Here is a 60,948-nt window from a genome sequence, read left to right on the forward strand (position 1 = left end):
CAATGAGACCTGGACAGACTGGAGAGTTAAGCAGAGGGGAACATAATGAAGTTCAACAAGGGCAAGTGTAAGGTCCTACACCTGGGAAGGAATAACCCCCTGCACCAGTAGAGGTTAGGGCTTGACCTCTCCAGCTCTGTGGAGAAGGACCTGGGAGTGCTGGTGAACAAGTTGCCTGTGAGCCAGCAATGTGCCCTTGTGACCAAGCAGGCCGATGGTCCCTGGGATGCACTCAGAAGAATGCAGCCAGCTGGTCGAGGGACGTTCTCCTTTCCCTTTCCTCTGCCCTTAGTGAGGCCACATCTGAGGTACTGCATCTGGTTCTGAGTTTCCCAGTTCAAGAGAGACAAGAAACTACTGGAGAGTCCAGCAGAGTCTGTGAAGATGCTGAGGTGACTGGAACATCTCTCTGACAGGAAGAGGCTGAGAGAGCTTATCAACATCTAAAGGGCAGGTGTCAAGAGGATGGGGCCAGTTTCTACCCAGTGACAGGACAAGGGGCGATGGGCACAACTGGGAACCCAGGAGGTTCCCCCTGAACATGAGGAAATACTTCTTTCCAGTGAAGGTGCTGAAGCACTGGATCAAGCTGGACAGAAAGGCTGTAAAGTCTGTGTCTTTGGAGAGATATTCCAAACCCACATGGACTTTCTTATCTGCCTCCAAAGCCAGCATAATGATTTGCTGGCAGAGTATGGCACAGCTCAGCTCACCCTTACAAGCATGGTGAAAGTCACACCTGATGGTTTGCATACCATTCTCATCAAACTCTTCGTTTTCATAAACCCTTTTTCTGAAAGTTTTATGGTCCATGGAATGTGTACATGAGAACACCTCCATGTTAATACCCCCAGTTTGGAAAAAACACACCTAGAAAGCCAGCTGCAAATACAGTTTTCTGGTGTGTAAATCTATGCAGCTCAGGTTACAATGCAAGGAAAGGTAATAGATTGACTCTTCTTTTGTTCTGTCATCACTTCTCCTGCTCTTCCTTCAGCAGAGAAAAGCCACATATCGACCTTCTCCCACAAACCCATGTTTGAGCCAGCAATAAAGTAGGAAATTTTTTTTCCCCTAAATCTAATTTGAAACATGATGACTGGACCATTCTTAAACAGCTTCCAACTTAACAATAAAGAAACTTAACAGAGTGCTTGGCAGGAGTCTCTGTACATAATTTAGATCATAATCAGATGCATTAACACATTTTATGTGGATCTCATGGGGGCCAAGAAGATGAGGTGTGCTGGGTAATTTCTCTCCAGATTTCTTTACCTGATTGTTTATTACTCTTGGAGACTTCATTTGTGGTCCAAATGTCACCAGCAGAATCCTGCTGCTTCATGTCCCTGCATTTAGAGTAGCTAATAGCAAGGCTCCAAATAACCTAATTGGCATGTTATCATCAGTCTTTCTATCTGTGTGTGTGTCAAAAGGAGGGTGGGGAGTATGAGGAGAGGGTGAGAGGCAAGAGGAACAAAAGCAAGGACCCAATCTGTAAATTGCTGAGCTGCCCCTGTGTCTGCAGCTCGGTGGGAGGGAAGGTGCTGAGATTGCTCCACAAGTAGTATGTTTCCTGCTGAGTACAATCATCAGCTCTGCTTCTGGAGAGCTGCATGGGAAGCACTCCCTCCCTCCCTTTACATTTTAGCTGTTAAACATAAGCTGCTCTAATTTTACAGGCCTCCTGAAAGCTTTTCGGCGTTCTGTGCAAAGGAACAATCATATATCGCTTGCATTGCTGCCTTGTTTTGCCACGAATCCGCCCCCCATGCCAAAAGCATCCGTGTTGTGAAATCTCTGTTTGCAGGAAATTCTGTTGCTGCTTTGATAAATGATGTTTTGGACTTATTTCTGCTCTGCTGGTTTGTATTATCCCCTCAAAAAGTGGGAAGTGAAGTTCCCTGTCACTTCAATGTCTCCTTTAAACATGCTGAAGCAATAGGCCTTCCCATGTGTTCCGTAGGTATTTGTTTGTTTCTCAGTGCTGTGAAGCAGTGTAACACTGAGATTCCAGATCCTTCCCCTGCCCCTTGAGGTCAAGCTCTGGTCAGAGTTGCACAGCTCAGGGTTTGGAGCCTGGTTACCAGGGCACAAGGGGATCTCCTGGGCACTGGGAATTCCTTGTCCAAGGTGTAACCCACTCAACAGTGGCCTTGGGTAGCTACCATTGACCCGCATGATCCCCAGCCCTGTGCCAGAAGTTCTCACATCCAGGAAATGAACCCACAGGGCAGATGGGGCATGGCAATGGTATTTAGGAAGGTGAGAATCTTTAAGACCATAAAAGTGGTTGAATTACACCGGCTGGACTTGGGACCAGAGAGCAGGCAGGTGTCCTGGCACAGCTTTGGGGCCACAGCAGCCCACACTAATGACACTAAACCCCTCTTTCCCCTTTATCAGTGATCACAGTACTAAAAACCACCCCTGTCTGGAAACCCAGAGTGTTTTATACAACAAGGGCAAGCGTGGGGTGCTGTACTTAGAGAGGAATAACCCCATGCATCAGTACAAGTTAGGGGCTGACCTGCTGGAAAGCAGCTCTGTGGAAGTCCTGGTTGACAACAGGATGACCATGAGCCAACAATGTGCCCCCACAGCAAAGAAGGCTAGTGGCATGCTGGGGTGCATCAAGAAGAGTGTGGCCAGCAGGTCAAGGAAGCTTTTCTCCCTCTCTCTTCTGCCCCTCTGAGTCCTCATCTCAGGTGCTATGTCCAGTTCTGGACTACCCAATTCAAGGACAGGGAACTGCTTGAGAGGGTTCAGTAAAGGGCTGTGAAGATGACTGGGGGACTAGAACATCTCTGATACGAAGAAAGGCTGAAGGATTTGCAGCTTTTTAGCCTAGAGCAGAGAAAACTGAGCAGGGATCTTCTCACTGCTTAGGAACTCATAAAGGGTGGGTGTCAGGAGGATGGGGCCAGTCTTTTTTCAGTGGTGCCCAGTGACAGGACAAGAGGTAACAGGCACAAACTTTTAAACATAGGAGGCTCAGTCTAAACATGAGGAAAAACTTACTTTGAAGGGTGGTAGAGCACTGGAACAGGCTGTCCATAGAGGTTGTGGACTCTCTATCTGTGGAGTCATTCAGAACCTACCTGGACACCATTCTGTGCAACTTGCTGTAGGTGACCCTACTTTAGCATGTTGGACTAGATTGTCTCCAGAGGTATTTTCCAACCCCTATCATTCTATTATTCTGTAAATCTCTGCTGTAGTACAGTGTTTTGGGTGCTGTACACATCCTACAGGCAATCTGTGCCAACTGAAACCCTTGTGTCCAAAACAGGTTTGAGTGCAGAAAGATCCTTTGGAAGCCAGAGCAGAAGCAGTGGTTTCTGTTTGCCTCTCTTTTTTTGGTGTTTGGGGTTTTTTTGTTGGTTTTTATTTTCCTTAGTAGCTGTTTATCGACAATGTTTTCCCCGTCACCCAGTGCTTCTTCCAAGAACACCTTGGGTTTTCCAGCTAAGTACTGAGGAATGGCATTACTAGCAGGATATCCTGCCCCAGGGCATAAAAGTTACAGTTGTTGGGCTCTTCTGAACAAGTCCTTTCCCCTCCATCTCCTGCTTATTTTGAATCATGAGAGCATCAGAGCAAGCTGATACAGGCTCCAAAGGGTTTGTGCAAGCAGGGCAGGCAGGCCCACATGGGAGGCAGAAAATATCCCCAAGTCCCTGTGCTATTTATAGCCGGTTCACAAGCGCTTTCCTTGCTTCCAGTGCCCAAATTACCAGCTGTGACTGATGTATTCTCTGTAGGTCAGCAGCATGAACAGCAGCCAACTTGTCTTGACAAGCTCAGGGCATTATCAGTTCAGCTGATGAAGTTAGCACAGCGGCACGCTGAGCAGCACCACTCTGCTCACTCTGGTCTGGCTGGGGCATGGACACACTCGGTTGGGCTGTGGACGGGAGTCTGAGCTTGCCGGCACGGTGAAGGACAAAGTGTTTTGTTTCCTATTTGCTTAAGATCTACTCAATCTGGACTTCAGAATTATTGATGTTCAACCTGTCTTTGTACCAAACACTGTGGCTGTTCAAACAGTCGCTCAGCTGAAACGATTGGATTACCTCTTGCTAAAGCATTATTTGATTTGGCTGGCTGTTTTGTCAAACCTCCGAAGAGAGCCACTTGCTTTAGCCTTTCATCTCCCAATAGCATGAAAGAAGCTGCCCGTCTGGAGGGGATTTATTGTTCTTTAGAAGCACCATGGCTTATCAGCATGGTGTAGGATCCATACAGCCTTCACCTGCTTTCTCCTTTGTATCATGCACCTATTGCTTAACTGGGCAAGAATTTTGTTTGTTGAAGACATGTCAGGTGCTGATCTCTTCCTGCTGGATCACAGCTGCTGTTTTATCTTAAGTGTGTTCAGTTTTGGACTTCTCGGTACAAGAGAGACAGGGAACTACTAGAGAGAGTCCAGCAGAGGCTACGAAGATGCTGAGGAGACTGGAGCATCTTTCTCTCAAGGAAAAGCTGAGAGACCTTGAGCTTTTTAGCCTGCAGAAGACTGAGAGTGTATCTTCTCAATACTTATCAATATCTAAAAGGTAGGTGTCAAAAGGATGGGGCCAGACTCTTGTTGGTGACAGGACAAGGGGCAGTGGGCACCAACTGGGCCAATAGGCACTTAAACATAATGAAAAATCAGTTTGTGTGAGGATGTTAGAGCTATGGACCAGGCTGGCCAGAGAGATTGTGGAGTATCCTTCTCAGGAAAGATTCCAAACCCACCCAGTGGCAATCCTGGACAACATGCTCTAGGTGACCTGTTTTAGCAGGGGGAATTGAATTAGATGATGTCCAGAAGTCCCTTCCATCCCTCACCATTCTGTGGTTATTTGGGTAGCCCCTTACAGCTCAGGCCTCCTATGTGAAAAAAGTGGTGAAACTCTTCCAGTGATCTTGCCCACATGGCTATGGCCTAAAATAGAAGGGAGAAAGTGTTCCTTTTGGCCTTGCAGGTGGTTCTTATATATGGGTTGAAGAGGAGAACTCCTGAGTGGGTCAACTGAGGAATTTAGATTCTCTTGCCTAGTTTCAGGGGAATGTGCTTTGCTGTTTGGGGGATGCTGTTTTAAGTGTCACAGGGAAGGGTGTAGATATAAAAAACGCAGAATGGGAGAGATACAACTCTTAAGCTCTTCTGATGGTTGGGAAGGGGAAGAAAGTGCATTATTTTTTGTTCTGTATCAGGTGGTAGGATGCTGACTGTTGTCTATCTGATGCCCTCCACTGGTTGATATAAGAATCACCTCCTATCTAAGACTTTTTGACCAGGATCAGTGTGTTTCTTCAGACTGACTTTGAATAGTGTCAGGAGCATTTTAGATGCAGGGATGGGTTTTGAGAACTGGACTCAGTGTGGCTGTTTTCTCTTCACCTGCAAAGCCACCCTGTGCGAGAGGTAACTTCTGAGCTGATGAAGTAGGAAGGGTTGTCAAGTACCGAATGATGCACAAAAGCAGACTGTCACTAGCCATGGCCAAGGTTTGCTGAGTGGTACAGGTTCTTGCAGCAGGGTAGCCAGAGCTTGGAGAGGCTCCAAAATATGTGTTGCTGTGAGACATGGCTCAGAGCAATCTGTCTTCAAGGCTTGGTGACCCCATGGGGCACATCACACCTCAAAGCAGGCAGGACACTCCTTGCCTCCAGGTTTGTTCAGTGGAGTAGGCTGAAATTATGCATCAGGCTGAGAATTATCACAGTCTCACAGTATATCAGAGGTTGGAAGGGACCTCAAGAGATCATCAGGTCCAACCCCCTGCCAGAGCAGGATCACTTAGGGTAGTGCACACAGGAATGCAACCAGGTGGGTTTTGAAAGTCTCCAGAGAAGGAGACTCCACAACCCACAACAGGGGAGCCTGTTCCAGTGCTCCATCACCCTCACTGTAAAGAAGTTTCTCCTCATGTTGAGGTGAAATCTTGTATTATGTGACAGTCTTAATTACTAAATCATTCATTGGCCATCAGGTTTATAACAATAATCTAAAAGTGAGTTTATCAGCACTTAAGTGGCTGTTAGAGTGGAAAAGCAGAGGCCGAGAGGATTTAAGGGAACTGCATCCAGCGCTTGTAATTTCCACTCAAGTGTGTTGTACTGTGTTGTTGAAGGTTGCTGATACTCACTAAGTAGGGTAATTCTGGTCTGCAAAACCAGCAACTTGTGGGTTTGTTGGTTTGGGATTTTTTGTTGGTTGGTTTGTTTTTTTCCTTCTGGATCAGATCCAGCAAAGTCAGGAAGATAGCTGTCTGCTTTACAAGATCATTTTAAAGGTGAAAACTTTGCTCTGCACTTGAAACTGTTTCAGAATGCATGTGCTAGGAACTACAGATTTTTGTCTTCTATGGTTTTTGGCATGACAGCTGATAGAGCAAGCTGAAAGGAAAATGAACCTGAGGGGAGCTTTAGTTTGTGGTGAAACTCAATAGTTACACTTTCTAGTAATAACAGAAGACATTTCTAAAACAAATCCCAAACCTAGGGACACCTGGAATTCAAAGAGAACATCTAATCCATTCTTTTTTCCTCCCACTAAAGCAACCAGATGGGATCCAGCTTGGGACATGAATGCTTGGTGCATCTCTCTGCATGTTGGATATGTGGAAGGATTTGGGGAAGTGGTTATGTAGTGGATGAACAGAGAAATGGGAGCAGAGGAATTGTTAAAAGGATTCCTCTTAAAATGTCTTTTAATGTCAGCGCAACCCATTTGACCTCACAGTGTTGCCCTCATGAATGTTTTATTACCTCCTGCAGATATTGAGTCTTATGACATCACTAAAGGACCTTGAATTTTAATATGAAAGTGGTATATGTCTTAACTGAACAGATGTATTCCTCTGTCAAGGTGTAGATGTTAGAGAAGGAAGTGCAGTGTGGTGGGAGACTTACTCTGTTCAAAGAAGAGCTTATGAGAAGTTATTTTTATTATACTTTACAGCTTTATCTTGTTCAGATATCTCCAGAAAAGGCCTCCACTTTTCTCTCTGGCATTTCTTTGAATCATAGAGCAGATCACGTTGGAAGGGACCTCTGGAGGTCTCTAGTCCTGCTCAGAGTAAAGCCAACCACAAAGGTAGGTGAGGTTGCTCAGGGCTTTGTCCAGTTGAGGCTTGACCCTCGCTGTAGTGGAGGCTCTCCCACCTCTCTGGGCTCCTGTTCCAGTCATTTATTTCCCACCAGTATATCCAGTCATAGGAAACTACTTTAAAAACCTTGTTGATGTCAAGGTAATCCATGTCAACTGCTCTCTACTCATCTACCAAGCCAGTTATAGAAGACAATCAGATTGGTGAGGTAAAATTTGCCCAGAGTACATTTGTGCTGTTTCAAATCACCTCCTTGCCCTTCACAGCCATGGGAATGGTTTCTTGGAGGATTCTCTTTGTCCATTCCTGCTTACATCAAGGTGCTGTGCAGGCAGCTGAGCAGGGTAAGCACAGCATTTCCAGTTGCCTTGCTGTCCTCTTTGTTCCTGCCTCTGAGGTACAAATGCTCTCAAGAGTGAGTCTGTGTTGTCAAAGTTAATACTTGGAAACCTACTGCAGATAACCTTGGCTTCCTCTTGACTTGGCTGCTCGTGGGCTTTCATTGCCTTAGCTAATAAAGCCTTTACAATTGCTTAGAGACACTTAAAGTTGTTAGTGTTTAAATAAAGGGATTAATTTCAGGCACCCTGCTGCTAAACTTGTACATTCAAATGTTGAAGTGCATTTTCCCCCATGAGGTGTAAACAGGCTCTGAAAGCTGGTTAACTTTTATCAGCTCAATAGACTGTAACTCCTTGTGAGGAGCCACTGAACTCTTCGCCATCGATTTGTGTTTGCCAGGCAATGGAAACAATTACCTTGGCTCTATGAAGAATAAATAGAGAAGCATCTTACAGCATGAACACGAAGAAGTACGTCAGGAATGCCTGCCCTTTAAACCTGCTCCTGCTGCTGATTTCATTGATGATTGAGTCAGTATTTTAACATCTCTGTGCCTTGGTTTCCCTGCCTATAAATTACTTACATCTTCCTATTGAGCTGTTGAGAACTGCTTGGCTATCATCTATAAAATGCTGTCCAGGTGGGGCACCAAGTAAATGGAAACTATTTTATTTTTAGTGCCTTTTGAAATCTTGGTATTTTTGTTCTCCCATTTATCCATCTTCGTTCTTTTTAATCACACAAAATGGAAATAAACCCCATGACAGCTGTTGCTGGAGAAGACTCATTAGGCCCATCCAGCTGGCTGTCTCGGGGCCAGCACAGGGTTGTTCCCTCTGTTGCATTTCAAAAGTCTTTTCTCTCCTTTAATCTTGCGTGCATGCGGAGTGATGAGCGTCTTTCACTTCTGTCAGCTCTTCTCATTGATCCAAATGGGAACAGCTATTTTTAGTTGGCTGTAAGTAAGTGGACGTCAGGCACCACAGATAGAGAACTGGGTTATTTTTGGAAGCCCACAGGCAGCCGCTCTGGCAGGTCTTACTGCAAGTTTGCTCTTTGGTCGGGCTATCTGAGGTTGTGGTATCAGTTCCCAAGGCTGTGAATCTGGTTTCTGGAGTGTGTTTTGCAGCCCAAATCAGGAATTACCAGCTGCTGGAGGCTGTCTTGATGGGATGAGTTTGAGAATTAATTTCCCCTAAACCAGCCTGGCTTGGAGGAATAGGGTGATGGGGGCAGTCTAGAGCACGAGTCCTGTGAAGAGCAGCTGAGAGAACTGGGGTTAGAGAAAAGGAGGCTCATGGGAGACCTTTTGGCTCTCTACAAATCCCTGAATGGAGGTTGTAGCGTGGTGGTTGTCACTCTTCTCACAGGGAACAAGCAACAGGATAAAAGGAAACAGCCTCAAGTTGCACCAGGGAAGACTGAGGTTGGATATTAGAAACAATTTCATCAGTGAAAGGGTTGTCAAGCTCTTAAACAGGCTGCCCAGGGAGGTGGTGGAGTCACTATCCCTGAAGACCTTTAAAAGCTGTGTAGATGGAGTGATGAGGGACATGTATTAGTGAGGACCTTGCAGTGTTGGCTTAACAATTGGACTTGATGATCTTAAGGTGTCTTCCAACCCAGACGATTCTGTGATTGCACTGGAGATTTTGGGAGAGAAGCTAAGGTCAGCTTAGAGACAACATGTGAAACACCTTGGGGGCCATGGCCTTGTGATCTGAGCCTTGAAGAAATGTGCCAAAGACTTGGCATCTGTTAGTGGCAGGTTTTGATGTGCTTTCGGGCAGTTCCCTTTCATTTATTTGGCTTCGATGGATTGATGAAGGGTGGCGTTTTCTCAGGTTTGCTTAGTCTTCTTCATAAGCATTTTGGGACAGCTTCTGCCTCTTGCTGAGTTTGTGCATGGAGCTTGCCACTGCTGCAAGGAGCCATCAGGCACTCTATTGACTCGCTTGTGAATGTGAAAGTTGGAGTCCACAGGGGCAATGACTAAACCTGCACCATTGCTGGTTAGAGAGCTTGAAAAGCCCAAGCAGAAAACATTGTGTACGTGATTTAGTTGCCCATTATCTTCTCTCTCTCAGCAAAGTCCCAAGTCTCATTTCAAAGGTCAGAACATGCTCTCACCTGAATGTTTCAGGCCTTTTATAGAGCAATTGAAGGCCATTACCTAAAATTAGCTTGCTGCTGGAGGAAAGCTGATATTAGCTCCATATTAGGACTCTGAAAAGCTCTTGATGGTCATTTACTTGATGGGCTCCTATTGAAGCTCATGGGTACAGGTAGAAAATGGAAGACAAATAGCACCTGATACTGATTCTTGACTAAGGAAAATTGAGTGGGCTTTTTGGCCCAATTCCTCTTCTTCTAGTGTGGTTTTTGGTGGTGGGTTTGGGTGGTTTTTTAAGGATCTCTAGTGAAGCTTTCCTAGACAGGCCAATGAACTGCTTTTAGAGTCAGACTTACTTTTATTTTCCGCAAACTTGTTGATGTTCCAGATGTCAGGGGACATGCTGGGGAGCACTGGGAAGGGGAACACGTGATTCCAAAGCAGGCTTAAATGTGCAGTCAGATCTGCTAAGCAACAGCATTGACACGTTTAAATCCATCTGCTGTTGAGTAATATAGAGTGACATATTGAGAGCAATTAAAAAAAAACCCACAAAACAAAACCAAAAGAAATGGCACAGATTTGGGCAATGACTGAAATGGAAACAGAACATCAGTGCTAGAGAAGGACGATGGATAAAAAAGAGGGTGGGTGCTCTACTGAAGGACTGTACTGGAGAACCAGGATGTTCATCAGGTGGAAGTGCAGGTGTGCACTGAAATTGCCCTTGGGCAGTAAGGTCCTTGTATTCCTACTTCTCTGCCAACATTGATGGTCACAAAGATTGAAAAAGTTAACACTGCATAGCTCAATGAGAAGCACATGGTGGGACCTCAGAGAGCTTAAAGGAGGTAAGGTGGCACATCTTGTTGCCACGGTGTTCTTCTGTTCCTCTGGCTTCATAGTGAGTTGAGTGAGAGTCTTGTTGTACCCATCACTGTAGAGGTGTGGAGCACTGTAGATGACAGCACAGACTGAAGTAGGAGGGTTAGTATTTGAAGATGGTTAAAAGAAGCTTGTGAGGCCCTATCTGGAGTGCTGGGTCCAGTTCTGGCCTCGCCAGTTCAAGAGAGGCAAGGAGCTACTGGAGAGAATCCAGGGGATGCTATGAAGATGCTGAGGAAACTCTGACAAGGAAAGGCTGTGAGACCTGGGGTCTAGAGAAGAGCAGACTGAGAGGGGATCTGAGGTGGGGGTCAAGAGGATGAGGCCAGACTCTTTTCAGTGGTGACTGGCAACAGAAACCCAGAAGGATCCATCTGAACATGAGGAAAAACTTCTTTCCTGTCAGGTTGCCAGAGCCCTCTAGGAGGCTGCCCAGAAAGGTTGTGGAATCTCCCTCCAAACTTACCTAGACATGATCCTGGGCAACCTGCTGTGGGTGACCCTGCTTTAGCAGGGAGATTGGATGAGATGATCTGCAGAGGTCCCGTCCCTTCCCCACCATACTGGGATTCTGTGAAATCACTTTCAGAGCTCATCTGTGGAACTCTGCTGTGAGAAGCAATGATGTGGTTTTCCCTTTCTTTCTTTGGGTTTTTTTTTTTGGGGGGGTTTTATTTTTTACTTGTCTGCACATTGTTTTTTGTTTGGTTTGTTGTTGGGGTTTTTTTTAGCAGTTCAGACTTTGTACAGAGGAGAATATATATTGATTACTTCAAAAAGGCATTTTGGTGGGCAGCTTCTGGTCTTCAAGAGGCTCATGCAACTCCTGTTTTCTAGTGAGTAAGGAAAAATTGTTCAGAATAATCCATTCTGTGCATTCTGTGACTACAATTTATGAGTATTTTGCACCAAAGCATCTGGAAATGAGCACTCAGGAGTGAGGGATTGAAGGGGATGGATCATTGGTTTGATCTAATATAGCCATCCTCATGTGTTTTTATAATTTTTATTGGATTCTATACAGTGGTCAAATTGAGTTGTGAATTTTGTGGCTATCTTAATGACTCAGTTCCAAGCCAATGCCTTCGTGTCTGTCTGCATGGCACGTTCACAGTGGAGCTGTTGGCTGCATCACTGAGCTCTTCAAAGCTGTTCACCGGCAGCTTTCCCAGGCTCTGGGAACCTTTCCCCTTTTCTTGGCTGGACATCAGGTATTTACTCTGGACATGAGCAGCTTTTGTCCAGTGGATTGCAGTAGTTAAATCACACACTAGCCAGCCAATAGGCTATTAACCATAAATGGAAGTAGCTGTGCTGGCCCTTCCACTATTTTTGTGTGATCTGAGCCATTTGCGGCTCAGGGCATTGAGATAAGAGATGGCACATCATGAGAGCTGCTAGGCCTTAGAATCATAGAATCTCAGAATTGTTTTAGTTGGAAGAGACCTTTAAGATCATCAGGTCCAGATAGTAACCTGGCTCTGCCTTACTCTTCTGTCCACAATATCTGAGGCAAATGGCCAGAAGAGATGTTTGTGGCTTCCTTGTCCATCAGGACCTCTCCAGGACCTCTCGTCATCTATTCTGCAAATGGTGCCCAAAGCTGGTTTGGGTTGGAAATAGTCTGGTCTTTGGGATGATGGCTGGGAGACAGCAGCTTGTGTCAGAAGTGATTATCTGCATGAGAGTTGTGCTGGCGTTGTGTCCCACTGCCTGGTTTTGAGCCTCTCCAAAGACATTTGGCCCCGCTTACCCTGCAAAAATAGATGATGTGCATTGGAGATTCCTGCCCGGAGTACTTTTAATCCTGGTGTTTCCTTGCCAAAGCAGCTCCAGCCTTCCTCAATGTACTCCGTCTGCAAACATTTGGATTCTCTTCACCTTCTGTTGTGAGCAGGCAGGTGAGACTGTGCATAGTGAAGATTGCTTGGGCAGTCTCCCAAGTGCATAGTGTGTCCACAATATCCATATCCTGCACATCCTGCTGCCAGTCCAGGAAAGCTGGTAAGCCACTGATTTTGCAAAAACTTGGCTGGTTGAAGCTGCTTGGTGCTAGCACTGCTCTCGCCACTCATGGTGGCGGGTGAGTAGCTAAAGCATTTTGGACATTATATGAATATCTCTGATAAATTGTCTCAAAGCCACAAGGTATTTAGCTGGCTTGTGTATCTCATCCAAATTAATAAGGATTTCTTTGAAAATGCACCAGCATTAGACACTCTTTAATGTTGTCAGAGTGTTCTAATAAAATGGGACTTTGACATCTGTTAGTCTTCCAATTACAGTTGAACTCATCAGCTGTTCTCACTCATATTCAAGAGATGGAGCTCACGGAAGCATTACCTCCCTATAAATGTCCTGAAAACAGGGAATTGAGGCTCTTTATGGGCTACTGGAGAACCCCATGGAAGATTGGAATGATGCATAGATGTGTTTAAAAGGTTCATTGATGTGGTGCTAAGGGACATGGCTTAGCACCAGACTTGGTAGAATTGGATAACGGTTGGACTCAGTGATCCTAAAGGTCTCTTCCAACTGAAATGGTGTTGTGATTCTATGATTGAAGGCATCAAACAGCAAGAATTCAGGCTTCATTTGTGCTGATGTTCCCCAAAGTACTTGTTTGGGCTACACCGAGACAACAGATTATATTTTTCCCTCATCACAGGCTCCATTACAAGCACCTGACTAAACGAATGATCCTACAGCTAACTAATAGGACACCATCAGGTTTGGCAGAGCAGTTGGGAAGTGCTTTCAGACCAGGCTCTATGCTTCACAGGGTTCTGGTATCAAAGGCAGAAGATGTAAAAAACAAAAGAGACCCAAGTCAACCCACAGAAGGAGTCACGGTTTGGTGCCTTGGCCTGGAAGGCAGCATTGAAGTTAAAAGCTCTGTTAATGAGTTCCAATTTACCAAAGCTGAATCTTTCCCTGAGGATGGCTCATGTTCTGTGGAATTACAGGGCTTGGAGAAGTAATGTTTTTCTCCTTTATTTCTCTCTTCTGCACTTTTCCTGGTGCAAGCAGGCAGAGCAGCAAAGCTCTGGCAGAGGCTGGAGAGATGTGAGAGGGCTCAAGGGCTTGCATGGGAGTGTGGCTCTGTGAGACTGGGAGATGTGCAGGCACAGCAGGATGTGGTCAAAGGAGGTGAGTGATGCTCCCAGGCTTCAGAAATTATACATGTTAGCAGAAGAGACCAGTACTGGTTGTCTCTCCTCAAACTGCTGGTTGATAGCAGACTTTTCAGCAAGGCAGGAGGATGGAGGCAGATCCCAGGGAAGCACGAAGAAGGACATGGACTCATCTGTCGGGTTGACAGCACTCATCTCTGGAGTCTGCAGAAGATCCAGTGGAGTTGTGGGAGAAGGACAGGAGAGACTCAAATGGGGAAAAGTGAGATTTGGGCAGCAGAGGAAAGGTGGTGAGAGGGGCAAAGAAAATAATCTTCAACAGCTGCATTTTGTGCGGCTACTCCTGTATCCTGCAGCTGTTCATTAGAAATTCTGTTTATGCCACAGGGAATTTTGGAGTCTCTGAAGCTGACACAGTTTTAATAGACAAAGACATTTTGAGTGCAGCACATCTGCTCCAGGATGCTAAGGAACAGGCTCCATGCAGCAGTGCCATTGATTGAAGCATTTTATCCTGCTTTTTGTTATTTTTGAGACCTCCTTTCTTTTAGCCTAAGAAGTAATTTTTGAGGTCAAAAGAAGTGCTGTGTTTGCTACTTAAGTGTGCAGCCCTTAAACAGTCCTGCCATGTTTTTCCTAATGTCCCCACATTTTCAACTCTGAGAGTTATCAGAGTCACATTTTGCTTTGAAGGAGTCTAAAGCATTTCATGAAAGTGGCCATCACAGAGCTGTGAAGGAACAGATTGCAATCACAGAATGCTAGGGGTTGGAAGGGACCTATGGGAATCGTCTAGTCCAACCCTCCTGATAAAGCAGGCACACCCACAGCAGGTTGACCAGGATCGTGTCCAGGTGGGTTTGGAATTTCTCCAGATAAAGAGACTGCACAATCTCCCTGGACAGCCTGTTCTAATGCTTCAGTACCCTCACAAGAAAGAATTTTTTCTTCATGTATGATCAGCATTGATCAGTCTGCTTTTCTCCAGGCTGAACAGCCCCAGGTCTTTTCAGCCTTTCCTCAGAGTGACACTCCAGTCTCCTCAGCATCTTCATAGCCATCTGCTGGACTCTCTCCAGTAGTTTCTTGTCTCTCTTGAACTGGGGAGCTCAGAACTAGACCCAGGACTCCAGATGGGGAGGCCATAGGAGAGTGTAAGGAGAACCTCTTCTCAATGCAGCCCTCGAAATGACTGGACTTGGCCACAAGGGCACGTTGATGGCTCATGGTGAACTTCTTGTCCACCAGGACTCCAGAACCTGCTCAGCAGAGCTGCTTTCCAGCCAATCAGTCCCTACAAAGTAGCTCTCTGGTTCAGTGAGGAAAATACTTTGCAGCTCCATGAGAGTATGGAAGGTTGCTGATGCTTCCTGAGCTCCAGGTGTGATGTGGGAACTGGAAGAATCCAGATAGAATTTTAAAATAGGTAAATTATGTATTCGACAAGAATTTAATGAAACTAAAGTTTTGCTATTAATTTTGGTGGTTACTTGCTGTTAAGTTTCAGATTTTAGGAAATTCTAAAAAGGAGCTGGTTAGTTTGGGCTGTCTCTCATACAAGCTGCAGCAGTGAACCTATGGGAGGGAGCAGCCCCATTGGAGGCCTCAACATGGTCACAAGCTTGGAGCTGGAGAGTTGCTGCTCCAGAGCAGAGGCCTCCTTTGGTTGCCTGATGGCTAAAATGCAATGCTTCGTTATTAAAGGCTTGGTGAGTGGGTACTCCTCAGGTATAGCTGTTAGTAAGATCTCCTTAGCCTTCTCAGAACTAAACTGCCCCAGGTATCTCAGTCTTCCTAGGAAACAGTGATATTTGAGCTAGGATAACAGTGATACTGGGGCTAGGATGCTGTATCAATTCATTGTCAGACAGCTTTTACACAAGCCCAGTAGAGGTGGTGGCATAATGTGTGGCATGATGACATCTTTCTCCTAAAATTTCTGCAGATGGTGAAGATCAGAATAGTTGAGCCACTGGGTTCCTGCTGTGTTGCATGCATGGGAGTGCAACACAAAGGCATTTAATGTCTCACTCCTAATTGGTGCTCTAACTGCAGTGTCTGGTAATGGGAGAGGGGGTTTTACCCATAGGACCCTCTTTGAAGCTAGTCCAAATTAATGGGCTTCTGACAATAGTTGTGTTTGTGCATCTGAGATTCCAACCTGCTTTGTGGTGAACCGTGGTGGCTGAGAATCCACCTGCTATATAGCTGTGAGTGATTGTGGCATGTCAGGTAATTTAGTTTGGTGTGATCAATCAGGCTGTCTGAAAGGGAGGAGCTTCAATCTGGTGATGGAGTGTTTTCCAAAAAGAGCAGAAGACCATCAGCTTGATAATTAACCTGCCCACCCTACACATTGGAGGATTTTCTGGGAGGAGGGGAAAAACTGGTGCTGGATGCACAGCAGCGCAGGTAGAGATGGGAAGATGGGGAGCGGACGAAAGAGCTCTTAGGAGAGAAGAAGCATTTGGAGTTGGTTAGGCTGGTTAGTCTTTGGCTGTGTGGCCCTGACAAATCTAATGTCACTGCACCCTGCTTGGATGTAGCAGCCAGGGTTTCCCAGTTTCTATAGGCTTTCCATGGATGTAAGCTTCCTGGCATGCCTGAATCACAAGGACTGGCTGCTGACCTACCTCCTTGCCTGCTGAAGTCCAGGAGAAACCTCCTGTATGATTTCATGCTTGATAGAGGCCCCGTGATGGAGATGCTCAGTCTCCAGAGATATCTTGGTCGCTGTGTGTAGGAAATGGGTGAACTTTCCAGAAACCCCACAGAGATGTGTTGCTTTCCACAGTGATCCAGGTGATGTTAAGCACTGTGTGTTTTCCCGTTCAGGCAATATTTCCTCTTTCTTATACCTTAGCCAGGACAAAGAAAATTTAAAATGTAAATAAAATTTAAATAATCATGGCCTGAAGCATCTGTCTAAGTGCAGTAGACTGAGTTCTGCCACATGGTTATTTGCTCCTGAGGAAGTGATGATGATGGCATTTTAGGGAGGTGAGAGGTTTATATTTTTGCCTTGGAGAGCATAATGTGCCTGAGCTGTCTAGGGCTGAAAATTACAAAGAATACCAAGAACTTCCCAGCTCTGCAGAGAAGGACCTAAGAGTGCTGGTGGACAGTAAGTTCACTGTGAGCCAGCAATGTGCCCTTGTGACCACGGCCAATGGTTTCCTGTGGTGCATTAAGAGTATGGCCAGCAGGTCAAAGGAGGTTCTCTTCCCCCTCTCCTCTGCCCTAGTCAGGCCATCTGGATTACTGCATCTAGTTCTGAGCTCCCCAGTTCAAGAGAGACAAGGAACTACTGGAAAAAGTTCAGCAGAGGCCACAAAGATGCTGAGGGGACTGGAGTATCTCTCTGGCAAGGAGAGGGTGAGAGACCTGAGGCTGTTTAACCTGGAGAAGAGCAGACTGAGAGGGGATCTTCTCAATGCTGATCAATATGTAAAAGGCAGGTGTCAAAGAGGATGGAACTAGTCTCTTTTTTCAGTGGTGCCCAGTGGCTAGACAATGGGCAATGGGCACAAACTGGAACCCAGGAAGTTCCACTTAAATATAAGGGAAAACTTTACTGTGAAGATGCTGGAGCCCTGGATGTGGCTGGCCAGAGAAGTTGTGGAGTCTTCTTCTCTGGAAACTTTCAAACCCCACCTGGACATGATCATGGGCAGCCTGCTCTGAGTGGCCCTGCTTTAGCAGGGGGTTTGAACTTGATGATCCCCATAGGTCCCTTCCAAGCCCCACCATTCCATGATTTTGTGACAAGCTATCTCACAAAGTCAGCATTTGGAAAGCCAACCCTCACCTGGAATTGACCTGTGCATGGTTCTTTCACATGATTCAAAACACCTGGCTCTTCACTGTGGTTTAGCTCAAAACAGTTCTTGTTCATTAATTTTTGTGAAGTTAAAGTGAAAAGAGCCTTCCCCTCCTTCCACACCTAATTTATCCCTTTTAAGGGGGGACAAAAATATCAGCCACACATCTACTCCTCTAGGAGCTTCTACCACTGGAGATGATGGAGCAAAGTATTTTCTGCCTTGATTTGTTTTCTATGTCCCAAAAAACCTTTAGCACTTCATAATGGGAACATGGTGAGCAGGACATCCTCAGACACTGTGTCTGTATGGATTCACCAGCCTCCTTGTAAAGCTTTGCCCTGTAGTCCCTTGCTTTGAGATTTGGAGTGGGGTGAACTTTGCATCCAAGGTGCTCTGCCATTTGGTAACACAGAACATGAAAGGATTTGCTTGTAAGCTGGGTATTTCTTTGTGTGAACCACTTCTATGCAGCCTGGAAGAATAAATAAAAGGATGTGGCTGGTATATTACCAGAAAGCAACACTAAATAATAAATTTAAGCACTGAAAGCTCTATATGTAAAGTAGATTTTGCAGTGCGTTATGTAAAAAGCAAGAAGGCACCGGAGAAGGAAACCACTGGAAGAAGGTGGCCTGGGAAGATGGATGATGTGGACAGAACAATTAGATGTGGAGTGAGTTCCCAGCTGGTGTAGCTTTTAAAGTGACCTTGGGCAAGTTGTTTCTCCATACCTACATTACCTATGCTCTGAAAACTGGGTGTGGTTTTACTGTCTTAAGGATTTCATCAGAATAAATGAATGTTTATGAATCACTCAGTAAACCTCAGCTGAGGAACATGAGAAACCTTCAGCAGCTGTGTTTTAGCCAGGGCAAACAGGCAGGCACCTGGAAGCACATGACAGAGAGATTTCTGTAGTTTCTGCTTGCCACAATACTGAACACCTCCTGGAGCATGTGGGGAACAAAAGTCTGTAACACAGACTGTCACTTCTTCCCTTTGTCTGCCTGAATATTTGAGTTGCCTTTGCTTTGTAAAGAGGGAGAATGAGGCAGATGGAGGTGCTTGAGAAAGGCCATTATTGCTTGGGTCAGGCCCAGGACACCTTGACTTCAAGTTTTTCTGCATGCGTATCTGAATTAGTGCCACCTGAGAGTTCAGACACAGAATCATAGCATCATTTAGGTTGGAAGAGATCTCTGAACCTGGTCATTGTCCAGATAAGTTTTGAGAATTTTTTGTCCTCCTATCACAGAGGCCAACTTTGGCTTCATGTGGCGCTACGGATGTGCGGAATGTTCCTTGGTTTAGGCAAAGGCTTCCTAAAACCAGGGGTGGAATTTATCCCCTGAAGTTATAGATTACAAGACCTTTAACCAGTTGTGTGTGTGGCAGCACTGATCTTAGCTTAAGAGAATTTGTCTGTACCTGTGAACTCTGGGATGCTACACATCCCTACTGATGATCACTAAGGCTGTAGCACACAAAGCTACAGATCTTGTTTAAAGATCTGCTCTGAAACTTAACCTTAAAGCACACACCTAGTAGACTTACTCTCCTTGTTCAACTGCTCCTGTTCCCGAAGCGATTGGAGATTTGGGTGTAATCCTTTCCTTTGAGGGCATTAGGAAGTTGTCATGTTACGGGTAAGATCCTGATGGTCTCCTATCTCAGAGTCCCAGCACTCTTACAGGAACTACTTGACAAAATTAACATTTCCCTCTCTTTTTTGGTGTCCTGATAAGGACTTGGCTCTGGCACATGTTCAGAAAGTTGCAACAATCAAATGGTTGAATTTATTAAAGCCACAGATAAAACAGATTTGGGATTAATAGTGATAAGTGCACTGACTGCAAGTGATGGGGCTCAGGATTACTAAATCCTGGGCAACATCCAACACGTTTAGAGATGTGAACCTTTGCAATAGCTTCAATATATAACAGAAATGCAGCAAAAGTTAAGCTATATATTGAAGGTGCAATTCTTACCAAGAAAGGTGTCCCTGATTTGGGTGGAGGAATAGGAGCACAGCACACTGAATTCGTCTGTCTCCCTCCCAACTACTGGTGCTTGCCACACTGCACCTCTGCTGCTGGCCCTTCTGTACACTTGGTGGTGATGGTACCTGTGCCCCCTGCATGCATCTGTTGCCCTGCTGCCCCTGAGAGATGTTACTCTCATGGGTTTTATGTTCTAGGCCTAGCTGTCTCTGCCTTGTAGGTGATGTTTAGCATGATTTGGGTGGAGAGTTGAGTAACTCACTATATGTGTTTAGCTTCTACACAGTTTGGCTGGGTGTTAACTTTAATTTTAAAATTGCAGTTAATTAGGTAAAGGTCTTTGCTGGGACACTTTGGCCTTCAAAACTTGTTCTGAAGTTGGGCGTTTGTATTATTTAAGCCTTGATGCATCGTTTTAGGCAAAGCAGGGCCATATTACCTCCACAAGAGTCCCTTCTTCAGCCATTTAGCAGGCCAGCTTCATGGATCTTCATTTAACACAAACACCTGCTAATTGTGAATGATCTTGGTCCCTAAGCTCTCTAAATCCCACCATAAGATAGGCAGTTATCCCACAGGGGCAGAAAGTTATCATTGCTGACAGACTGTTTTGTGGTTTCTTTTCCATTCCCCCAGAAACCCCCATTCCGAAAAGAGGAAAATACTATATTTTCTGTGGTTTGCAGATTTTTTTTGCTTCTCCTCTTGAAAAAGAAGTGATTTTTTTTTTTCCTTTTTAAAATTTATTTTCTTTATTTCATTTTTAGTGCTGGTGGAAGAGAGACTTCTTGGCAGTAGAAACTGCCTGTTGAAGACTGGACAGATAAAGCACAGGAGCTACTAACAAGCACTCCCTGACATCCTTCACTATTCATCTGGAAGGAGCCTGCATGACAGAGGTGGGTGCAGTGCTTTGCATGGAGAGGGCCAGCACAGCAGAAAGCTTCTGGAGGTAACACAGCAGCAATAACACTGCAGACCCATCATTTGTTGAGGAAAGAATGTTAGGACAAGTGTGGGTGCATACAAGCACAGTCTGGGAGCTCTAATTTAGCAGATGCAGTGTCCCTGTGGATTTTCCTCCTGCAAGGTTCACTGCAGTCTGTGTTACTATATTCTACCTAATGGTTATTTATTGCTGTGCTGAGCTCTGGAGGACCAGAAGTTTAAAATTTCCAGGTTCTGTTCACAAATATGCTGAGATAAGAACAATATTCTAATTTTATAGGGGGGTGGACAAAAGGGGGTATAAGCAGAGAGAAATAGGTGTGCTCAGGTGTTTGCAGAAGGGTCTCAGGGGCAAACATTTGCAGAGTAAAGACTCCACAAGCATCCATAGATCAGACTGACCTGACTCTTTCTACTCAAAATACAAAATGAGGGAGATCCTTGGGTATTCCCATAACTTCACCGACACAAGGAGTGCCCACTGTGGAGTTGAGGAAAGCTGGGAATGCAGCCCAAGATTTGCACTAAGATATGACAGTGTGGTCGAACAGCGATTTCATCTTACAGCCCTGTGCTGTGGGAGAAAGAACTGCAGTGTGCACACCTGTCGAGCCCACGAAGCCAGTCAGGTTGGCATTTGGGAAGAGGCTCTGATAGATACTGAGCTTCTGTTTTCCCAAGAGCTCTTCCTGCCTCTGTTTTTTGGGGGATGTGGAGGGGGTGCGTGTAATTAGGTCTGTCAGGCAGCAACGTTGTGCTACAGTGTCAAGGAATTTTTCTCAGTGTGGGACTTGGTCAGTTTAAAGGAATAATTAGTACTCAAGAACAAGAGGAATGGTTTGGCTGGAGAGCCCAACCCATTTCTTCTCCCAAACATGTTTTTTTGGGAGCTATGGAAATCAGCTTTTTTTCCCAGGGGTGCTTATTGCTCTTAAATATAACATTGAAGTCTCTCGTGGTAAAACCACAGAATGGATTTTACTTGGCTTATTTTTTTTTAAGTCCTAATAACAATGTCAGACTCTATCAGGTTGATGAGGAGTAAAGTCTTAGTAATGAAGAAAAGGCTGAGAGTGTGTCTAAAGTGCTTGCTTTATCACCAGCACATATTTCATACTGACAGTCAATACTTCTAACTGTTCCCAAGCCACGCATGTTGCATTTTAAATCCCTCCCCAGCCTGCTCTGGTCTTCCCCATGTGGTCTTTTCCAAGCTAGTGGCAGAGTCACTTTGTCAGCTTCAGGTTTCTGAGCAGATTTTTTTAATGCACAGCCTATGTTTTTAGGTCAGGAGACTAAAAGTTCTGTGCCAAGTGAATGGAAGGACCAGAGGAGTGACTGGAAGGATTAGGTGGCAGAACAGCTGCAGAGGATCATGTGTGGGGCAATGCATTTATCTTCTCAGGGTCGCCAGCTGCCGTTTTAAGGAGTCCAATTTACCATTTCATTACTGTTTAGGGCTTATAAATGGGCAAAACCATAAAGGAACAAGATTTAGATGTAGTCTTAGCTGTTAACCTCTAGGATTGCTTTTACTGCCTATGGGGCTGCAGTTTTCTCTGGCCAGTCTGATGCAATTGTTCATGCACCTCCTCATTTTAAAAATCTTGGTCACATTTATGAGCTCTTGTTCCTATATTGTCTCAAGACCTTGCAGGTTTGACTTCACTTACTCCATGGCACCCCCAAACAATAACAACAACAAAAAATAGAGTCTGTTTTCCCAGGTATGCCTTGAAGTTAAAGTGGTTTTCACATTCACAGTTGTTCAAGTGAGCACGTGCTTTGCCTTTTCCCTGGGAAGAAGAGTTAACAAAACAGCTCTCATCTCTTGGCCAGCAGAAAACTAGGAGCAATTCTAGGATCTTTGCAGCCCCTGTGAGACCAGGTTCAAGCAGTAGGGAATGACCAAGTGGTGTGTGCACACAGACAGGGACAAAATGAGCTTCATTTTCTGGGGAGAGCTTAAAAAAAGGTAGAAAAATAGACTTTAAAAGCTTTTTTATTACTGTTTTATGCCTGCTTTGTACACTGGTGCGTGCTAAAATCCTTCTGTTGTGTAGCAGCAGTCCCAGAGGCATGATGTGAGTGAGCTGCCATTGCCAGGGCTCACTGTGCCTGACTGACAGTCCTGTGCAGCAGCGCTGGGGATTTACATTCATCACCAGCCTCTCTCCCAGCCTGTGCAAATGCACTTTGGTGTACAGAGAACAGTATTAAAATGTCCTGCCAGCAGAGCCAAAGCCTCCTGCATCTGCCCACAGCAACTGTGATGCCAAGATGCAAGCAAGCTGATGTAGCCTTCTGCTGACTTTTTAGCCCTTTCATCCCCTTGGCTTTCTGAGATTTACACCAGTGCTGTTTGCCAGACAACGTTAGGAGTCTGAAATCTGCCTTAATTTTGAGTATGCCTATTGTTGTGCATCAGTTGTGGGTTAGCTTGGGGTAGATTCCCATTTAATCATGGGGCATTAAGTTACTCACAGTGTATAAGCCTAGGAATTGTGCTTTACTCCACTTCCCCCCTGCTCCCCCACCTTTCATTATAGTTTTTCCTGGTTAAAATCAAATTTTCCTTTTACTTTTTCTGCCCCACACTGGTGAACCACACTCAAAATTATTCCTACCTTTTCTCTGCTCCTTGAAGGTGAACTTCTGTTTTGCTTTGGTCTGTTTCCAGATCTCTGTTTCAGCTGAGCTTTTCTTCCTTACCTTCTTTCTGCTAGTTCTTGATGATTAGATGAGAGGAGTATTAAATAGATTTAGTGAAAAATGACCATCACTGGTGTAGATGACTTTCCTCTAATTAAAAATTGAAGTGGAAATGAATAAGCTTCTCCTGGGGCTCTGCAAGACTCGAAGCTAAGCCCAGAAGTACATTCATCAGTGATCTGAGAAGTCCAGTATATGAAAGAACATTCCAGAAAGTCATGTACCTCAGAGGCTGCTTATAAAAAAGGGGAAGGCAGCATATTTCTGTGGCCTAGATTTAAATCTGAGGTCATAAAGACGCAGACATGAGTTAGCCACGTCCTTGATTTTTTTGCCTGTGCTATACAGGCATTCACTACCTTGATACCATGTCCCACAGCATCTTCCTGGAGAAACTGGCTGCTCATGGCTTGGATGGTACTACACTTTGCTGGATTAAAAACTGGCTGGATGGCTGGGCCCAAAGAGAGTGCTACTGAATGGAGTTAAATCCAGTTGCCAGCTGGTCACGAGTGGTGTTCCCCAGGGGCCAGCACTGGGGCCATTTCTCTTTGATATCCATATCAATGATTTGGATGAGGTGACTCAGGGCATCCTCAGAAAGTTTGCAGATGGGTAGAAGTACTGATCTGCTGGAAAGTAGGGAGGTTTTATGGAAGGACCTGGACAAGCAGGACAAGTGCTGGGTCCTGCGCTTGGGTCACAACAACACCATGCAGTGCTCCAGATCTGAGGAGGAGTAGCTGTAAAAGGACCTTGAGGGACTGATCAACAGGCAGATCAATATGAGTCAGCGTGTGCACAGGTAGCCAAGAAGGTCAACAACATCCTGCCCTATATCAGCAATAGTGTGGCCAGCAGTAGCAGATCAGTGAGTGTCTCCCTCTACTGGTCACTGGTGAGGCCACACTTCAAATCCTTTGTTGAGTTTGGGGCTGTCTACTCCAACAAAGACATTGAGGTGCTGGACTGTGGTCCACAAAAGGGCAGTGAAGCTGATGAATGGTCTAGAGCACAAGTCCTGTTAGGATTAGCTGAGGGAAATGGAGTTGTTTAGTTCGGAGAAAAGGAGGCTCAGGGGAGACCTTCTTGCTCCTTATAATCCCCTGAAAGGAGGTTGGAATAAGGTGGGAGTTGGTCTCTTCTCCCAGGTAACAGGCAACAGGGTAAAAGGAAACACTCAGGTTATGCCGTGGGAGGTTTAGGTTGGACATTAGGAACAGTTTCTTCCCCGACAGTTTGTCAAGCCCTGGAACAGGCTGCCCAGGGGTGTGGTAGAGTCTGCTTCCCTGGAGGAATTTTAAAAACATGTAGATATGGTGCCGACAGACATGGTTTAGTTGTGGACTTAGTAGTGTTAGGTTAACAGTTGGACTTGATGATCTTAAAGGTTTCTTTTATGATTCTGTAGTGGAGTTTCACAAGAAAAAAGGCACATCAAAGCAAGTGATACTGCTTGGGTGGTGCAGCACCCAGCAGATCCTAACATAAGCGTCTCTGCTGTGTTGTACAATAGTGTACCCAGGTGGCACGGAAGGCCAATGGCAAATTGGCTCATATCAGGAGTAGTGTGGCCAGCAGGACTAGGGTTGTAATTCTGCCCCTGTACACGGCACTGATGACGCCTCACCCTGAGTACTGTGTGCAGTTCTGGGCCTCTCACTTCATGAAAGATATTGAGGTGCTGGAGTGGGTCTGGAGGAGAGTGACAAGACTGGTGAAGGGACTGGAGAGAAAGTCGTACGAGGAAAGGTTGAGAGGTGGGGTTGTTTAGCCTGGAGAAGAGGAGACTCAGGGTGAGGAACTTACCACACTCTACAGTTACCTGAAGTGAAGTTGTAGTAAGGTGGGGGTTGGGCTCTTCTCCCAGGCAACTTGTGACAAGATGAGAAGGGCATGACCTGAAGCTGTGCCAGGGGAGGTTTAGGTTGAATGTTAGGAAATGCTTCTGCACGGAAGGGGTAATTAGACACCAGAATGGACTGCCCAGGGAGGTGGCGAAGTCACTGTCCCTGGAAGTGTTTAAGGAAAGATTGCATGTGGTGCTTAATGACATGGTCTAGTTGCAGCAGCGTTAGGTCATGGGCTGGACTTGATGATCTCAGAAGTCTATTCAAGCCTCAATAAATTCTGTGATTCTGTGACTTTTCCAGTTTTGACCAGTAATTCTCTCTTGTGTGCATCCATCCAGCAAAGGTAATCATAGTTCTCTTTAAACTTTCTGTTGCAGTGAATCAAAATTTTCCAGCAGGAAGTGAAGGCAAAACAATCTAAAAATTCCTCATCAGCTCTAGTCAGTAGCCCAGAACAACAGCGATTACACTCAGTTATGCAGTACAAAATCACAGCAGTGCTGTGTACCAGCATCCCAACATGCAAAGGTGGGCAGAGGGGGCCTGCAGATGTTCAGCAGCTTCTGCAAAGTTACCCAGCAAGATAGCAGCAGAGGCAGAGATAGGAAACCAGACCCAGGCACTGTGATTTTTCTGGTCTGTCTACTGAAGCATGCAACCCTAATGAAAAGCAGCAGAGTGCCTGCAGACAGCCATGTGCCCGCATCTAATGAGTCCCATCGCTTTCCCAGGTTTACTGGTATTAACCCTGGAGGTGTCAGACATGTAGCAAGGCTACTCCTGTGCAGAAAGGACAGTTGCTTTTAAAAACTAGCCGTGTCTTAGGTCACTCAGGGGTTGGTTGTTTCACATTATCTGAATATGTGATTGCTCTCTTGTAGGAATGGCAGAGCATCAGCTGTGCAGCAGCGATGAGAGAGACTGACACTCACTCGAGTCTCTCCTGGCTCCTTCTCCACAATGGCTGATGCCTCTGCATATTCATTGGATGGTAATGCAGGATGTTGAGAGCAGCAGCGATAGAGTTTGGCTTGATCCCATTGTGTTTTTCTTCTGCTGGTTGAGACTTCAAATCACCATGACAACGCTGTGACACTTCTAGCAAAGGTTGCCTGCAGACCAAGGGTGGGCCGTGGGTGGGTGAGGAGGTCAGTGATTGAGTCTACTGGGATCAAAAGTTGCACCTGCAGCAAGACGACTGTAGAAAAGCCTTTGGCACAGCAAGAAGATGAAATTCCCCTTCTATTGGCTTCTCGTTAAGCAGGCACAATAACTTCTTTTTTTGAGTGACTTACTCGAAAAGCTCCTACGGTTATGGCTACTGATCCAACGTGATTGGGCACGCAACGACTTTGGAACTCATGACTGGATATACGATGTTGCGGAATGGGGGAGTGGGGAACGGAGGCCAGCCGTGGGTGTTGAGATGGTCCAGTCGGATCCGGCTCACCTGGCTTAGTTTCACCCTCTTCATTATCCTCGTCTTCTTTCCCCTCATTGCCCACTACTACTTAACCACCATCGACGACGCCGACGACGCTGGCAAGCGCATCTTCGGCCCTCGGACTGGCAGTGAGCTGTGTGAGGTAAAGCATGTGCAAGACCTGTGCCGCATCCGTGAGTCAGTCAGCGAGGAGCTGCTCCAGCTGGAGGCCAAGCGGCAGGAGCTCAACAGCGAGATCGCTAAGCTCAACTTGAAGATTGAGGCCTGCAAAAAGAGCATTGAAAATGCCAAGCAGGACCTGCTGCAGCTGAAGAATGTCATCAGCCAGACTGAGCATTCCTACAAAGAACTGATGGCTCAGAACCAGCCCAAGCTCTCTTTGCCCATCCGTCTGCTGCCAGACAAAGACGATGTGACCTTCCCCCTGCCAAAATCCATCCGGAACTGCAGGCTACACAACTGCTTTGACTACTCTCGCTGCCCGCTGACATCTGGCTTTCCAGTCTATGTCTACAACAGTGACGATTACCCTTTTGGTAGTTCCTTAGACCCTTTAATTAAACAAGCCTTCGAGGCAACTGTCAGAACTAATGTTTATGTTACTGAAAATGCAAATATTGCTTGTGTGTATATAATTCTAGTGGGAGAAATGCAAGAGCCCGTGATGCCAAAACCTACTGAACTAGAGCAACAGTTGCACTCTTTGCCGTACTGGAGGACTGATGGACATAACCATCTCATCATCAATTTATCAAGGAAATCAGAAACTCAGAACTTCATTTACAACATCAGCACAGGGCGTGCCATGATTGCCCAGTCCACCTTTTATGATGCACAGTACCGACCAGGGTTTGATATTGTGGTGTCACCTCTGGTCCACGCTATGTCTGAACCCAATTTCCTAGAAATCCCACCCCAGGTGCCAGTCAAGCGTAAATATCTCTTCAGTTTCCAGGGGGAGAAGATCGAGTCTCTCAGATCTAGCTTGCAGGAGGTTCGCTCTTTCGAAGAGGAAATAGAAGGCAACGCCCCAGCTGACTACGATGATCGCATCATTACCACCTTGAAGGCTGTTCAGGACAGCAAGTTGGACTTTGTTTTGGTGGAGTTCACATGTAAGAACCAGCCTAAGGCAAGTCTGCCCACTGAGTGGGCTCTGTGTGGAGAAAGAGATGATAGACTAGAGCTACTGAAGCTATCTACTTTTGCACTGATAATCACCCCAGGGGACACCCATTTGGTGATCTCTGCTGGGTGTGCCATGAGACTGTTTGAGGCTCTGGAGGTTGGAGCCATCCCAGTGGTTCTCGGAGAACAAGTTCAGCTCCCCTATAATGATGTGATCCGGTGGAATGAGGCAGCCTTAATCATACCAAAGCCACGTATCACAGAAGTGCACTTTCTTCTGAGAAGCATTTCTGACAACGATCTCCTTGCCATGAGGAGGCAGGGCCGCTTCCTGTGGGAGACCTACTTCTCCACCTCTGACAACGTGTTCAGCACAGTGTTAGCTATCATAAGGACTCGAATCCAAATCCCGGCTGCTCCTATCCGAGAAGAAACTGCTGTGGAGATTCCCCACCGGTCTGGTAAAGCTGCTGGGACAGATCCCAATATGGCAGACAATGGTGACCTGGACTTGGGGCCTGTGGAAACAGAACCACCCTATGCATCTCCCAAATATCTCCGCAATTTCACCCTCACTGCAATGGACATCTACAGGAATTGGAATTCTGCTCCAGGGCCTTTCCACCTCTTCCCCTACACTCCCTTTGACCCTGTTTTGCCATCAGAGGCAAAATTTTTGGGGTCTGGGACTGGATTTCGACCGATTGGTGGAGGAGCAGGTGGCTCTGGGAAGGAGTTCCAGGCTGCTTTGGGTGGCAACGTCCCCCGGGAGCAGTTCACAGTAGTGATGTTGACTTATGAGCGGGAGGAAGTGTTGATGAACTCCCTAGAAAGGCTCAATGGTCTGCCGTACTTAAATAAAGTTGTGGTAGTGTGGAACTCTCCCAAGCTTCCCTCTGAAGATCTCTTGTGGCCAGACATTGGTGTCCCAATCATGGTAAGAAATATGTAGCTATTACGGTCTTGCTTCCTGGTGGGGTTTATGCATTAAAGTTAGATGTAGGCCTTCTGTAGGATGTCAGCTCAGTTTAAGCCATCTAGGACAGTGTTCATCTCTCCTGTAGATGTTTATACCTGATCTGGGTGCTCTATCAGCACCATTTCCCACCCGTTTCAGTTGTTTGCATGAGAACGCCTTGGCTCCTGCTCTAGAACTGCCACCTTCTCTCCACCAGCTTTGAAGGGAGGCTGGTGTTCGGAGGTGTATGGAAGTGCTCTGTGGATGTGTGAACCTAGGTGAGATGAGTTGCTGTGGACTTTGGGTTATGAAATACAGGAGCTGTTGTGCAGGAGAGCCTGAAGCGTGTAAACTCAGGATCTGCAGAGGTGCCGGGTGTTCAGCATTCATGAAACAGTAATTGCTTCTAGGGAGCCTAATATGACTCTGGAGGCTTAAAGCTAGAGATCCTTGCTTATTGCAGATCTCTACCTAGTCTTCTTTAAGTGTCACACCATGAGGACAGTTGGCACCTTATAAATACCTAAGTAGTGACTGTTTCTGCACTTTAGGGGATAAATCTTTTATAAAGACAAAAGAGAGACCCACTGAAGCCATAGCTCCTGCAAGGGCCTTAAGAGCCATTTATCACTTTACATTGCAAGGGATGACAGAGAAGAAAAGGGGGGCAAAAAAAGGCACCAAGGCCAGCATCACTATGACAGCTTTCATGCTCCAAAGGTTGTAACTGGCTTTTGCTTAGGTTTGGGTTGATTTTTTTCTTTTCTTTTTCCCCTCCAGCCAAAGTGAGTAAGTGACACCTTCAAAACCCAGCTATTTGCTTGCATGTTAGCAGTGTTGCTTGTAAGGAGTTAATTTTCCCTAAACTATTACTTATGAATGTATTTATTTACTTCAGAACTTCTCTGTCATCCTAGTGGAACTTTCTGTGCTGGCCGTTGTTAACAATCCACAGTAAATATAAATCTCCAGGTGTGGGCATAGAGTCAGTAACAAGAAACAACACTGTGTTGTGTGAATCTGGTTGTGTTTGGAGGACAAATGGAAGGATAATGCCTTGCCAATTAGGGAAGGGAAAAATAAAAGGGGGAGATGGTACTTAAGCAGGAAAACTGTGTGGTTTATGTGACAGGATGCTGCTGAGCTTAATAACCATGTGTGCTTTATGCTTTATGCAAAGAGATTCATTGATTTAATATTTTGTTTTATTATTATTGTGATGAATAAATCCTTCAGCTCACATTTTAAAACCCTTATGGTCCAAAGACAATGAACAGAGAAAATTGCTTGGATAATTGTAAAATAATCTTTCACATTAGTCCTGTTGAATGCCTGAATTCTACAAAAACCTTCACATTATGTCTGCTGGAAAACTGTGTACTCCTTCAGAGCTGAGGAGTGGAGATTGTTCTCCTTGCTGTTGCTAATGGCTGTTATTTGTGAAAGAAAAATATGTTTCTGTTGGTGGAAGTTAATGGCTTTCTTTTAATCTGCTCTCATCTGCTTATCTATTCTGTTAGCTTTTGGGGGGACTTTGACACACACGAGTTGCTGCATGTTGCCTTTGAGCCACTCACTGGGGTTGGTGTTCTGTGGGGGTTGTCCTATTGCTTGTTAGCCATCAGGCAAGAGGAAATGGCTTCAGGTTGCACCAGGGGAATTTTAGATTGGGTATTAGAAGAACTTCTTCACTGAAAAGGTTATCAAACACTGGAATAGGCTCCCCAGGGAGGTGGTTGAATCATCATCCCTGGAGGGGTTTAGAAGATGTATAGATGTGGTGCTAAGGGACATGGTTTAGCACCAGAATTGATAGCTCTAGATAATGGTTGGACTCGATGATCTTAAAGGTCTATTCCAACCAGAGCAATTCTATGTTCAAGAGAAACCTTCTTGGTTCAAAAGGAGGAAATGGCCTCCTGTCTGATTTTGGATGTCAGATGGTAACACTGTGCTTATGGCTAAGTGCCAGGGAACAGCTGGAGCACAGCTTCTGCCAGGGTCCTTTCCAAAGGAGAATGTATGTCTGATAGCATGAGTGCTCTCTCCCCATATTTTTTTAAACCTCATGTTTTAAAAGTGCCAAAGTCCCTTGAGCTCTCTCACCCATTGCAGCCTCCAGGCATCCATCCTACTGAAGTCTACATCCAGACTGGGTGTTTAAATCACCTTGGGAATCCGTAATATTGACAGAATGGTTTGGGTTGGAAGGGACCTTTAAAGATCATCTCGTCCTTCATCTGTATGGATGGCTTAGTACAATAATGGTGTAAAAAGTTTACCTGGGCTGCATCAGTGGCAGATCCTGAGACCTGCTGTGGGGAAGGGCAAAAAGAACACGGGGAGTAGAGACGAGGCTCTGAGCCTCAGCAGTTGAGATGTGGAATGTGCTAGCCAGGGGAAGGAAACAGGTGGGTACGTGGGGTTGGCAAGAAAGAAGTCCTCACAACTGCCAATGTCAAAAGAAACTTCAGAGCTGTGAATGTGATTTCCTTGAAGGGAAAAAAAAAGTATCTTTTGGTGGAGAATATCTGGTTCTCTCAGATCTGGAAGCGGTGCTGTATGTCTATGTAATAAATAACTTGCAGTAACTTTGGGGTGCAAGGAATTGCCCTGCATTCAAGTCCCAAGAAACAGAGCTGTGCAGAGGAAAGTTGAGGGAACAAGAAGTGGACAAGAGCAGATTTGGGTGCCCCCTTCTTGCACCTGAAGTGGGTCCAGGTACCATCTTGACTGTGAGGAGCAGCACAACAGCAGCACATGTATGTTGTTGTGATCTATGATCAAAGCACCTGAAACCAGAAGATTATTGAGGTCAGTCAGTAGCTTAATGAGACAAAGCAACAGGTGTAGTGTGTCCTATAGCATAATTGAAAGAACCCTTGGAACTACTGTGTAGTCCCAAGTGCCACCAGCAGCACCTTGGTGGGATTTAGGACTATGCTGTAGCTTTGTGCTAGCAGAATACCCAAAGGAAACTTGGGCTTCCTCCTTTAGACTGTCTGCATGGGCTGACCTTAGTTTAAGGATCAGTTCCTTGAGAATTCATTTGCAAACTGTGCTGCTTGGTGGTGATTTTGTTCTTCCAAAATGGGTTATGTAGATTCTTTTCCCTGCTGGGCTGGGAGTTACTCAAGAGCAAACCCTGAAGTTTTTTGGATCTTTGAGTCTTTCATGGAATGTGAGATAAACAGGGATACAGACTGTATTTGATTTTTTAAAACTTTTACTTTAGATACAGATTTCTTGTGATGGCTTAATTGACTGAAAAATCAGTAAGATTACTTAGCTGCACAGGAGTCTCTGGTAAAATGTTCTGGCCCTGTACTGAGTATGAAAAGACTTGATACAAATATAATTTAATGTAAAGTTGTGTATGTATCCACTCAAGGTTGCCCCTGGAACAGACATCTAATTTAAAGTGCGTTTGTGCTGGAGCTGAGCTGTAAAAATTGTTCCCATTTCATGTCAAACAGTGTCACAGCAGAAAACAAAGGTTGTAATGAGGAGTCTTGTCTGTGCAAGCTTAAAAACTTGCTTTCTGCAGATGTTTTTATCTCTAACATTGCAGTAGCAAAACTTCCCCAGACAGAAGAACCTGGAGGGGGGGACCCTACCAGCACCAACAGAGACATTGCAGCTACTTCTTGAACTCAAAGTGCCTTCTTTCAGGATCTATGCACACTGATGCATCCTTTAAAATACATCAAGATGTCTGTGGCATCTGGCAAAGTCACAATAATATCTGTATCAGAGATCTGCATGACTTTGCAGATCTGTATCAGTAAGTTTGCAGATAACAATAAATTGTGCTTTCACCTGCTTGAAGGGTCAGGAGGCTCTACAGAGGGATCTGTATGGGCTGAGGCCGACGGGAGGTTCAACTAGGCCAAGCCCACTTGCGTCACAACATCCTCATGAACCTTCCAGGCTTGGGGGCAAGAGTGGCTAGAATGCTGTTGGCAGAAAAGGACCTGGGTGTGTTGGTTAGCAGCCAGCTAAATATGAGCCAGCAGTGTGCCCAGGTGGCCAAGCTGGTCAACAGCATCCTGGCTTGGATCAGCAATAGAGTGGCCAATAGGAGTAGGGTAGGGATCATCCCCCTGAACTGGGCACTGCTGAGACTGTACCTTGAATATTATGTTCACTGTTGGGACCCTCACTCCGGGAAGGACATTGAGGTGCTGGAGCATGTCAGAAAAGGGGCAACGAATCTGGTGAAGGGTCTAGAGCACAAGTCTTGTGAGGAACAGCTGAAGCAACCGGGATTGATTAGCCTGGAGAAGACTGAGAGGGGATCATCTCAATGCTGATCAATATGTAAAGGGCAGGGGTCAAGAGGATGGGGCCAGGTTCTTTTCAGTGGTGCCCAGTGACAGGAGAAGTGACAACAGGCACAAACTGGAACCTGGGATGTTCCATCTGAACATGAGGAGAACTTTCTTTCTTGTGAGTGTGCTGGAGCACTGGAGCAGGCTGCACAGGGAGGTTGTAAAGTCTCCTTTTCTGGAGAAATTCCAAACATGCATTGATGTGATCCTGGGCAACTGCTCAAGGTGACCCTGCTTTACCAGGTGGGCTGGACTAGATGATCTCCCAAAGTCTCTTCCAACAGCTACCATTCTGTACCATGGGGTTCTGTGATCCATGCTCAGGATTGCTAAATAGCGTACAGAGGATGACAGCAGAAACCATGCTCTTTGATTGGTGGTTCCTTGACAGCTTTTTCATCCACATGAATAAAAGTGAAGGGAAACAAGTGAAACAAAACAGGCAGCCACACATCCCACCCACACAAATCGTAGTAAGATGCACGCAGGAAGATTCAGATACTGCTGTGTTCTGCAGTGTGCTCAGCATTGATGTACTGCTGCTTTCTGGTCACTGTAGGACACTCGCTTGCAATTCCTCAGCAAACCTGCAGCACAGATGCAAGTCTAGATGCTTAACAAATCTAGTACGTGATTTTAGCATCTCTTCAGATCCTCTGGAGCTGATTGACCACCCATCTTCTGTGTGACTCTGAACAGGATGTCATTTGGGGCAGAGAAACAGGATTAATTTCTGCTCAAATTTTAATCTTAAAAACCTAAAGGAATAAGTTGAGCTTGAACAGCCAGACTTACCTTAAGAAAGTTTGCTTTAATGTATTTAATATGTATTTAACATATATTTCAGAAGGCTGCCAGTGCTGCATACACCTTTGGTTTGGTGGGAAGCCACAATACAGCAAGGTGATTAAGCTCTGAAGCAGCTTGCACTAAAAAAATGTAGCAATTAAATTATCCATTTTCTTCCCAGAAACTTCCTTAAATCCCCCCAGGAGTTGCAGTCCAAGCCAGGAAAGCAAAGAGTGCACCCAGCAGCCTCCCCTTATCTCTTCTCCTCCCTACATTGCTCAGCCTGTGGGTCATACAGGTGGGAGGAGACTGGGAAAGGGAAAACTGAGCTCAGGAGAACCCTAAATTTGATTATAATCTTGAGCAAAATAATTCCGAGCTCCTTGTAAGCACCATCTCTCATCCCAGTCCAGCATCTTCAGGTTGATCTGTCTTAAACTGGGCAAAGATGCATTTAGTAGAGTAAGTAGGAAGCACATCATTTTAGGTCAAGGTTTTGCCAGCCAGGGGGAGGAACCCCTGCTTTCAGCCTGTCCGGCTTTAGTACTGTGTTGCCAGTGCAGCCATCTCTGCTTGCCAAAGGCTGCAGAGATCCAAGCAACATGACAACAAGGTTGTTCAAGCCAGACAGCTTTGTGAAGACAGATCTCTTTGCAGGGGTGTTTGAACCTCAAACAGGGATTTCTAAGCAACGTTGCCTTTATTTCTTTTTCTTTTTCTCTATCCTGAGCCCTTCATGTGCAGCTCAGGCTGGCTGGTGATGTTACCATTCTCAAATCCATCACTTTGGATGAGTAGGCAGAGCAGTGACACCATCTAAGCTTGCTGGGCTGGGTGTGCTGGAGGCAAAAGAAGAGTGAGATTTATCCGTATTAGCTGATAAGTGAGATTTTATACTGACCTGCTGTATTGCTGAGGGGGGCAGATTGGATCGGGACTATCCAGTTTTGTTGTGGTTTTGGTTGTTTGTTTTTTTTTTTAAGCACTGTACATTTTCCCAGTAATGATTGGCTTTGGGTTGAGTTATTTTGGAAGCTTGAGGGCTTTGCGTGGAGGTTGTCTATGAACCCAGCTGAGCTGTGAATGGGCTTCTTATGTTTGGGCCTAAACCTTCAGCCCAAACCAGTGTTTTCACAACCTGTGCTCTCATTCTAAGAAATTACAGCCTGAACTCCCAGCTCATCTTTCTTTTCTGCATGCTTGCAGGTCTGTCAGTGATAGAGCCATGGCTGGAAAAGCCCTGCAGCAGTTTGCTTTCTGCTCTTCCTCCAGGGTTAGGTGGTGTGTGCTTGTAGGCATTTCTGAGCAATTTAGCTGGGTTCACTGCCAATACCAGCTCCCATGGCTTTTGGCAGTGACTAATCCTTCCCTTCAGCTTTGTTACAGAATAAGTAGCTGGCTTTGATCTCTGCAGCCAGTTCCAGTGGCATAACGTCCTTTTCTGCTGGCTTGGTGGCCAGCTGAGAAAGCTCATTCAATTTAGCTGCTTGTTTAAAAAGGAATAATCTTTGGAAAACGTCTAATCCGGAAGCATTGCTGCGTCTGCAGACCTGTTTGGCTGGCCACGGTATCCTTTGACATGCCAGTTGTTAATTGGGAGCAGACTGGGGGGAAAATGCTGTGGTGATTTTCCCTTCTGTTTGAGCAGTGTCTGTACAGCCCTGCTCTGCTGAGCTTACTGCTGAAAGACAGATGCCTTAGGTTTGCATGTCCATTCTGGCCAAGATACTTGAACGTGCTTTGGTATCTCCGTTTTAAGGAGCGTGATCAGGTTCCTGAGTGATGCTTCTGGTTAAGAGGAAAGGAACAGAACCTGCTCAGACCTGGGGGGGACCTAGTCAAGGCCTTCCGGTACCTGAAGGGGGCCTACAAGAACGATGGAGAGAGACTGTTTACAACAGCCTGTGGTGATAGGATGAAGGGAAATGGCTTCAGACTGGATTGGATGTTAGGAGCAAGCTCTTTACCATGAGGGTAGTGGAACACTGGAACAGGTTGCCCAGGGAGGTGGTTGAGGCCCCATGCCTGGAGATATTCAAAGTGAGGCTCAAGAGGGCTCTGGGCAACCTGATCTAGTTGAAGATGCCCCTGCTTGCAAGAGGGGGTTAGACTAGATGACCTTTGGAAGTCCCTTCCAACCCAGACCATTCTATGATTAGTATGTATCATGCCGTGGTGGCAGCATGAGCTTTTCTGCTTGTCCTTTAACATCAAGTTTGGTTTTCTAGTAAGAGCAGACCTGACCCTGCAAACCAACAGTTCACACAGTTGCCGTTAGCTTGAGTTGTGTGTGATCCAGGGTGAGGTTCTCACAGACACTATGTCTTAAACAAGAGACTAAAACTTTGTGCTAATCATACCACAATTTCATTCAATCCATTTCCTTCCTGGAGCTTTGCATGAATACCAGCTTGGATCCTGACTCAGCTGCTGAGTATGAAACCATGTACCTAACCCATTCTTGGTGATGTGGCTTGTGCTTTTCTGGACCGACTCACCTGCTCAAGCTCTTTGGTGATTCAAAGCTTTACACTGGGCACCACTTGTCCTTATTTTGTCCTAACTCACAAGTCTGGTGTACAAAATCAGGAGGAACCCAACTTAACTTTCAGGTCCTGGGTGGCATATGGGAGTCAGGAGCTACAGGTTTGCTTCCAGAAGGAACAATTCAGTCTGTGCTTTTCTTGACAAAAAGAGCTGAGACAATCACCTGGTTTCTTAGCACTGAGTCACTTTACAGGACAGTTTTGCAGCATCTGTGGGTTAAATGGGCCCCATCCAGTGCACCAGCTTCATTGGCAGTGTATCACTGGTTTATGAGGCAAATTTTTCAATGAGAGCAATTTTATGAGGCAGGGTGATGTTGCTTGAAGATGCCTGTGTGCTGCTGCTGGGTACATAGCACCACCTGCTGCCCGCAGACCACAGTGCTGCTGGAGAGAAGGATTAGTTCTCAAATCCCTGCGAGTGCTGCTGCTTCAATATGTTGGTTGGGGTTTTTTGGTTGTTTTTTTTGTTTTTTTTTTTTTTTTCCATCATATAGCAAAAGAGGAAGAGAGCAAATTTGCTGCTTAGTTTACCTGCGATGCTAAATTCCAGATGCTTGTCACTGCAGGGCCTAAGCGAAGGTGCAGCGAGGCATGAATGTATGCTGATAATGTAACAAGCAGCACCGACTTCTCGGGGATTTGCACTCTGAATATTAACTCAGATGCCCTTGCAAGAACTGCTGTTGCCTAAACCCTGTGTTTAACTCTCTCGTGGGCCATATGCTGGTTTGTGATGGCTTTTCCGTGGGCAAAATTCTACTGTAGCCTCAGCTCTCTGAATTCCTTTGGCTTAGGATGCAGCTAATGGGGTCGATGGCAAGAAGGAAGGAGTTAGATGGGGCATTGGAAAGGGAAAAACAAGGGATAGAAGCAGCCTTACACACTGCTGTGTGCATAAATAATTGGCTCATTTTGGTCACACATGAAAGCTTGAAGATGTGAGGAGCGCCAGTCCTCCTGTGCTGAAACCTTTAACCATCAACACGAAAGCTGTCTGCATCTTTAAAATGCAGGCTCTGCCACGACAGCTACAGAGACAAAAGCTGCACAGCAGAACTTGGCACCAGAGTCACTACAGCAGCAAAATGCTACAACATTTTTCCAGGACTGGATTCCTTCTACTTCTAGGGTCTGCATGTGCCTGTTTAAATAACAAAGAGTATTTCATGTTTACAGATTATTCCACACAATGGAACAAGCATGAGAGGGAATTGAGCGTGTGGATATATTTTCTCTGGTTTTTTTCCCTTCCGTTTTCACCTTCTTTTCATTCTCTGTAACTTTATTGTTTCAGCTCTTACTTTGTATGTCACCATGTGTTGACATCCATTTCCCTGCAAGCTACACCTTCCTTCCCATAAAGTCCTAGTGCCTGGTCATCTGTGTTTCCTTTCTTCTTATGCTTTTAATTGCTTTGGTGGAGTGGTTTTGCTGTGCAAAATCATTTGATTGTGCATTCTGTACAGAATGCATAGTATTTGTGAAGCAAAGACAGCCATGCCTCCCAGAGCAGCAATGACTTGATGCTGTACCCCAGCAAGTGGATGAGTCCCCTGGCACAGAAGAGAAGGAGCAAGCTGTAGTCACCAAGATCATGAATTTGGCTTTGGCTTATGGGTATTATATAGAACCAATTTAAAAAAAAAAATCTGTGTTAAAGTTTGCTGGAATAGGAGGAACCTCATGGGGCATTGGGACATCAATAAATCAACTATGAGGGACATGAGGAAGGAATGCTTCCAAAAAAGGGCAACAAAGCTGATGAGGAGTCTACAGCAGAAGTATTGTGAGGAGCAGCTGAGGGAGCTGTGATTGTTTAGCCTGGAGAAAAGAAGGCTAATGAGAAACTTTCTTGTACTCTACAGCTCCCTGGAAAGGAGCCTGGAGTGAAGTGGAGTCAGTTTCTTCTCCCAAGGAATGAGCAATACGACAAGAGGAAATGGCTTCAGGTTGTGCCAGGGGAGGTTTAGATTAGACAGGAGGAGTGATTTTGCTCCCAAAGGATTGTCAAGGCCTGGAACAGGCTGCCCAGTGCAGTGGTGGAATCCCCATCCCTGGGGGGATTTAAAAGTGTAGATGTGATGCTGAGGGACATGGTTTAGTGGTGGACTTGGCAGTGTTAGGTTAGCAGTTGGACTCAGTGATCTTGGAGGTCTTTTCCAACCAAAAGCTGTGCCTGGTCTCTAAGGCATGCACTTGCAGATCTCCTTATGAGCTCACAGAAATGCTGTTTTCACCTGTCCCAGACTTACTAGCAGCAGAATGATGGGAAATCTGGTGAAGCTCTTCTTGGGCTTCCCAGATAATACTTTCAGATCACAATAGTTTAGCAAAGTCTTCAGGTTCCTAAATGCTTGTCTGAATTGATCTCTGAGGGGGTTTTTTGAGGTTTGTGTAGGGAAGGGAAACAGCTTTTGTTCTCACTGCTGAATACTTAAGCCATTTTGGGCGGGGAGGTTCAGGTTCTGGCTCTGATGTGGAAGGGCTAATTGTCACTTTGATCTCCTGGGCTGCCCAGAATGGGGCTGGTGGGGAAGGCTGTCTTATCTCGGCAGTAAGGGACAGCCCCATCTTTTACTGTGAGAAAAGAGAGCCAACAGGGAGCAAGAAAAGCTCTTTTCTGGAAACTATAACAGCTGTAAGCTAGATAATTCTTCACGATAAGGCTTATTTTCTTCTCTCTGTGAATGCAGGTGGCAAAGCAAATTGGTTTCAAAACAGGTAATAATTAGGTTGCTTTTTATCAGAAATTTATGAAAGGCATTGTTTTTAATTATGCCTCATTTATGAGAACTCTGTAATTTCTAACACATGCTGGTCCTTAATTCCCAGCCCATACTGTGGGTTGTGGGAGGTGGTCGTGGTAGTCTGTATTCATTCCAACCATGTGTTTGTCAGTGATGTATTAATGGAAGCCTTTGTTACCCCTTGATTTTTGCCTTACTTTTTAATTGACTAGTGGCAGAAATTTAAGTAGATCACTCAATACTAAAAGTCTTGGGGCAAGCCAAGCTTTGAGGAACATGATGTTGGCCACTGCAAAACCCATGGCTTGGAGAGCTTGGGGATGGTGTTCCTCTTGGTGCTGCCTTCAGCTCCTCTGGGTGTAACAGTGAGTTGCTGTGAGACGTGGACCAAGAGAAGCAGAATTCAGCCAAGGATTCCAGCAGTTAGGATCCTACAAGCAAATGGAAGATCCTCCGAAATCTGTGTGGGGCTTGTGTCTTGCAACTGGCTCGGCCATGTCAAGTGAGAAGGCATTTATTGCTATTGAGGTGAGGTGATGTGTGTGGTGAAAATGCTTTTCCCCTTCACTTGACCACGATGAGGGTAATATCTTGACCCTATTCTCTGATATTTGAGCTAATGGAAAGGGCTTTTCTTGATGAGCTGTACTCATGAAATAACGAGCAACAAGAGAGAAAATGCTGATTAGGAAGTCATTGTATGGATTTGATAGTTCTTTTCTTCTAACATTACTTCAAAGAACTAGATATGAGGATTGTCTTCAGCTGTCTTCATTTCATTCAAGACCCATCAGAACTTTCACAGTGAGGTCTCAGCCTTTTCATCTTGGAGATTCTCAGAAAGCTTTCAGTTTGGAATAAACCAGGAAGCCAAAAGTGATTTTGCTTGCCTGAATGCTCTTTATGATTGCTGCTCCCAGCCACGTAAACATTAATAAATCCTCTGTCCTCTTCCCATCAATAAAAAAAACCCAAAAACCTACCTGCAAACTTGAAGGCTTCTTGGCTCTGCTTATATACCAAGTTTATATACCAGCTTTTTTAGTAGCTGTTCTTTAAGTTTATAGTTTGACACCAATTCCCTCCTCCATTAGTTGAGATGTAATGTTCATTTTGATGCCTTCTCTCCCCAGATAGGAATGACTGTGATAAAGCTCTTCTAGGCTGGGACACAGCAGCTTTTAACTGCTGAACACCATCACTGAGCATCCTGATTGTAATGTATTCCAAACACTGAGGCATGTCCACTTTAACACATTTTAAAATAATCACACCTGCTGTGCCAGGCATTTTGTTTTACTTCTGCAGTGGAAATCCTGTTTGACAGATAGCAAGTAGAAAGAGAGAAACCTGCTGTAGCTGCACAACAATACTGAGGATTTGTACTGGTGAAAGTCCCTGTTAATTAAAGCAGCTGGGCTATCAGCCAAAGAGCAAAAGTGTGGAAAGATAAACCCTGCCTCACTTAGGGAACAGAAAGAAGATAGTTCCAATAATCCCCTGGGAGTACATCCCTTGGGTGTCCAGCATTTCCTTCTTCCAGTGGAGACTGTTGTCTCTCTCTCTCTCTCATTTCTACCTATCTAAGATGGACATTGCTGTGTTAGCTTCCCATTGATGCTGATGACCTCATACTGCACAGCAGCTGATAGCTTGGCAAGAAGAGAATACCTCAAGGGTGCTCCTAAACTGCCTTTCTGACTTTTACATGCTCTCTGTCTTGCAAATGAGATATGACAGCCTTTCCCAGATCCATCCCTGAACTCTCAGCCCATTTGCTGCCCGACTTCTCAGCACAGACCAGAGGACTAGCAATGTGTCTTTTCCAATGAAATTTGAAGTGCATGAATTAGCTAGTGGAGTCTTAAGAGTGAAGGGCTGAGAGAAATCTGAGCCTCAATACTTCAGAAGTTTTGGGGGTTTGTTTGGTTTTGTTTGTTTGTTTTTTCTTTTTAATAAGGTCAAGGAGTTACATTTTGTGTATCTTTTTAGGCTCTAGTATGGCTGTTCCAGGCTCCCATATGGCTCTTCCAAGGAGGACAAGGTACCAAGGTTGTACCTGGCCTGGTGCATCTGTGAGGAGCCCTCCACATAGTGCAGCTGGGAAAGTGAGGCAGGAACACCACATATTTTAGCCAAAATAAGGTCAGACTTTGACAGCTGGCTCCTCTGTGAGCTGGTCGAATTTTTCTTCTTCATCTCTACAGATTGTATCACACAGCACTTCTGGGTTAGTTCAAGTACAGGAACAGGACAGTCCTGACCATGGGTTCTTTCCTGGCCTGTTTTCACTCTACTGCTCTGAATTTCAGAAGCTGCTTTGAAAACAAATTAGCCCAAGCAGTGTGGAGCAGTCCTGGCTGTGGGTGTCAGTCCAATCTTGTACAACTCTGCCTTCCATGGTGCTGTGCCAGCTTCCCTACGATACCCGGAACAGATCCAGGAGATAGAATTTAGTTAGAGGAGTGATCATTCAAGCCTGATGTGCACCTCAGGGCTCTGCCTGCCTCCAGGGACAGGCCAGGATGCTGCAAGGATCTACAGCTCCTGTCCTGGCAGAGCCAAACTCCTGCTGAATCATAGGAGTCAGGGTTGGCTTTAGTCTGAAGCAGAAAGGTGGTGTCTCTCTCCAGATGCACTGGTAGGGTGCACATCTATTGAGCTGTTGGCATTTACCAGTCTAGCTCTGAAAAGTTTTTTGCTACCCACAGGCAGTTTGAATCCCTGTTACCAGAGCTCCAGGCCCTTCAGGAAGTCAAGGGAGGCAATTCTGCTCCTCTGTTCTGATGATATCCCACCTGCAGAGCTGAGTCTAGCTCTGGAGTCCTCAGTGCAGCAGAGACATGGACCTGTTCAAGTGGCTCCGAAAGAGGCCAAACAGGATGTGGGGGCTGCAGCCCCTCTGCTGTGAGGACAGGCTGGGAGAGTTGGGGTTGTTCAGCCTAGAGTAGAGGAGGCTCCATGGAGACCTTACTGCAATATTCCAGTACTTGAATGGCCGATAAGAAAGCTGGGGACAGTCATTTTAGCAGGGCCTGCTGTGAGGAGACAAGGGGTGATGGTGTTAAACGTGAAGAGGGGAGAATCAGACCAGATGTAAGGAGGAAATGTTTTGTGCTGAGGGGGGAGTGATTTTGTCCCAGGTTACCCATAGAGGCAGTAGACACTTGTGGTGGTTGAGGCCCAGCTGGCAGCTGAGTCCTAAGCAGCTGCTCACACAACTGCCCCACCACTGCCACCCTGGTGGGATCGGAAGGAAAACTGGGAGAGAAAGACAGAACCCTGTGGGTTGAGATAAGGAGAGTTTAATAGAACAGCACAAAGATATAAAAACAACCAGGAAGCCAAATAACACTAATGAAATAGCCTATAAAGAAACGGATAGAAATCCCAGCAAGGACCATGATGGCCTGGCCTGGCCTGGCCTGGCCCAGCCCAGCAGCCTGATCCTGCCCAGCTGCTGCTCCCAGCAGCTACCTGCCCAAAGTACCCAGCTAGCCCTTCCTTTATGTAGTGGGCATGACATCAGTGTGGTATCAAATACCCATTGGCTGGTTCTACTGGCTGTCTCATCTGTGGCCCTTCCCAGCTTCTTGTCAAGGAAAAAAAATAAAAAAAACCCCACAAAACCACAGGAAAAAAACCCACCCCAAGCCACAAAGTTAACTCTATCCTAGCCAAACTCAGGACAATATCCCATCCCTGGAAATATTCCAAGCCAGGCTAGACAGGGCTCTAAAGAACCTCATGGAGGTGAAGATGTCCCTGCTTACTGCAGGGTGTTGGATTAGATGACCTTTAAAGGTCTTTGCAACCCAAACTGTTCCAGGATTCTACGCACCCAACACTGTTACTTCATCACTTAATTCAGTCATTGTTGTACTGTAAGTAGCTGGGTGGAATTTGTTGTGTTTCATCTGAAAAAGGCAATATTCCAATTGTATAGGATTGACCTCTGAAAATCCTCTTGACAATTTTTTTTTCTATGGAAAGATCTTTTGGGTTGTCAGCAAGTGTTCATAAACCTTTACAGCTGACCCCCAAGATGAGGAAGGGAGAGACAGCCCTGGTTCATTAAAATACAGCTGCATCAGCTTGGAGCATGACAGTGGTTTCAGCAGTGTATTATATCATTACCCTGCACTTTTGAAGAGCAAAATGTTTTATCCAACAGCCTCTTTGCTCTTAAAATTACCACTACAATAGCTGAGGGGTATTTGGAGAGGAAGTAACTGCACAGAGGAAGAAGCTGAGATGGACAGACAGAAGCAGGAACTTGGAAGGTAGAAAGAGCAAAATGGAGGCTGAGAATTGTAGAGTCATTTTGGTCAGAAGAGACCTTTAAGGTCATTGAGACCAACTGTTAACCCAGCACTGCCAGGTCACTCCTAAACCATGTCTCTCAGCACCACATCTACATGGCTTTTAAATCCCTCCAGGGATGGTGACTCCACCACTTCCCTGGCAGACTCTTCCAGTGTTTGACAACCCTTGTAGGAATGAAATTTTTTCAATTAATCCAACCTAAACCTTCTCTGCTGCAACTTAAGGCCATTTCCTCTTGTCCTATCACTTGTTACCTGGGAGCAGGGACCAACACCCACTTTGTTCCAAGCCCCTTCAGGAAGTTTTAGAGAGTGAGAAGCTCTCCTCTCAGCCTCTGTTTCTCCAGGCTAGACAACCCCAGTTCCCTCCCCCATTCCTCACAAGTCTTGTGCTCTTTACCCTTCACCCACTTCATCGCTCTTCTCCGGACACATTCTACCACTTCAATGTCCTTGGAGCGAAGGGCACAAAACTGAACCCCGTATTCAAGGTGTGGCCTCACCAGTGCCCAGCACAGGGGGACAATCCAAGCTAGGATGATGTTGGCTGCCTTGGTCACCTTGACAAAGGTCCTTTTCTGCTGGGCAGCTTTCCAGCTGCTCTTGCCCAAGCAGAGAGGTTTTCTGAGAGCATATTTTTGTTGGTATGATGGGTGTTTTGGTGGTGTCACTAGAGAAGTGGCAGTGGTGGGGTCATTGTCCTTCTTGCAGAAAGCTAGATGTGACATCTCGTGTGACCTCTTGCAAAGAATTCCTGCAGTAGCTGTGAATGGTAGGATGAGCAAAAGCTCCCAGCAGAATCAGCATCTGGCAAGGGTGTTACTGCAGGCCAGTTGAATGTTATCACTAAATTGCAGCAGAGGCCCTGCAGAGAGGATATTTCTGGTTTATTTGCCTTACTTTGTCTTACAGAAGACAAATAATTGTGGACACAGACCCTTCCTTGCACTGAATTTGTGAGTGCTTTTGCTGCAGACGGTCCTACAGCCGTCCATCTTCTCCCCAGTGTGTCTCACTGAGCTTTGGGAGTGCATCTAGTTTGGTCAGAATTTCATCTGAATCTTGGCATTGAGTGCCAAGGCAGGATTCACCAGGTGAAAGCAGGTTCATGACATTCATCTAGCCACAACTTGAAAGAGCATTAAAAACAAGCTGTGATGTCTGTCAGAACATCAGGCCTTGCCTAGTTCATTCCCAAATAAAACTCCACCAAACCCTGAACTGAGGTTATTAGTATCAAAATCCTGACCCTGAGCATTACATTGTCCCTCCTGAAATTGCTTTCTCTGGTTTCACAGCAAACAACTTGAAACCTGGCTCATGATCCCAGACATGCTGAAGGAAGTTGGATCTGTCCCCTTGCCTTCAGCAGTTTTTCCCTGCGAGCTTTCATGTAAAACCCAGAGTGAAGTTTCAGAAGGTTGAGAAAGGAGTGTAATGAAGCAACGGGAGCTGAGGTACTTGAAAGCCTTAACTGCAAGTGACATGTTATCCCAGGGATGTTCTTTGGAGCCAAGTAATTACAAATAATTATAAAATAAATCTAATTGGACAGCCAACTCTGCGTGCATCTTTAATTGCATAGCCACTAACAGCGACGCATTGAGAGGATAAAAATAAGAGAGTATCTAGTCCCTCTAATGTTAAAATAGCATTCTTCTGCCTTAGCTTCTCTAGAAAGAAGGGACAGATGCACCCATATGAAAATGAATAAATAATCAGTTTTATTTGTATCACAAGCTGTTTTCTCATCTTGGAGATGAGCAACCCACTGATAGCAGTCGAGTAGTTTAAAGAGAGACTGAGTGTTTGCACATATTACGTGCACAGCCACACTATACCAGTTTTTAAAAAAGGATTTCTACTGATACCTTCCTGTGTGGTTTTGTTCTCAATGGGGGATAATTTATGCCTGTTTTTTATGTTGCATTATTTAATTATGCATACTTTAAAAATGCATCTGTTTTGCCAATTTATATGCAGTGTACGCTGCCTTTGGATAGCTTTGTAGCTAAATACCCTTGCCGTGAAACTCTTTTCATACCTCTGGAGATGAGTCTTAAAATAGTCTATAAATCCTTTTCATTCCAAACTTGAAAATGTCTTAAGTTTGAGGTAACAAAGCTCAGAAGTCTGGGAGTTGAGGGTGTAGAGGAGGGGGTGGTAGCTGTTTCAAGGTGAAGAGGAAGCGCTGGGGAGGTAGCTGCAGAATAATACATGAGAAAGGGGCTAACAGTAACTTTCCAGTCCATCTTTACAAGCAAAGATCAAAGGGAAAACAAGAAGGTGAAGAATTGCCAGGGGAAACCACAGTGAAAGCCAGGGATGTCTCATCAGAAAACAGATGAAGAAACGTCCTGCTAAGAGTGTTTCTGAAGAACTGGGTTTGGGTGGATGTTCAAATAAATGACATCTTTTTGATACTAGTGCCATCAAATCAAGCAAGAGAGCAGATGCCAGAGAATACATTCAGGGTAGGTGAGAAGTGATATGTAAGGGCAGTGAGAAAGAGTGCCATCTCCTTTCTCCTGCCTGTTCTGCCCCTTGCCTGGCTGTGACAGATGCTGATGTAGCACCATCCAGAGCCAAGCACCACATGGCCTGGGCCTCATCCAGACCAGCTGGAGCAGAGTGGGGAGCCAGCCAGGCACAACAAGGCTCTTTCATGGCAAGAGACCAGTCTGGAGAGGAGCACATCCACTTACAGCTGCACCTTGCAGCCTGGATCTCTATCCACAACAGCTTTGGCCAGGGTAGGTGGTGCTTGTTTAGGAGCTGTGGTCATATCTGTGCCTATTTGTCAGTATTTTTGGGATTTGACTGTGTTAACCCTAGGATAACAGCAGAAAATTGTGTCTTACGAGAGAAGAAGTTTTAGAAGAGCTGCTTTCTGCATCTATGATTTTGTCTTTGCATCTCAAGGTTTTAAGCACTCATTATCATGAACTCTCAGCATCAAAAGAAGATCCATTTCTTTACCAAATGCCAATCTGCTGAGGTCTGCCAGCGCTGGTGGCGTTTCTGGAAGGAACTTTAACACCATTCTTAGTGTGTGTCAAAGTGCAGAGCTGCAATTTCCCCTGGATTTGCAGCTCATCAGGAACTGTCAGAAATGCCCTGTAGTCCCCTGTTGTGCTGGACTCATTTCATCAAGTTTTGGGACCAGGCTGAGAATGAGAGAGTGATTGAGAAGTGGAAAGGCGTCATTCCAGGGGCTTGATTATGGTGGAGAGACCAAGCATCCCATCTCTTTCCTGCACAGCCCTGGCAGCCTGGTAGCATGCTGGGAGGAGCTTTGTCTTGCATCAGGTGAGGCCAGTTGTTTTCTTCTTCATGAAATGAAGACTCGTTGGCTGAGCACAAGGCTTGGGTCTGTGTTTTTCAGTGTGGTTTTGACTTTGGAAAGCAGAATGCTGGCTGTGAGGAACAGGATGAATTTCTGTCCTCTGCAAATGGGAGGGTTTTTTCATGATAGGACTTGAGACTGGCAGGAGGAAATAGTTCTGTGTGGGCAGGGCAGGACCCCAGGGCTGGTGGGTTTGATGCTGCACTTTCAGGAGGCAATTGATAGCCTTCAATAAGCACTGGTGTAGTTGTCCTTGGTAAAGGTAGTCAAATAGATCTGAGGCCTGGGCTGAGAGCTGTGGTGATCTTGGCAGCTTTGTGGAGCATTTCAGCTTGCCCAGGAGCAGGTAGTGATAAACCACTGAGAAAATCAAGGAAGGAAAGACTGCAGTCTTGGTCAGACCCATGTGATTCACACATGCATCATATACATGGGAATAGGTAGAGGGCTGCAAAGATTTTTGCTGGCATCTATGGTGATGGCAGCAGCTTTTTCAGCTTCTCCTTGGCAGCTGCCTTGGTAGAAAGCTTGGCTTCTTATCGTGCAGCCAACATGCCCATGTGGTGCCTGCCTTGGGACCAGCCTCTCTTTTCAGCTCCCTGACACGTTAAATGAGGGAAAGATAACACACAGCATGAGAGAAATCAGGATCAATCATCTTTGAGAGATGGAACCTCAGGTGTGTAATTTCCATATGGAGCCTCTCCTAGTGCCACAATCCCTGCCACAGCCAGGCTGTTTACAGCATGCTGTATCCCCTTGTGACGTACCAAACTCATTCCTTGATTCCAGCTGGTCACTACTAACCTGTTCTGACAGCTGCACTCCCAAAGAGTTACACATCACCAGGGATGCTGCTGGTTTTGTGTGACCAGGAAGACTTGTCATCTTCCTATGGTTGCATCTGCAGAGAAACAAGTGCCAGTCTGATCTAACACCTTGGTTTCAGAGGTGGAGTCAGCCATTGTGAAAAAGATGTGATTTATCCTGCACACACAGAACTCCTTCTAAGGAGTCTTGTGAATAATCTCAGCACTCGTATGCTGATGCATAGAGGGAAGGGACTCTGGTGTATCTGGTAGTCTGCAGGTCTTAAGGGCCAATCTGGGCACTTTCTTAATCAGAAGATGTCCAAATTTGTCCAAAGTAGGAGATGAAAATAAATAAATGTCTGATTACAGAATAGTTTCATGGACATTTGGTTCCTGTTCATTGTTCCCCTTCACTGAAGTTTTCCATCTCCTGGTGCACATCCAGAAGAGTGTGGCCAGGAGGTCGAAGATGGTTCTCGAACTCTACACCTCCTCTGCCCTAGTGAGGCCACAGCAGGAGTAATGTGTCCAGTTGTGGACTTGGCAATTCAAGAGAGACAGTGAGCTGCTGCAGAGAGTCCAGTGGAGGGCTATGAAAATGCTGAGTGGACTGGAGCCTCTCTCTGGTGAGGAAAGGCTGAGAGACCTGGGGAAGAGCAGACTGAGAGGGAATCTTCTCAGTGCAATCTATATTTAACAGATGTGTCAACAGGATTAGGCCAGACTCTTTTCAGTGGTGCTCAGTGAAAGGCCAAAACAGGCACAAACTGGAACCTGGGAGGTTCTGTCTGAATGTGAGGAGAAATTTTTTTCCAGTGAGGGTGCTGGAGTCTTCAACCCAGCTGTCCAGAGAAGCTGTGGAGTCTCCTTCTCTAGAGGGACTGGCCAACCGCTCTGGGTGACTCTGGTTTAGCAGTGGGAGTTGGACCAGGTGATCCCCAGAGATCCTTTCCAACCCCAACCATTTTGTGATTCTGTGATCTCCTAACAGAGCTCTCTCTGACCTCTGTTAAGCCTAGATTGGCTGATTTTTAATTGTTTTCCTTTCTACACCAGCAGCTGTATGTGCTGTGATCCTGTGGCCTTTCAGTACTTACATGGAATAAGAAAGATGGGGACAACCTTTTTAGCAGGGCCTCCTGCAACAGGACAAGGGGAGATTCAGACTAAATATGAGGAAGAAACTGAGGGTGTTAAGACACTGACCCTGGTTGCCCAGAGAGGTGGCCCTAATCCTGGAAGTGCAGGTGGGCTTGGATGGGGCTCTGAGCAACCTGGCCTTAGTTAAAGATGTCCCTGCTCACTGCAGGGGGAGGGGTGGACAAGATGACCTTTGACCCTTCCAAGCCAATGCATTCTATGATTCTGTGAGGTCCTAGGCAGATCTCACCCCTGAGGTCAGTCCTGTTCACATTGGGCTAAGCTGAGTTTTGCAGAGGGGCTTTGCTCTGGTCCAATGAATCAGTCCTTGGGACAGCAGCGAGCAAAAGGACACAACCCTTGGAGCTTCTGGCTAGAGAGATCCCCTGCATCTCAGGAGACTTGCTTCACTGAATCTTATTAATAAAACAGTCAGAGTTGGTGCCAGGAAAAGGGATTGACAGCAGTGTAAATCTGCATCCTCCCTTGAGGACTGTGCTGGCAGCAGCACTCAGCTTTTTCCTTCCACGTGTAGATCGAGGTCAGCTCATCAGGTGCAGGAGGCAGATGCATTTGGCTCCCCTGTCCTCAGTGCCATAATTCTCAGCTGCTTGGCAAAAGAGAGCTTGTGGTGTCCCCATCCCCACATCTGCCTATGGTGCTGTTTTTCCCCAGCCCACCTGGATTGAATTGAAGGAGTTATGGAATTGTCGAAATGGATCCCCAATTTGTCTTCCCAGATTATCCAGCTCTCCTCTGCCTTTTTTCTCCTAAAGACCTGATGTGAGCACTGAGGTTCCTGCTTTCTTACAGAATTTGCTCTTTGCCCAGAAATCACAGAATGGTAGGGGTCAGAAGGGACCTCTGAGGATCACCTAAATCAATCCAGTTCACCAGGCTGACCTGTCAAAACTTCTCCAAGGGCATAGACATTCTTCATGTTTGCACCATCAAATTATATGCAACACTTAAATGTAAAGCTTCAGTGTAAAGCCTCACTAGGAGGAGCAAATGGAATTGTGGGGTTTTGTGCTCCTTGGGTCAGAAAACCCCATGTTGTGGAACTGAATCACCTTGGCTCAATTTGCTGAAAGGAGCAGAAACTTCTCATGTGGGGTGCTCAGAGACATTTTAGGCCTTGCAGTTTGTCTCAAAAGACTGTTTAGGAGTTGTGATGGTTTGAAACTGTCTTTTTAATTTTTCTTCTCAAAGTTCAAGCAGAGAAAGCTAAAGAATGTAAATAAGTGACTATTGGGTGTAAGAAAGGAAAATAAGGATAAGTTCTAAACAACCCATTGGGGAGATAGAAATGTTTAAGAACTACTACTCAAAACAAGTAGGGGCAGTCAGAGTCTGAGCTCTGGGCTTCCTTGCTGGGCTGTCTGGCTGCTGTTTCTTCTTCTCTTCTGGCTGAAGATAACACACTGACCTTGGCAAGCTAAGTTAACAGCCTCTTTGCTTTTTACTAACTCTGCTTTCTGCCAGGGGGGTCTGGGGGGGGAAGGCCTCTTGAAATTTGGAGCTGGAGTCTGTTTAGCTGATGACAGTGTTTTAAAAGAAATTATTCCTGAGGAAAAGCCAAAAATAAGACAGCTGGAAGTACACAATCTGTGATAGTTTGGAGTCTGCAAGAGCTGGAATTTTTGTGGAGGTCCTAGCAGTGTGTTTGGAGCCTTAATATTTGTTGTAAGTGAAGGTGGTTTTTTAGTAAATGAGTTTGTGTCTCTCATGTTGCTCACTGGCTGGTTTTGTGTCCTTCTCACTATTTTTGTCTCCTTGGGTAAGGAAAACTGCTGACTCTCTGTTTTGCCAGAGTGCAGCATTTCAGTTTTGCTGAGGGAACAAAATAGTTGGGTTTTGATAGAGCTCTTGGCTCAAGAGGTTGTTAAAATGATGGAAGGGCAGGAGAGATGGCTCTGGGTGAGAGACTGAGACCTCAGTCTGAAAAAGAACCCAGAGAGGGTTTGGTGTACTTTTCTGGAGTGGGAGAGGACCATCAAGGAGCAGCAGCTAGGAACTAAAGGCAGATCATTCACAACGAGGAGTTACTAACTTTTGAAAGTTAACATCTCAGAGGAACTCCCACTTTTGATGTCTTCACATGGATAAAGGACACCTTTCTGGCTTCTGCCAGCCACAGCTCAGGTCTGAGATGGGGTCCCTGTGACCTGGATCGTGCAGAAGGTTAATGTAATGACTTGAAAGTCCCTTTTGGCTTAGTTTACTGCTGTCCACTCCACTAGCCCTGACATTGTTGGGTTGTTGCACCTCTGAGAAGCCAGTGCCCAGATTTGGCCCTGAATTCTCTTCAATCATCTTTTACACAGTCCCCTTGGAAATGGGTGACACACAAAACCTACTGTTGACAGTGTCCTGCTGGAGGTGTTCAGGGCTCCTACCAAGGTCTGCTTTGCTGCACTGTGCAATGTTCATCAGTTTGCCAAAGTGATCTTCAAGTCCAAAACCATCTCTGAGTGGGGCCCAGCTACCCTATCTAGAGCCCCATCCCCTCTCTCTGAGCCAGCAGACCTGGTTCTCCTGATGCCACTGCGAGAGCACTTGGATTTGCTGAAGCCAGTTAGGTACAGCCATGGCAATGTAGGGGAAGATTTAAATTCTCCTTGTTGTCAATTGGGGGACCACTTTTTGGCTCCTATCCTTCCCCACTTGACACGTTCAGAGGATGTGTTGCTTGTTAGTGGTTCTGTGGAGGTGGTATTTACAGAATCACAGAATGATGGGGGTGGGAGGGACCTCTGGGGATCATCTAGTTCAACCCTTCTCCTAAAGCAGGGTCACTCAGAGCAAGTTGCTCAGGATTGTGTCCAGGTGGGTTTGGAATCTCTCTAGAGGAGACTCCACAACCTCTTTGGGCAGCCTGGTCCAGGGCTCCATCACCCTCACAGGAAAGCTTCTACTCCTGTTCAGATGCAGCCTCCTGGGTTAGTTTGTGTGCATTGCTGCTTGTCCTATTGCTGGTCACCACTGAAAAGAGTCTGTCTCTTGACACCCACATCCTTCAGGTATCAATGAGGTTTGACAAGGTCCCCTCTCAGTATTCTCTCCTCTGGGCTATTCAGCCCCGAGTCTCTCAGCTTTTCTTCATCACAGAGATGCTTCAGTCCCCTCAGCATCTCTGTAGCCTCTGATGGACTCTCTCCAGTAGTTCCTTGAATTCTTGAAGCCTGTGTTGGCCTCTTTGTGTCCCAGTTTTCCTTGGCCTCCTTAGGGCCATACTGTTGCCAACCTCCATTGGTTTCGATTCCTGTCTTTCCAGCTGCCTCCTCTCAATCAGTGTGGAGTTGCCTCCTCTCCCACTTCCCTTCTCACTGCTGTGATTCCTGCAACCTCTCTTTTCCAGCAGTTCCCCGTTAGAGAAGATGTTACTGGGTGCATCTGCAGGGTCATGCTAGCTGTGAAAGTGGATGCAAACACCCTGCTGATTTTTATCATGCTCCTCTACCATGGGCAGGAGAGGGGGAAGAAATTCCTGCTCAGGAATTTTGCTTTCTCTTATGGGCATCAATTGCATGACAGCCCTCCTGGAGCGGGATTGCTGCCAGCTCAGCTCTGACCCTGCTCCACCAGAGCTTAGAGCTGCTTAATTTGCTCACCTTCCTGCAATAAATTGTTTGTGTTTTTGATGGATCTTCAATGAAATATTTTAATGTGTTCTTGTCAAATGCTCTGTTTCCCCCTCTCCCCAGCAGCTATTGACAGATGAAAGCTCCAGCACTGGCTTTACATGGGAATTTAATCCTACCAGCTGTCACACAGATCCCCAGTACAAATATTTTCCACTGTTAATGGTTTCAGTGTGAGGTTTTTTTGCTGTGATCAAATGTAATCTTATTTAATGGAGTTTTATTGCTGTGACGCCTTATTCTTTTCACCAGGCTGGACTTTATTTTTAAATCAAGGGAGGTTGTTCAGAGAAATTACTGCAGGGATTGAACAGGATGGGAAGCCCAGGGTGAGCTAAGTGACTGTAGATCAGCCAGGGCAGATGGAAAGTGTCAGAGAAAGGGAGAAACAGGGTGCAGCATGGAAGGGGCAGTCAGGAAGAGGGAGAAATGCAGTCTGATTTTACACTCATATGGCTGGAGGTAGGGGAAATGACCCAGCGGGGGGCTGGAAGAATTTTGAGAGAGGGAGGTGTTGCAGATGAGTTGTGTCTGAGAAGGCAGTGTGGATAGTGACAGGAACAATTCAGATCAGTAGTGCAGAAAGGCTGCAAGGGCTGCTTCTTCAGTAGCCGTAGGGGACACTGGCCATGGCTGCTGTCTTGCCCCTCTCTTCATTATCTCAGAGCTGCCCTCAGCATGCAAAAGAGCCAAAAGAGCCAGCAGCACAAGCACGGCTGTTACAGCTGGTACCTGGCACCGTGAAGACTGCATTTGGCTTCAGCAGTCCAGGCAGGAGGGGCAGGTGGAATGGCTGGAAGCTGACAGCAGGATGAGCTGATGCCTGTTGCTTAGAAAACGTTCTCCTCTCCGAGGGGCTAGGAAGCAGTGTCCCCAAATCTCTTCTCTGGGCACTGGCAGCCACCGTAGTAACTGTGTTGTGCTCACCCCCCAGGTCGTCCGCACAGAGAAGAACAGCCTGAACAACCGGTTCCTGCCGTGGGACGAGATCGAGACGGAGGCCATCCTGTCCATTGACGACGACGCTCACCTTCGCCACGACGAGATCATGTTTGGCTTCCGGTGAGTGGCCTCCCTGCACGTAGCCTGGGAGTGCCTTGGGGCTGAATGGCTGCGCCCAAAGAGTTGTGGTGAATGGGGTCAAATCCAGCTGGTGGCTGGTCATGAGTGGGGTTCTCCAGGGCTCAGTACCAGAGCCAGTTCTCTTTAGTAGCTTTATCAACAATCTGGACAAGGATCAAAGGCACCCTCCGTAAGTTTGCAGATGACACCAAGTAAGGTGGGTGTGTTAATCTTCTTGAGAATAAAGAGAGACCTGGACAAGATGGATCAATGATCAGAGACAAGTGGGATAAGGTTCAACAAGGCCAAGTGCTGGTTGCTGCACTTGGATCACAGCAGCCCCCTGCAGTGCTCCAGGCCTGGGCAAGAGTGGCTGAAAAAGAACCTGGGGATGTTGGTTGACAGGCAGATGATTACAAGCCAGCATGTGCACAGGTGGCCAAGGTGGCCAATAGCATCCCAGCTTGGATCAGTAATAGTGTTGCCAGCAGGACTAGAAAGATGATTGTCCCCTTGTACTGGACACTGGTGAGACAGCACCTTGAATATTGTGTTCAGTTTTGTGTTCAGTGAGGTGCTGGAGCATGTCAGAAGAAGGCAACAAAGGTGGTGAAAGGTCTAGGGCACAAGTCTTGTGAGGAGCAGCTGAGGGAAATCGGATTGTTTAGCCTGGAGAAAAGGAGGCTCAGGGGAGACCTTCTCACTCGCTACAGCTCCCTGAAATGAGGTTGGAGCAAGGTAGGGTCAGTCTCCTCTCGTAAGTAACAAGTGATAGGACAAGAGAAAATCAGCTTCAAGTTGTGCCAGGGGAGGTTTTGTTTGGACATTAAGGAACAATTTCTTCATGGAAAGGGTTGTCAAGCTCTGTAAGAGCCTGCCCAGGGAAGTGGTGGAGTCACCACTCCTGGAGGGACTGAAAAACTGTGTAGATGGGGTGCAGAGGGACATGATCTTAAAGGGCTCTTCCAGTTGAAATAATTCCATGATTCTATGATGTGTTCTGCATCCAGGTTGTCTAGACAGCCTTGATTCTCACATTTCCTGACCTCAACACTTCAGCTTTTGCTGTGCTGATAATGTTCTTGTAACATTTTTTGGAGCATCTAGCTTCCTAGGGTAGAAGGAGACTGGAAAACAAAGGCAAGAGGCTGCTGCACTGCATCCTCCATCAGCTAGTGGCTGCTGCAGATCATGATGCTCACATGCTCTCAGTGGGCTGCATCCTCTGCTCCCTATGACGCTGGGATGTGGCAACTCTTCCTAATTTTTTTTTCTGCAGAGCATGGAAAAGGCAAATGCTACATCTGGTGGTGGTTGTTCTCATTCCCACCCTCCTTCTGCTCCAGCCTCTATGTTTTTCCTTGACTTCACCCTGGCGAAAAGCTTCCCTGAAGAAGAAAGGAGATCTGTGGGCTCCTGCTGTGGGAGGTTACTGTAGGCTGCTCCTGCAACTCATACAACTAAACCTCACCAGCTGCCAAAGAGGCACCAGGGAGCCAGGATGGCACAAGGAGAGAGCACTGGGACTTGTTTGGCTGCAACTTGTACGCCCACCCAGCCAGCAGCTTCTATTGCTAATCCAAGAGAACCTGGCAGCTGGCTGGGGGTGGAGGATGGGAACCAGCTCTCTGCTCACACCAAAATGTGTTGGCTTAGGTTTGGGAGGAAGATTCAAAGGCACAAAATGCCTGGAATCCCAACAAGCTTTCTGCAAGAGATAAGAAACGAGGTGCTAAAGTGATTAAAGCCAGGGAGTAGATGTCAGGACCCCTGGTTTCCCTTGTGTGCTCCATTTCAAGCTCTTTATCTGAACTTGGTTGTCTTCTGCCCAATTCTGGTCTCTTATTTTCCCTTCCTTATCCACAGCACCTGGCTGAGGCTTTGTTGATTTGGCCAGGAGAGCATCAGGTGAGAATTCAAAGTGCCTTATGTTCTTCTCATTCATTTGCCTGCTTACAAACACCTTGTTCCCACCAAGCCTCCCTGTGTAGCACATTCAGCCAGGGAAGAGTTGGTGCCTCAGCGACTGAGTGAAATTCTGCCCAAAACAAATGTGTGTTGTTGAAACTTTGCTTCCAGCTGCAGTTCTTGGGGTCAAAAACTTCTTCTTGCCCCGTTTGCTGCTCAGGAATGAGTCGGAGGTGGACACCCTGAGCAAACCTTTCAGGAGCACACCCAAAATGATTCTCTGGAGAAATCCTTATTTTTCTGGCTGAACTGGGGAGGGAAAAGTGGCGTGTTCGTAGGAAAGCCAGGAGGTGGGAGAAGTGAAAAGGGAATGAGTAGTTCCCACTCAAGCTTTTCAAAACAATCAAATTGGATTGACAGAAACAGCAGCAAACAAGTGCTCACTGGAGATGGTGCCAGGGAAGCTGCTGGCAGTGTTAAGGACTTGGTTTTCATGACCAGGTTATATCAGAGTTTGGTTCATTTGAGCAGAGCATATAATAATAATAATCACATCTTTGCTCCTAGCCGTGTCACTAAGAAAAACTCAGGGCTCTCAGAATTTTGGTCTCTTCAGCATCCTGCAGTTGCTTCCATGGGAATGGGACCTGTGGGAGGAACTCACATCCACATGAGGAAGGCACCAAAAAGGCCACTTTCCACCCTGATTTGTGCCTGTGCAGAAGGCAAGGGCTTTCTGTGTCCAGTAGGCTCCTGTCTGGGACTTGTTTCTTTTATTGTGTAGTCAGTGTGTTTGGAGATGCATCTTGAACAGCATGTTAGGGAGACAGGAGCAGATGATGTGAAGGAAGCCAGGACCCCTGCCAGTGGCAGCTGGATTTATTTCCCAAGCTAGGCACTGAATTCTTTCTTAATTATTCCTGCCAGTGTTGCAGCTATCCTGTTGGATTTTTCCTGATGTTAAGCAAACTCCTGCTCTCCCACGTGAACCTCAGCATTTAATTCCGTCCAGCTCTTCTGTGACAATGTGTTAGGGTGAAGGGTGTGCTTATGGTCCCAGAGTATTTTCCCATATGGCAGAGCTCAGGAAGCCACTGTGTGCTGGTTTGGTATGGGAAGTTGGCAGTTTGGCATTCCAGATCTTTCTGGAGACACCAGAGTCTTCAGCATCACAGCAGCTTTCTTAAAGGGAGTTTGGTATTGCCTCAATTGATGGAGAAAGAAACTTAGTTTCACGAGATGGAAACTCCCAGACATTCAACAGAAGAGGCCAGCAGACCCTGAGTTCCTCCCAGGCCGATCCTTGACTGCTCTGGACTTTCCATAGAGGGGAAATAAGAGGAGCAGAGTGCTGTGCAGTGATTCCCATGCATGGGCCACAGGAAGCTGGTGGCAGGATGGAAGAGTTTCCTGCCTCACTGTCTTTTCCTGCCTCTTTCTCTGCCTTTCCGTCTGAGATCTTAAGTTTTCCATTCTCTGTGTAATTCAGAAACTAATTTAGGGCCACAAGGCTTTATTCATTTGTTTGGTTTTCTTTAAACCTACAGAGCAGCCACTATGAGTTAGAAAATCCTTAATTCATGAGCTAGGAGCACATTCCCCATGAATAAGCAACTCAAACGTGCCCCTAGGAGAGGAACAAGTTGAGAAACTCAGCTTTGTACCAAGCAACATTGCTCAGAGCCTGTGCTTGGAGACTGAGTGATGCTTCACTTCACATCTACCATGATAAGGTCCACAACTTCTGCCTGTCCATTCAAGCCGAGATTTCAGCATTTCTGTACTACAACAGGAAAGAAGTTGGAGTTACCTCAGGGTGGGACTTGTACAGCTGCCACTCAGGCAGCTGTGATGGCCAGCCAGTGCTTCCTGCTGACAGGGGAGCTTGGGTGCAGTGGAGGTGGACAAGCTTGCATTGAAGAGCCTCTGTAAAAAGCTGTCTTTTACACGTTGGAATTGTCTATTTTTATTAAACCCAGGCTTCTAAAGCAAAGTAATTGCACCTTTTAACAATGTTTGTCCTTTTTATCCAAACATGCATTGGTTATTTTTTGCATGAGCGGTTGCTAAACTTCTCTATCTATAGGTATCTCCATCACTCGCAGCCTCCCTTTGGAGCTGGTCCATTGGTGTTGAGAACATAGTCCTGTGTGTAGTGGTTCTCAGCCAGAGTCATGCTCATCTCTGGACAGACTCCCTGGGTTTGTGTCTCGCTGAAAGGCTTTTTGTGTTTGCAGTGTCTGGAGAGAGGCAAGGGACCGCATTGTTGGCTTCCCAGGACGCTACCATGCATGGGACATCCCTCATCAGTCCTGGCTTTACAACTCCAACTACTCTTGTGAGCTCTCTATGGTGCTCACTGGTGCTGCCTTCTTCCATAAGGTGAGATGTCATGACCACAAAGCCCTGAGCTTTCCCTTCCTTCCCAGGGGTTATATTTGTGCAGGGTTTTTTTTTTTTTCTCAAGTTGAACCAGGGAAGATCTAGGTTGAAGATGAGGAAAATTTCTTTCCCCAAAGGGTCTTCAAGCCCTGGAACAGGCTGCACAGGGCAGTGGTGGAGTCCCCATCCCTGGAGGGGTTGAAAAGTCCTGTAGATGTGGTGCTGAGGGACATGGTTTAGTGGTGGAATTGGCAGTGCTGGGTTATTTGTTGGACTTAATGATCTTAAAGATCTCTTCCAACCAAAACGATTCTATGACTCTATGAAACACAGCCAGCAACCGGGCTGTGTCCCAGCGAGAGATCTCCTGGAGGAGCAGCAGGCTGCAGTGCCATAGGCATGGGACTGAGTGAATTTCAGCGATGTTCTTGGTCATGGGGAGGATGAGGCAGGCCACAGGATTGCCTGCCCCCATCCTTACTCTAGTATCTTGAATCCTACAGGCCCAAAGGTTTGCAAGGGGCAGTTTGTGGGGAAGCCCTGGGTTTCTGTAGCCATGTGGTGGCATGGCCTGGCTGGTAGGTGTGGAGGTGGCTGGTTTGTGTTGGAAGGGAATGGTGCAGAAAGTAGTTCCATGGCCTGTGCTCCTCTATATGGGAGAGGCAAAAGCAGGCAAACAGGCCTTGAGAAAAGAGTCAGATCTTCTCCCAAGGGTACTGTCCTAAGCTTTGATATCATGCTGGGAAGGTCATCCACCAGCTGCTGCTGCCATGCACAGGCAGCAAGGTCTGAGGAGAGTGAGACCATCCTTCCTAGATTTCTGAAGTTACAAGAGCCTTGAGACTTGGTCAAGGTGGTGGCTGTGGGGCAGATCGCTGTTGCTCTGTGTACAGCATACCTGCTGTGTGCAGGATTAACGCTGGTATGGAGTCTCTCCACTGGCATCCTTGAGCTCTCTTGGAACCACCTTGAGCAACACTGCACCTTTTTATCCTTCCCAGTACTACGCCTACCTGTACTCCTATGTGATGCCCCAAGCCATCCGTGACATGGTGGATGAGTACATCAACTGTGAGGACATCGCCATGAACTTCCTGGTCTCTCACCTGACCAGAAAACCTCCCATCAAGGTAAAGCACCAGGTGAAAGCTTGTCCTGGGCTTTGTGTTTCTGGGGGAAGTCCAGCAGTTTGTAAGGCAAGGAGTGTGCTAGGAGGCCACTCTGCTGTGGGGGAGATCCAGGTGCCTTTCTCTCAGCAGAGGAGCTGTGCCACAGAGAACATATTGCCTGGACCACATCTGTCTGCATTGTGTCCCTGATGTGCTACACTGCAAGTGTGACCTGCTTGAGGCTGTCAGCATCTTCCTTGTCAGACTAGAGGAGCAAAGAAATTGGCAGGGGGATTGGATTAGATGATCTCTGAGGTCCCTTCTAGCCTAAGCCATTCTGTGATTCAGGAAATGGTTTACACAAGTCTCTGCTTGGACAGAGCTGGTGTGGACAGTTTGGTTGGGAAGGAACCTTTAGTCATCCTGTTCTTCCTTGCCTGGGCATTTCCAAGGCACACCTGGCAGCCCAGGAGAGCACAGCCAAATCTGCACCCAGTCTGCAGCATGTGACACAGGACCCCTGCACCAGTGCCTGGGGCACAGGCAGGATGTGTCCCCTGGCCAGAGTGCTGTGGGAAGCTTGTCAGTGACCGTCTCTGTTCCTCTTGCTGCAGGTGACCTCCCGCTGGACCTTCCGCTGCCCCGGGTGCCCGCAGGCACTCTCACATGATGACTCTCACTTCCACGAGCGACACAAGTGCATCAACTTCTTCGTCAAGGTGTATGGCTACATGCCCCTCCTGTACACCCAGTTCCGCGTGGACTCGGTCCTCTTCAAGACCCGCCTGCCCCATGACAAGACAAAGTGCTTCAAGTTCATCTAGAAGCAGGAGGCAGCTGGATGCCCTTGGCTCTCTGAACTCCCTCTGGAGGCGGCAGAGGGGGGCAGGGCTGTGAGAGCAAAGCGCCTGTGGCTATGGACTGCGGCCGCCCCCCGCCCCACCGAGCACAAGGAGTGTCCTGGACTGGGACGGGCACAGTCGCCCTCCCTTCCCCTCCTTCCCAAGGGACTCAACCGAGCAACAGGGAAACCAGATCCCATGGCTCCTGTAAAGAGACTCCCTAGGATCACAGAGTGAGGAATGGCACCCTGGCTACTGACTGCCCTGCTGCTAGCCATGGGCAACCCTTCTTTTTAATTATAATTATTGTTATTTAAAATGAAAGTGGTTTAGATTTGCCGACACAGGCTTTTTGGTTTTTTTTTCTTTTCTTTTTTTTCTCCCCAGCCCATCCTCTTTCCCCCTCTGGACCTGTCTGCCCACTCGAGGGGGACCATAGCAAGGCCAGGTTGGAGGTGTTTGACTGCAGAGAGATTATTGCCAGCATCAAGGCAGCTCTGTCAGCACTGTTGCTCCATCCTTTCTCCTGCAGGGCAGCCCATCTCCTCCCCTCCCACGCACCACATCATGACTCATCTTGCACTGTGGCTACTACTGAGGACTCTCAGGTGTCAGATGGTGATGAGATTTTTGCTCTGCTCTGCTCACCACTCTGAGCCCTGCCCTTGGAGAGAGGTGAGCAGGGAAGAGTTTAGCCGCAGAGGGTCCTTCCCTGGCTCCCAGCACCATGCCAGGTCCTGTGCTGCAGCCCAGGAGGAGTTTGGTTGCTGTGGTCACATTCTCAGTGTCCTTTTCCACCCCATGCAGCACATTACAGGCACTGCTAAACTTCCAGAGACAGAGAGCATGTTTGGGGCTTAGGAATGAACCATCTGCCTCACAGCAGGGGCTGGCAATGCCCCAGGCTCCTGCATTTGAGCAAGCAGCCTTGGCCTGTGGTTTCCTACAGCCACTGCAGCATGAAAGGCAGCTGCAGGGATTCTCTGAGTCTGGCCTGGTCTTTTTACAAGCGTTTGGACTTTTCCTCCTGCCCTTCAGGGCCTCGTTCATTGTCCCTGGAGAGCTGCTCCAGCAGCACCCTGAGATCAGCTGTGTGAGCTTTTGCTGTTGTAAGAAACCTCTTTTCCAAACCCATCTCAGCATGGACACAGTCTGCCAAACTCTGCATGGTGCCTGGTCCCTGCCAGGCTTGCAGGCAGTGGTTCAGCTCTCAGTGCCAGCAGGAAGGGAGTTGAGGTATTGAGGCCTTCTCTTGAGATGGCTTTGCATTTTGCAGAGAAGTGGAAGGAGAAGACTCTCATCCTTACTCTGTGTGCAGCCAGGCACAGCTGAAGTGAAGCACCAGCCCAGCCTGCATGTGCCGGGGCCTGGGCTGCACGTGGGCTGGAGTCCTTGCTCTGCCTTGTCCCTTGGGCCCAGAGTGAAACGTGCCCACACTGGGTGTGCCTATGGGCCTCAGCATAACTGCCTTAAACCCCTGTCCTGTCCACACTCATGCCCTGGCTTTGGGCTGCATTT

The 60,948-nt window shown here is 46.5% G+C and overlaps 1 protein-coding gene across 1 annotated transcript; it reads left to right on the forward strand.

The window, feature by feature from the left end:
- The first annotated feature begins 26,275 nt into the window (after positions 1–26,275).
- EXTL3 (exostosin like glycosyltransferase 3) lies at positions 26,276–59,420 on the forward strand. The gene is made up of 5 exons (XM_054383554.1): positions 26,276–28,423; positions 53,062–53,189; positions 57,335–57,479; positions 58,481–58,609; positions 59,203–59,420. The coding sequence occupies exons 1-5, from the start codon at positions 26,276–26,278 to the stop codon at positions 59,410–59,412; spliced, it is 2,760 nt and encodes a 919-aa protein (XP_054239529.1). The 3' UTR covers positions 59,413–59,420.
- Positions 59,421–60,948: the final 1,528 nt, after the last annotated feature.

Source organism: Indicator indicator, chromosome 9 (assembly GCF_027791375.1).
Source record: "Indicator indicator isolate 239-I01 chromosome 9, UM_Iind_1.1, whole genome shotgun sequence".
In the NCBI taxonomy this organism is placed as follows: domain Eukaryota; kingdom Metazoa; phylum Chordata; class Aves; order Piciformes; family Indicatoridae; genus Indicator; species Indicator indicator.

Bases quoted from the DNA above. Each gene is read 5' to 3' on its own strand.
- EXTL3 (XM_054383554.1), top strand. From the start codon at position 26,276: ATGACTGGATATACGATGTTGCGGAATGGGGGAGTGGGGAACGGAGGC. The intron at 57,480-58,480 runs GTGAGATGTCAT...TATCCTTCCCAG, and splicing joins GTGCTGCCTTCTTCCATAAG to TACTACGCCTACCTGTACTC. The intron at 58,610-59,202 runs GTAAAGCACCAG...CTCTTGCTGCAG, and splicing joins CCAGAAAACCTCCCATCAAG to GTGACCTCCCGCTGGACCTT.